Source organism: Pinus tabuliformis, chromosome 5_1 (genome assembly GCF_031772625.1).
Source record: "Pinus tabuliformis cultivar Carrire ecotype Pingquan chromosome 5_1, CPIR1, whole genome shotgun sequence".
NCBI lineage: Eukaryota > Viridiplantae > Streptophyta > Pinopsida > Pinales > Pinaceae > Pinus > Pinus tabuliformis.
The window spans coordinates 750,576,000-750,648,088 of record NC_142305.1 but is presented as its reverse complement, the minus strand read 5'-3'; the positions used below and the strand labels follow the sequence as shown (position 1 = coordinate 750,648,088).

The following is a 72,089-nucleotide window of genomic DNA, read 5'->3' as shown; positions in this document are numbered from 1 at the left end:
ATATATTTGTTGTAACTGTTAGGAACCATAACTTATTCTTCATGGCCACAGGTCAGAATATATTAAAACCGATGATATTTTCATATCACCCATTTATAAGTTAGATATATGTCCTTAAAACTGATGGAGATTGGTCGAAAGCTTGAGAATTCAGCGATGGTAAAGAAACGAAACGATAATGTAACTGGTAGGTTTGTAATCGTTTCAACTATCTTGGACAACTTAAACTTAAAATCGTAAAATGTCAATGTAAATAGGGATATTACAAATATCTATTTTCATGGACAAAGATAATAGATATTGTGCTAGTCTTATTTAAAAACATATGGATAGTTGTAGTGGTTTTTTCTTTTGGAAACAAATGTGTTTTCATATGAAGAAAATAATATTAGTTGCATTGTTAATCCTTTGGGAGATTTTACATCTTCTCATGTGAAGAGATAGTAATAACCATGGTGAATCTTTTAAATATTACTGTATTATTGTGGGTAGAAGTAAAATGTAACTAATCGCTTTCTTATAATGCATGGGAGCTATGGATAGATAGGAATACCTTGGTAATATTTATTCATTTTACTTTATGCAAGTGAGATTTGGATGGATACACATGTCTCATAGCATTCACATGTGTTCATTATTTAGATACAAATAATGAATCAAAATTTCTTATTTATATGCATGTGACCTCATGATGTGTCCTGACTTGTGACCTTTGCATGCACACATTTATGATAATGTTTAATGGTTCGTTTAAAGAAAAATGATTAGAGTTACAATGCACTTCTTATAAAAAAAGAATGAATGCATGTATTTCTTTGTGCGATAGTGAAGGAATGTGGAAAGGTGGAGATTTTCCATTAAGAGGACAATATAATGTTTTAAAAGACATTGAAAGTACCCCTTTGTATGCTCAAGATAAACAATGAGTCAAGTGGTATGTCTTGATTGTAATGGCGAATTGCCAATTGAGTCTGTATGACAATTTTGATTGAGTTATGATGGTTGGTAGCATTGATTATTTAGTATATGGCACTACCTCTCATGAATTAGTATCACATGACATCATTGTTGGTAATTGCAATCTTAAAATATTGTAGGTCATTAGTTGACAAACTATATTTCAATATGCATATTTTAGTTCTTAATTGAAGATTATTGTTAAAGTGTTAAACAATTCGATCATGGTAGATTATCGAATATAACTAGTAGTAATGAGATGTTGTTGATTGCGTTATTTTCTCAAAATTCACAGCTCTATAAGTTGGTGATTCAATGATAATGCTAGCTAGTATGAATCATACATCTAATAAAATGTGTTAATTTCATCCTTTATAAATCAATATGGTGCGTGTGAATATTGTGGTGACACTACATCTCCAACCTAATCATTTCAATCCATTATGTTGTGGACATGTGGTGTCTTTGTTGACATCACTAAACAAAATATGGAAGGCTTTTTCAATCCATTGTCATTAATAATTTGTTTAACCAAGAAATGTTTGTGTGATTGACTTTCATTTGGTAATGTTACATAATAATTATTGATTAGATACCTATCTGTAAATTAAAATTAATTTTGCATGAATTAGTACTATGGCGAATGTCAATGATTGTATTAGAATGTCTATATCATTTAAAGAGGCCCCATTCCCTTAACTATTTCTTGGAAAATAACCTCATGGAAATATTTGTTTTAAAGTTCTTTGGATGTAGCATCTCGAAGATGTATCCTTATTTTTTATTCTTATTTTTAATGCATGGAAATGGTTTATGATAAATAAACAAGAACAATACCTCTCTATATTGTTGAAATATTGAGAACATTGATGCATGTCCAAAGTAAAACTAACAATATATTTTATAAATAACAATGTTTTTTAGAAGTAATGGTTTTATCAAAAGAAGTAGTGACTAATGTTGCTAGTGTAATTAATGATGGGTAGATTAATAGAAACAAAACAATGTCACTAAAATTCTAGTACCGCAAATCATAAGAACCAGCAAAAGGTAAAATGTTACAATGTGATTTGCAACTGCAAGTGTGAAGGTATAATGTTGTCCATTATGGTGCAATATTTGTGTTTATAAGATATCGTAATGTTTTTCTAAATTCCACATTGATTATTATGTGGAAAAATTGAAATGAATACCACTTGTATAACATGGTATGTTAGACGGGATTTCCTGCCAAATTTACCTTTATAGACTTTGGGGCCTATGTTAAGGGTTAAGTATGAATACATGATGTACATAAATGTTCCTTCTACTTTAAGGTTAATGTGGATAGAGTCAGTTATGTAAATTACAATGGGAAAATGAGCTAAAGAGAATTTCACATCCTAGACAATTATAGGATAGTTGGGAAAGGCCTAAGGAGGGTCATCAGCAAAGGTCGTTTCCTACCTGTATCTTCTCTGCGTAGAGATAGATGTTCTTAGTGAGGGAAACAGGTTGGCTGAGAAGGTGAGAGGGGAAAAGTGTGAGGAAAACCTATTTGTTTTGGAGCCTATTGGAAGAGGCCCAAAAGACTTAGTTGTTGAGCTAAAATGCCTCAAGATAGGACTCTCTCAAAAGAATAGGCAAGACAATTCCAAGAGGATGTCTGTCTTGGACCAAGTGTAGTCATTTTCATGGAATTGTTTTGGATGTGAAATTGATTAATCTAGTTAGTGTAACCAGTTCTCATTTGTTGGGAGGAACACTCTTTTATCCACTTTGTTTTTTTTAGCAAACGAATTTCACTGAACAAGTGATGTGTTAGAATGATATTTTTATATGTTTTTGTACATCTTGATAGGAATGGACCCTAGTACTCGAGACGGAAGTAGTGGAGATATAGTTGCTTTATTGTATTACTAGTCTTGTGGATGTCTATATCAGGGGCTAAGGCAATATGAACTTTGTTCATTTATGACTATATTAAACATTTCGATGATTAGAGAATTATGTGCTCTTTGAGTACTTGTTGAGGTACTATTGTGATTCAAGTAATATGATGATGAATGAAAAATACTAATTGGATTTGTTGGTCATACGCTACGGAGTTCTTTACATGGAGGCTTTTAAACCACCCAAGGTGGTTTTTGTTGGGCTCATAAACCACTCTTAGAATGCTTGCCACTAAACTAGGTTCTTATCCAAGATTGAGGAACCATAGTCTTCTTTTGTTGTTCAACCAGTTTAATTCTAGAGAGATAGAGTTGATAACTTACTCTCTTACGAAGCCTTCACATGAAATACTGAACTACATGATCTGATCTTTTCACCTAGGCTGAGAGATTGTGGCACTCACTAGTGAAAACAACCTCTTACGTACCTCACATACACAATGAACCAAATTGTGTCACATACTTTCACCTCTAAGCCTCACCAAGTGTAATATTGTCCTATTAATATTTGAATGAATGTTTGTATATTGCAAAACAACATCCCCACTATTATTCAAAATATCTTATTTTCATATTTATTTCATTCTTACAGTTTCTGTAAACATTTGTGATAACTAATTCTTGACTCTAACTATAACAAGTCAAGAGAATAACCAAACATCATCAAATTAAAATATAATATTTTCATATTATATAAATATAATTATTTTTATATTATATAAATGTAATTAAATGTTTTAAAGATATTACACTTCTACACATTCTAGAAACTGCCTTAACTTATATTTCATTCCAACCTGACCTTCCCCATGTTATTTGATTCCATAAACTATATAAAATTTAATTTTTTTTCTAGAATTTTTTTCGTAAATCTATTTATTTAAAATTTGATTGTATTTTGCCTTGTTAATATTGTTTTCGTGGTGATGGTTGGTAATAGTGTAGTTGTTAAAACTTTTACATCAAATATATGAATATAATGTATTCTAATTTTTACAAACGATTATACTAACAAGAAGTTTATACAGGTGATATGAAAATGTTTAATTACAATGTATAAATATCTGTAATTATAAAAATAATCATAGTTTATGCCATTCATTTTAAATTTATTCATTAAAATTTATAAATAGCCAAAAAGTAATAAGCATTTTTTTGTAAATTTATATATATTTTTTTAAATAATTAATCTTAAAATTTATAATTATAATAAAATTTCAAATTTATAAATTTACAGTCTTTTTATATTTATAATCCTTGTTGTAGAGGTATATAACTTTTTAAAAAAAATATTGATATATAAAATAAGGTTTTTGAGATAAATATCGAGGATTTGAACCAATAATCTAACCCTTCTGGACAAAATACTTTATCACAACATCTTTCAAATTAATGGAAAGCCTCATAATATTTATTCATATATAAAAAATAATAAAAATAATATTAAAACAATAACAACAAGTACCTACATAAACTAACAATAATTTAGTAAAGAAAGTGACCTACAACAAGTACCTACATTTCTCTACTGGGTTCGTGTGTGACCTGTGACCTGAAAGTGAACGAAAAAAAATAGTGAAAATATATATTATTGGTAAGTGTGACTTGTGACCTGAAAGTAAACGAGAAAAAAAATGTGAAAAGATATATTATTGGTAAGTATGGGTAGTGAAATAATATATTATAAGTAAATATGGTTGAGAATATTATATTTATAAATGTTTTTAATGTTGTAAATAATTTAAAGAGTAACAAAAATAATTTAAATATTTTTTCCAAATATTTTAAATAAGTCGAAATAAAAAGGAGGTTCGGAAAAAAAATTAAAATTAGATTATTTAAAAATATTTTTTTATTATAAAAATATATATTATTATATTAATTTAATATTTATATTTTTATAGATCTATATTAAGTATGGATTTATCAAATATAAAGAGCCATCAAATTTTTTGAGGCGTAAATATTTTTTTAAATTTTGTATTCTAAAGCATGTTTTCACACAAAGAAACATATTTGTACATGAATAAATGTAACATTTTTAAGTGAATCTCATGCAAAAACAAATAAGATTAGAAATTTTTTACTGAATTTACTAACACGTAATATTCCCCATGACTTATTCCATATTTCCTGACTAACCATCAGATAAAACTACTTTAATTATATTAAGTAACTTTATAGATAGAATAACACTCACATACCATAACCACTATTATTGCAACATGTTAACATAAAAATTTATGTTGCAACCTAGGATCAATATCAATCTCCATTTAATTATGCTAGTTAATAACATCTCTGATGATGTAAGTGTAAATGACATGCAAGGTAGCAATATCATCACAAAGACCAAATAGGAAATCATATCAACGGACACCAATATACCCTCAAAATCGTGAAGGGAAAAAATAACAAATATTTATTTTACTAAATTTTTCATGATGGTGTTCACCCCCCACTCAATGGTAGCAAGAGTGTCCATCCCTTTCCCATTGTTAAAAAAACATTACAAAGAAATATCGTCTTTAATTAATCATAACTAGGTAAAAGCCATTACATTAATCATGTTATCAAAACACTTTACCCTACAATTCCTCATGCATTGTGTAATTATGGCTTTGTTGTTTTTTGTAGTGGATTGTCCTGTGTTTAACGATCCTTCACTCTGCATTAACCATTACTTCATTGAGCATCGTACTATAATCCACTTTTAGTTGTTCTATAAGGAACGAGTTAGACACAATTAATTCATTTTTCATATAATTCACATTTCCATCTTACAATTATTGTCATCAACAACTTTGCCATAATGATCATATAAAATATTTATCAAACCCAAATAATAAATCTTTACTAGTTATGCCTCAAACATGTTTTCATGTGTATAAGTAAAATGCATAGCAAAGTATCGAGACATGCATCTTTTATTGATACCACATAGACATAAAATAAATAGACATAATTACAAAAACATGTGTATTTATCTATGGATGTGTATGGCTCTGACACATGTCTATACATCCAAATCTCACATGCATAAACTAAAATGCATAAATATTATGAAGATTGTCCATACCTCCCATGCATTATAAGAAAGGGAATAGCTATATTTTCCCAAATCCATAAGAATAAGGTAATATTTAAAAGGTTCACCGTGGGTATTACTAAATCTTCATACAAAAACATGTAAATATTTCCACAACTACTATTATGTTTCTTCACATAAGAACACACACTTTTCTAATAGAAAGACCACCACAACTACACATATTTTGAAGGAAAACTAGCAAAATAGTTATTATCTTTGTGCATGCAAATGCATATTCTTGTGCAAAAGAAACTATTGCAATGACTCTTAACTTGGTGCATGTAAACACATAATTTTTCCAAAATGAAGCTAACACAATAGAAATTAATCTTGTGCATAGGAACACATATTCTCTTTCAAGAAATCTAACATAATAACCATCACTTCTATGTATGCAAATACATAACCTTTTTCAAGAAAATGAACATGGATTCTTATCTTTGTATGCACAAGATTCATAACCTTGATTCTTACCACTTCATCCACAAAATTTAAATGCAAGCTTTCAATAAAATAACCTTGACTCTTATCATTTCATGCATGGGGATTCATATGTAATCATTCAAGAAATAACAGGGTTTCTTGTATTCTATGCAAATATTGATATGAATTCTTTTCCAAAAGATTAGCATAGTTAATTTATCCTTTACCATGCAATCCTTTCCAAGAACATAGAATGGCTAATATTTTATGAAAGTGATATTTAAATGCATACTTTTTCCAAATTATTAGCATAGTTTATCTTTTACCATGTAGTATTTTCCAAGTAAAGTTAGCAACATAATCACATATTCTTCTCAATAAAATCGACAAAAGAACTTATCGTTCTTGCATATAATATCCCCAATTGTTATTGCATTATGTGGAGTCTATGACCAGTAGATTCTAGTTATGATTTTTTAGTCTCATGCCCATGCCTTACAAGTCCATGGTGATCTATGGTTGAAGGAACTAAAGATAGGGTGAAAATAAGCAAAGCTAACCAACTCTCGCACATATGATTCTCCCAACTCACTGCACGGGAACTAGGGTCTTTGTCTAGGCCTTTATTTGTTTTCTATGGCACATGGTTCCATTCTTATCACTCGTATAGATCTACATAGGTATTTAATGGATACAATTTTTCATTCATATATTTTTGTCGCTCTTGCATTGATTTGAACAGCTGATGAGTGCTAGCTAGATCCTAAAAGGATCATATTGACAGAAATTTGAGAAAAAACATTACATTGTTGTATGACTCTTCGACTCCTATTGTATAGCGATACAAATTTACAAGCCGATTTTAAGCTAGGAATTGTCTTGATATTACAATAAAATCCAAGCATTCCCCTCATAGTGAGGCAGCTATATCCCCCTTTAAATGTCAACCATTATCCTATTAACTATAGAGAATCAGTGGGACAAGAAAACTTATTTAACTAGTTAGAAACTAATTACAAACAGTTCTTGATATCAACCATTTCAAGTCACATCAATATATTAATCACCATAATATTTTGCATTATTAAATCATGAATTTCAAAGGTAGGTTCTAAGAATAGGCATATTACATGCTCCCCCAAAAATATAACACTGGCATTGTTTTTCATCCTTTAATATTTTCATCATCATTACATATTTTCCTAGTTTTGATCCCCCATTGGAACTTTGTATTTTCATTTATCTTTCTTTAATCTCTTTCAACTAGACTTTTAGATCATCCTATAATCATGACATCTATATCAGAACAACCAAAAGGGGATCCTTATCTTTCAGAATGAAGGATTTTATTTCCAAGAGATACTAATAAGCAAGGAACAATAATGATTACGAGTAATCATAAATATTTATAGCTACAAAAAATATTGAATTTTTACTTCTAGCTCTTCACCTATTCTAAAAAATAAAACAATGTCTTCATAACAACAAGTTATTATCTTCCAATATTCCTAGTTCAAACCATGGCCATTTGAAACAATATTTTAAGAATAGATTGTTTATTAGCTATGGAAAACACTCTATGAGTGGTTTATTGACACAACAACAAGCACCTTAGGTGGTTTGATAGCCCCCAGGGTAAGCACCCTGTGGCATATGACCAACATGTATAGTTAATATTTCTCAACAATAATCACATTATTTTTAATCCCAACATTCAAAATATGTTTAAATATCAACCATTTAACATAGTACCTCTACTAGCACTTAGAGAACACCTAGTTCACTAACCATCAAAATGATCAAAATATTCATAACTAGCGCCAAGTACATGTTGTCTTTGCCCTTTGCTAAAGACATCCAAAATACTAGTAATACAATCGAGGAACTAAACCAGTTTTCCATTAATATCTTTTCCACGACAATAAGTAAGGAAAAATATAACTATTTTAATATGATATTGTCATTCATTATATTCCATGCACATTCATCTAACAAATTGTCATTAGGTTGCATTACTAAATTGATTTCAATCACACATACTTTTCTTAATTAAATAAATTAGAGATTCTAATAGATTCAAAATGCCATATATATTTTCTTTCACAATGAGAATGAAACCCCACATGTCCACGACATAATGGACTTAACTAATTAGATTTAATATGTAGTATGGTTGTAATATTCACACGCATTGGGTAAATTTGCAAATGACGAACTTAACATATTTGTTAGATGTATGATGCATACCGGCTAACATCATCATTGAATTATCAACTTGTGTATTGTGAAGTTTGAACAAACATTTTAATCAACTACATTTTATTACTACTAGTTCTATCATTAATTTGGTGGAACATACGTAACCTATTTCATCTCATGCATTTCAGTACAATATCAAATTATCCAATAATCTTGGCATCCCTCATCCTACCAATTATCATTTATGTTTGTTGATGTGCGGAGCCACAATCCTTTTCTAATTTTTGTTTTTGTTATCGACAAAAAAATGCGCTTCTATTAAATTAATCACTTTAAATACAATATTATTATCATGATCTAAGTTCTTTGTAACATTCAAAAATTTAAAGTCATGTGTTTAGATTGTTAAAGAAATATCTACTTTCGCGATCATTGTAGTTTTTTACATATGCATAAAATCATATGCAAAGATATACTGATTCAAGAACACTAATTCACCATTAGTTCTTGATCATTAATAAAAATTACGGTAATAATCCAATCAACCCCAAATTCAACAATGTAATGGCACCATTAGAACAATAACATGGAAATGAGTTACTGGTATCCATTATTTACAACCTTTAATAATATTCAATCAACAACCAAATTATGCATATTGCAATATACCTTTGAGGATAATTTTAATAGTTCAATATGCAATACTAAATAATCAATGCTACTACCTATCATAAAATTAATCAAAATCCATGACAAGAATCAATCATCATTTAGTGACTATAGTCAAGACGTACCACTTGACACATTGTCTATCTTAAACATTCAAAGGGGTTATTTAATGTATTTTAAAAAAATCTACTATCCTCTTCAAGGACAACCACCCACCTTTATGCATTCCTTTACTATCACACAAAATAATACATGTATTCATTCTTTTCTTATAAGTAGTGAATTGTAACTCTAATCATTTTTTTTAAGTGAACCATTAAACATTATCATAAGAGTATGGACGAAAAGGATGGTAGTAAATCCATAGTATCATTAGTTACAATGTGAGTATTCAAAATTGTTCATGTTTTAACTACAAACAATGGAAAAAAAATTCTTATTTTCTTTCATCAGAATAAAGACTCAAGCTCGTATCAAATATAGTCTACGACATACATTTCCATGTAATTTTCATTAGTTTAATATCTAAAATTATATCCATCAGCATCATATCTTTAGGATATTTCCTTATACAACCCAAAAAGGTGTCACTGTTGCAAATTTGGTCTGATACCACTTGTGACATCCCCTGGTAAACCTCATGTAAAAATAAATAGGATTAGATATGTATTACTAGATTTACTAGCATGTAATATTTCCAATGACTTATTACATATTCTATGATTTAAATGGAATAACAAGTCATGCAATGTAACCAACACTCTTGTGCATGTTAACATAAGGCTTTTAGTCATAACCTGACATCATTATCAATCTTTATTTAATTATGCTAGTTAATAACAAATCTGATGATGTTAGCATCAACATCATGAATGGAAGCAATATCATAAAAACGACGAAATAGGAAAACACATCAATGAACACCAATAAACTTTGGAAGCCCCAAAGGGAGAAATGAATAGACATTTATTTTATGAAATGTTTCGTGAGGGTGTTCACCCTCACTCAACTAAAGAAAGGGAGTCCATTACTTGTCCATTGTTAAAAAACCCTTAGAAATAAATATCATCTTTAATTCATCATAACTAGATAGAAGCCATTACATTAATTCTGTTATCCAAAGGTTTTGCCCCACAATTGCTCGATAAATGTGTCTTTGTAGCTTGGTTTCTTCTAGTAGTGGATTATCCTACATTTAATGATCCTTCATTCTACATGAACCATTAGTCCATAGGTTGTTGTAGTGTTAACTATAATCAATTTTCAATTATTGTGCAAGGAATGGGATAGACACAATGATATAATTCTTGGTATAAGTCTCATTTCTTTCCTACAATTACCATCTTCAGTAACTTTTCCATCATGGTTATATAAAATACTTATCAAACCCAAATAATAAATCTTTACTAGCTATGCCTCAAACATGTTTTCATGTACAGAAATAAAATGCATAACAAAGTATCAAGACATGCCTCGTTTATTGATACCAAACATAGAGTAAATAAAATCACATAATTACAAAAAACGTTTATTTATCTATGCATGTGTATGGCTCTGACACATGTCTATCCATCCAAATATGAATTTCACAAAGTAAATACAAAAATATTACTATTGCATGCCTATTTGTCCATACCTTCCATGCATTATAAGAAAGTGAATAGTTACATTTTACCCTTATATATAAGAATATGGTAATATTAATAATATTAATTGTGGGCATTATTATCTCTTCACATACAAAAGGGGAAATCTCTCCACAAATAATATTACTTTTGTTCGCATAAGAAGACATTCTTGTCCAAAATAAAAACAACTGCAACTACCCATATTTTAATGGAAAACTAGCAAAATAATTATTATCTTGCTGTATGAAAATACATATTCTTATGCAAAAGAGGGTAGCCCAACAACTATTAACGTGGTGCATGTAAACACATATTCTTTTTCCCAAATGGAGGCTAACACAATAACAATTATGTTTGTTTGTATGAGGAAATATTATTTTTCAAGAAATAGTACACAATTGCCATTACTTTTGTTTATACAAAGACATAATATTTTTCAAGAAAACCAATATGGATTCTTATCATTGTATGAACAAGATTCATAACCTTGATTCTCACCACTTCATGCATAAAATTCATATGCAAACTTCCAAGAAAATAACCCTGGCTCTTATCATTTCATGCACAAGAATTCATATGCAATCTTTCCATAAATAATATAGTTACTCATATTCCATCGAAAATATGCATATGCATTCACTTTAAAAATATTAGCACAATTAATTTACCATTTACGATCTAGACTTTTCGAAGAACATAACGTGGCTAATATTTTATGCAAACAATATTTATATGAATTTTTTTTCCCAAAGATTACCATAGTTAATTTATCTTTTTGCATGTAGCCTTTTACAAGTAAATTTAGAAAACTAATGCATATTCTTCGTCAATAAAATTGGAAAAATTAGCTATCTTTCTTATATATAATATCCCCAATTGTTATTATGATGCATGGAGTCTGTGAGCCAACATATTCTTGTTAGGATTGTGTAGTATCGTGCCCATACTTAAGTACTTCATGGTAATCCATGCTCAGATGAATTTTCACCAACTCTCACACATACAATTCTCCCAATTCTTTGCACAATATTTGTGATCTTTGTCTAGGGCTTTATTTATTCTTTCCAACACACGGTCCTATTCCCATCACTCATATATATTCATGCAGACATTTAATGAAGAATAAATTTTTGACATACACTATTGTCACTCCTCCATTGATTTGGATGCCTTATTAGTGCAGGTTGAAAACCCTATATCAACCAGTGATGAGCAAAGCGAAGATTCCCTTGTATATTCATGGAGCACCAGGTGGATAAATGTGCATGTGATCGTCATAGGCATTAAAAAGGTGGGTCGAAACCTCCTTATGTCATGGTATATAAGGATGGAGAGGAAATGATTGACGAAGGAAAAATTGAATTTCTTCCGCTTGTGGGGCAAGTCACCTAAACAATCACGAACGTTTGTGGAGGACAAATGAAAAATTAATGTAGGAGTTCAGGATGAGGTAAAAGTTTTTTTTCTAAGACACTTACATACAATTTTGTTGAGCCTAGTTGATGGGAAAAATATATATATATTTTTTTTCGTTTATTCAATTAAAAAGTTAGTAATGTGTTTAAGATGAAATTGAAATATTCTCTTAAATAAATGTCTTAAAAACCACTTGGTGTAGTACTGTTAATTGGTTAATTAACGGTATAGGGAGAGACTATGTTGTATTGAATTTGTTACCCTTATTAATCCCTGCCTACAACATGGAGATTATAGAGATTGGTCGTCGATTGATTTCATATTAATTTGGGTGGACCAATCTATTTAACCAATGTTTTTTATTTTTATCCAAATTTTTGTTTTGGAGGTCTTATTGTAGAGTTTCATTTTCATATCAAATTTCCCCTTTCAACATATCCTATGTTGCTAAAATTGGGGTATCTGTTCTTTGTTTTCAGCCTGGAAATCTTCAATGAAAACTATACAGTGATCTTAGCCTTAAATTTGGAGAACCCTAAATCTAACACCAATCACTCATTTGGGTTAGCTTGGCAACTAGTTTTGTAGAATTAGATCCAGCTGGCTAACATGATCCCTCTCCTATGCAGGTGAAAACTTCACAGAAGCTTGAACTTGCCACTCTTAAACTTCACCCTCTTCTAGAAAACTTCAAGGAAGGTTGAACATGCAACCAGATAATAGGAAAACAGGAAAGACCAAAGGCGTTAGAGTGTACGGGTTGATTCCTACCGGTGAAGGAGACAAAAGAAGGGAAGAATGAATCTCATGAAAAATCAAGTGTGTTTAATAAAAACCTAATTACTTACCTGACCTCGTACTTCGCTTGTTTGGCTAAGAACTGGATTAGAACAGAATTGATTGAAACAGTTTATGATTTTGCTAGATAAACTTCATCTCTTGATGTGTTGATCAACATTTAGTCTTGCTAATTCCAGGAGATATGATCTATCAACCTCGCTTCGTCTAATTCATAATTTCCATTGAACTACCGTGAATAAATCATTTTGTTGGATGTATAGAAGGTGATAGGTATATATCTACGGTGTATGGTCGAGCTAACCCCTAATACTTGAGTTGGGTATTTTCATATAGTGCTTGATTCAATCCCCTCGAGCTAGGTTCCTAATACCAAAGTCTTATTTGTTTGGTCCTAAAAGGTCAACCCTACATGGCCAAGCAAAAAATCCATATGCCTCCACCATATCGAAATGTTGCAAAGCTAGGTTTCACTAGCCACCATTAATGTCTGGGAGAGCATAGTTTCGCAGGCACAAGTTAGTGGCTGTGACCATCACTATCCCAGGCAAACGCCACTGGGGATCATCTTTACATTTCATCTCGTAGCAGGCTTCACAACTGAGTCCATTGTTGAAAAGAACAGTACTCAAAGCAGAAGTACTAGTCCACACGCCTCTCCTGCAAACAATAATATATGAAAAATGATAATACAACTAATTTATAGTGAAAAGATAAAGTAGAAATCAAAATGAAGCCAAAATTTAAATTAATTTGTATGGACGACTCAGTTTTGCAAGTGAATGCCATGCATACTTACATCCAGACATAGGCCATGCTAGCGGACTGCTTTAGGAATCCCCCATATATGACTGACTGTCCATTTCGAAGCCTGTATTGGAATTTCAAACAGTTCCTAAAACCAAACTACAACAATACTTACAACCTCAAGCTTTGCTAATTCTTTTCCGTTTGATTTGATCAATAAAATTGGGGATCTACCTGGGTGGGTTGCTTGTTTGCCATTAATCTACAATCTTGTTTTCGATTTCATAGGTTACCTTCTTCGGTACCCATATGTGTATTGTTGATTTTGAAAACAATTGATCTTTCTTCAAGTTTGAGATATTGTAGAATCTGCAATCCAATGTCCAGGACATTGGACAATATACTTTTATTTAAATTTTATAGTTTCTTATTGACGTTGGATAATAATAGTTTTATGAGAATTTTATAGTTTCTTTATGATAGATTAATTTAATTAAATTGTGGATTGGTAGAATATTTTAAAATAAGATTTGATGCAGAGGTTAAGTATTTCACCTCAAATTCCAAAATATTTACAGATATCTACATATTGTGTCTCTTTTTATTTAAATTTCCAACATATTTACCAATTATCCATTAAATTCCACAAAATTTCCAAAATCTACCATATTATAAACAAAATTTTCTAATGTGTTCAAACCAAATGTCCTATGTACCCATAGTTTTAGAACAATCGCTGCCACCGAAGAACGTGGCATGGCGAGGTTTCTAGCCACCATATCCATAAGCTTGAGCAATCATCCATAGGAATCCCTGCAATCAAATTAGTGCAATGTTGTGTAACTGAGCCATTAGTCTGCGACCAAACAAGCTTGTCAATCTAATGACTAGTATCCTCACTTAGAAAAATCAATTTAATGCATAGAAACTACTTTAAAGAAATGAAGTACTTACATCATAACTGAATAAGATCAAACTAAAAACGAACAGAGCTGTAAAGTGAGAGACTTTTCCTGTTGGAAAGTTAAAGGGAAAGTGATCCAATATATATAACCTACCCTTCGATCTATTCCATAGCATGTATTTTCAACTCTTTTGACTATGCCATGGTGAACATGCCAATGCATAGCGCCACACCAAGAATTAGTGGGGTTGTTTCCTTTACATATACAAAAGCTTGCAAGGGCATGGATTCTGTTTAAAGTACCACCACTGACACCATCACATGGAGCTAGTGGCTCGCTATATCTACTACAATATGGAAAAATTGCCAACATTTTGCAACAAGATGCATTCGGTGAAATATCATTTTTGTCTATTACACAATGTGGTTGATACAGTTCTCGAGAAAACAGAATGTCAGAGAAATTATTGTTCCAATCGTATTTCAATTTTGCATGCCATATATGTTTGTTAAATTGGGAAATGGTATATATTAAATATTGTTCCAATCATTGTTGGATTTTATGATATATAAATTTGTTCAACTTTAACTGAAAAAGAGGATAACTAAGAATTGCAATAGTTGGATTTAACACGATATATGGATTTGTTAAGCTTTAACTCACAATGAGAATATTTGAAAAATAGAAATAGTATTAGAAGTAATACTAAAAACTAAATTTTGTGTTTTAATAGATTAAGGATGGGTTCTTCTTTGGAAAAATAAATTAACAATCCGAAAATGCATTTGATAGGAGGGATTCTCCTATTACAAATATGAAATTGTTACCATATTCATTGAAGACTGTGTTAGAGCACCCAATGGCCTAACCAAAGTATTTACTACAACTGGCTTGAAGAAGTACTGGTTTCCAGTGTCGAGAATGACCAAAAATGTTGAGAACTGTCCTACTATAGTAGACATGGTAGCCCAAAATCAAACTCTCTTAGTATTTATTTCAAAGCCTTTGAAAGAAGCATTAGAAGGCATTTCTTACCCATGCAAATATGTTGTTGATTCAAGCAGAATGAAACTATAATTAAACCCTATGCTACAATCAACTAGGCTTTAAGGCATGAAAGGAAATTAAGGAAATGTGAGTTTAGAGTTTTTTGACTGATTTTTCTTTTGTTTTAGGTTCGGAGTCTCCCCTTCAACAACTACTGATGGCTAACTACTCACAATTCATTTTCTATTCTTGGAGAACAATGTTACAGAGGGACTCAATGGTTGTCACCCTCAAATCCTATTAGGCTACATGATAGGAAATTAAGGAAATTAATGAAATGTGAATTTAGAGTTTTTTGACTTGTTTTTCTTTTGTCTCACGTTGGGAGTCTCCCTTTCAACAACTACTCATGGCTAACTACTCACAATTCATTTGCTATTCTCAGAGAACGATATTACACATGGACTCATAGTTGTCACCCTCAAATCAACAAGATAGCTCAAAGTATGGTCTTTGTTTGCCAATCTTTAGCTCCCCTCAGCATTTAAATCTAGAGTAATAGATAGATAGAATCAAAGAATTCTTGAAATTGTAGTAAAATGCACTCCTTTGTCTATTCTATTTGACTGTTTCAGATATAGAAAATGTACCAAATTATATATCTTCCACCCTTATCTATTATACACATTTTTCAAATGCCTTGATTGCCATAAATATCTTCCACAATTATCTATTATAACACATTTTGTAAATGCCTTAATTGCCGTAAATACACATTATAACAAATGTAAAATGGATATACCACATTTACCTTTATCTATTAGAGACATTTTTCCAAATGCCTTGATTACCATAAATATCTTCCAAGTTATCTATTACACACATCTTGCAAATGCCTTAAATTGCCATAAATACGCATTATAGCCAATGTAAGATAAATTATGCGAAATGTAAAATGTGCTTTTTCAAATCTGCAAGGAGATGCAATCCTTGTTGTTCTTATCTCGCCATCATCCATGACTTTAAATATAACGTTTAACAATATCTCACAACCAAAACAAGAACTCATGTACCAAGTTATAAAGTGTTTAATTATGGTCAACTATATACATATTTGTGGTATTAATATGATTGGAGAATATATAATTTAGGCTACTCTCTGAAATCTCATGCGAGGGAAAAAAAGGTAAATAGTTGAATAATATAAGCAAACATTATTTTCTAATGAGAATGGAATATATATGTTTTTTTACAGAACATTAATTAGCCGAAGGCATCCTATTTCAAACTCAGGGTGGAAGGAGGCTGGTTGATTTTTGAACCGATGGCGACGATTTATTCTTTAGAGAATACACTTCGTCTTAACATGTCATCTATGGTTGATATTTTAGGAGTGTGAAGGGTTGGTTACATGTCTCACGGTGTCATTTCCTTTCCCATCGCTATTCCTATTATTCTCTCTACCGATAATCTCCATCCTCGATGATTCCCATCCCTGCGTTATAAGCAGCGAAAAGGTGATGGGAACGACTTCTGATGAACTGCCCAGCGGCGTAACCCGTAACCCAAGCACTGGCCGGGCCTTCTCAGATCACGAAGAAGAGAGAACCTCACAAGAGTATTTGGAGGGGTTCTCCTTAGGGTCGTTGTCACAGTATTCCACCTCATGGGAGTCTAAGCAGAGGGCGAAACCCCCCATTGGTATTTCCACTTAAATTCTCATGGAGATCCAGGAGTTTAGTGAGATGTTGGAGCATGTAGACGAAGCCACTTTTTCCTTCGATGATTTAAAGTCAGGATAACAATTGAGGATTTAGAGTGCAAAGCTTGTTTCTCTGCTTTCAATTTTCAGTTTGCGCAACAAAGGCGCTTTCTGAGAACACAAGGGTAAGCATTATATTATTGCAAAATTGCGTTGATTTGCTTGTTGTTTTAGCTGATTGCCCCGTCATCAAATTTGAGGGATTGGTGTTGTACAAGGTTTTCCCAGGCATTCTACATAATGCAATTATAACAGACCAATTTTGAGATTTTCATGAATTTCGACGAATTATAATTTTAAGCCAAAGTTGTCCGCAATGAGAACGCAAATATGGTAGCAGCAACGTTCTTCCTAGTCTCCAAGGTCTGCCCACTGGTGAGATAGTCTGCAATGGCGTCCAAGGCATCGTGGCTTAAAATTATCGCCTCGCGATTACGGGCGTAGATTGAGAGATTTATAATGGTTAATATCGTGTTTTCAGCAGTTTGGTGTCCGAGAAGTAGGGATGGTCCAAAAGATATGGCACGATGCCTGATTCGGATATGGAGAGTTGGTGATCATCGCTGAGGAATCATGAGGTAAGCAAGAAGCACTTGCTGAGGTTCCAGATGAAAAAACAACGTCAATTGAAGAAACCTAGAAGTGAAGGCGAAGGGTCAGCATCTAGAATAGATTAATGGTTGTGCAAGGCGAACAAAATATATCTATGGATAATCCGGGGTGGGTGTTGATGTATGAAACCTATAGGATTATAGTATTTTAGAATAATATTCAGTTTAGCTAATGATGTATTTAGTAGTTTCGATTCAGTTCCGTACGTGATCCCTTCTCCATTAATTCATCAAGCACTATGATTTGGTCGGCCATCTCGCCTATATTCAAAGATCGGAACTAGTAAACCATTTCAAAATAGAGTCAGAGAGATCATAAAACTTAGTTAATATGCTTCCTAATTAATAATATATTTACAGTAGTTATTATCTCCAGATCTTCCTAATTATTATCTCCAGAACTTTGAATGGTACATGACAAAACATCGTGGAAGTTTATCGATGCAGAGGGAAAGTAGCTAAACATTTGATAATGGTAGCAGAAATATGGATATTGAATTAAAAAAAAAAAAAAAATTGAAAATAGTGATACAAAGTTTTTCACGTTCTTAAATACTTAAGATTTATTTTGTTCATGTACCCACCACAAACTTATGCCCACTTAAACTAGCTTAATTACTTGTTTTAAAGCATATAACATCGATTTGTAGACTCACTGCCATAATTGTCTACATCTTCCTGCTTGGGTTATTAGTGATCCATGAAATGTATTCATGCCTCCCAATGAATCTTATTCCATCTCTCTACTTTATTCAGTGTGTCTTTGTATGATGACAAGGTCAACACATTTAACTTCATCATCTTGTCGAGAAATTGTTCACTACACAGATGTTTGATTCCTTTGTCTAGCAAGGAGATCTTTCAATTTTTACATAGTTATTTTAATTTTTCTGGTAGAATTTTTATATGTTTTTTTACACGTGAATCTTCTTTAAATTATCCAGTCGTGGAAAAAAATGGTTGTAACTCCATCTTCTTTTTAATAAAAACCAAACTTGTTCATTATAATTTGTGAATATCCTTGAAAACCAATAATAGGTGAAGTAAATGTAAAACCATGTTTTTAAATATGACTCGGAAGATGGGTAAATGGATGAACAAAAACCAAAGATGTCATCCTTGATATTTTGTTTTAACAAAATTAAAGATAATATACTTACGAAAGAAGATATAAGAAAGGTATTTTTAAAGATTTTCAATAGGGATTATACAAAGTGCTATACACCTTTTTTATTTTTATGGCACAGGTTTCTAAGAATCCATATCATATCATAAACATTCCTAATATTATAACAAGTATAAGGGGGAGAATTTTGAAAAACATAAGTTTAGTTTTTTTTGGAATGTGGTGTTGATATGTCATGGAATGTTGCAGACCTTCTCAATGATGAAACACAACTTTATGTTGATCTCACACGAGTAAAGTACAATTGTTCTTGTGTTGAGCTGACATGTGTGAAGTGGGTAGCCTAATGATTGTAGGTTGTTGACTTAAGAGTTCCTATTTTGTTGGTTGAATCAATTCGTTCAGGATATATATCAGGGGATTCCTTTAAAATTAAAGATCATGTCCCTCTCTCTATATGTAGAGTTTTAGTATATTTTGATAAGGCAAAGGATAATTGTAAAATTTGTCTCTCGTATACATTTTACATTACATATATTATGTTTTAAACAAATTTTCCGAGTTATGAATTATATTGGCTTATGTGTGACAGGGAAAATGATTAATAATTTTATCACTTTAAATGTTTATTTTATATTATATATATAAAACATAAGTAAACATTAGTATTTTTTTTTAATAATTTATCTCTAAATAATTTATCTCTATTGTAAAACTAAGAAATATTGGAAGACTAGGAAATTATTAATATTTATTACATACGTGATTGACCATGATTGATTTTAATCTGGACATAATATTTGTCAGAATACGACGTTCGACCATGGTTGATTTTCATATTGAGACAATATTTGTCACAATGTTACATTGGACCATGGTTGACCATGGATGACAATGGTTGTCACAATGTAACATTGGACAGGGAGACAATCTTTGTCACAATGTGACCATGGTTATTGACCATGGTTGACCATGATTGACAATGGTTGAGTTGGGTTGATTTCGATATTAAGAAAATCTTTTTCACAATGTGACATTGAAACATGGTTGACTGTGGTTGATTTTCATATTGAGACAACCCTTTTCACAATGCGCAGTTGGACCACGATTGACCATGGTTGACCATGTTTTATTTTAATGTCGAGACAATATTTGTCACAATGTGATGTTCAACCATGCTTGACCATGGTTGATTTTCATGTTGAGACAATATTTGTCACAATGCGACATTGGACCATGGTTGAAATTATTATTATTTATTGTTTCATACGATTTATAATATTAATCTATTGGGTTTATTAATCTAAGGGTTCATTTTCCTATGGTGTACTATTACTCATAGGATTTATACTATAAATCCTTGGGTTTAACATAAATCCCTTGGGTTAAATATAAATCTCTTGGGTTTATAATCATGGTCTACCATGGTCTAACATCACATTGTGACAAATATTTTCTTAATATGAAAATCAACAATTGTCCAACATCGCAATGTGACAAAGATTTTCTCGATATGAAAATAAATCATGCTCATCCATGATCAACCACGGTCCAATGTTTCTTTGTGACAATGTTTATCTCAATAACAAAATGAACCATGGTCAACCATGCATATTTTAGGGTTTATAATATTTATTTTAGGGTTTATATACCTTGCGTTTATAATATTAATCCATTGGGTTTAATATTATTCTCTTGGTTTTTTTATACCCTTGCACTTTTAGTATTAATGTAGGGGTTCATATTCCTAGGGTATAATATTATTCATAGGGTTTTTAATATTAATCCTAGAGTTTATTTTAAATCCTTTGGGTCTATAATCATGGCCAACCATGGTTCAACGTCGCATTGTGACAAAGATTGCCTGAATATGAAATCTATTGTGGTCAACCATGGCCACCCATTGTCAAACGTCGCATTGTGACAAATGTTGTCTCGATATGAAAATCAATCATGTTCAACCATACTCCAATGTTGCATTGTGATAAAGATTGTGTCAATATAAAAATTGATTGTGGTCAATGATTGTCAAGCATCTTTATTATAAGTTTATTTGTCTTAGAATTTGTATACCTTCGGTTTATAATATTTATCCCTTGGTTTTAATATTATTGCCTTGGGTTTATAATCCCTTGTGTTTCTAGTATTAGTCCCTTGGGTTTATTATTCCTTTGGGTTTATAATATTTATCTTTGGGTTTATAATATTAATCCCTTGGATTTAATATTACTTCTTTACATTTATAATACCTTGGTGTTTTAGAATTACTCCCTTGAGTTTATCAATCTAAGGGTTCATATTCATAAGATATAATATTATTCACCAGATTTATAATATTAATCTTAGTGCTTAATATAAATCACTAGGATTTATAATCATGGTCAACCATGCACAACCATAGTCCAATGTCACATTGTGTCAAAGATTGTCTCAATATGAAAATCGACCATGGTAAAACATGATTAAATATCACATTATGACAAATATTGTCTCAATATCAAAATCAACCATAATAAAACATGGTTAACCATATTTATTTTAGATAATATTATAGATGAGTTTCTCATAGATATTCTTGTGCAAGTGAGCACCATGGTTTTGGAATGATGACTCGCTAATTACTCATGAGGTTTTAGTTTCTATATAGCCTCTACCATAATTGAGTTCAGTTCAGTTTGCTCACAAACCCTAACGGAGCTTCCCAATTTGAGTGCAGGTAATTTTGGACAACTGGATAACCCTTTTGAAAGTGTTACGGGAGCTTAATGTTTTGAAAGTTCAACACTTTGACTCCATATTCTTTCTACAGGTCGGAATGTTTCCCTCTCTCGTTATTATGGCCTCAGAAGACAGAGGCTTAAAGATTTATATTATTTAGTGATTCTTGTCATTTAAATTCCTTTCTTGGAATCATTCAGTTGGAAGGAGGAAACTATTAAATTTGTATTGGGTGTATTTATATTATGTGCACCCTCACAAACCATTCTTGAAGGGGTTGGGATTCCTTTTGTTTTTTTTTTCTTTCTTATAAGCGAAGTCCTTTAATTACAGTATGTTCAACCCAACAATTCTGTATCATGAAATATGGGATTACTATATTCCGATTGGAATTTTTTTACAATTATGTTATTATCTTTATTCTTTCAGCCTCAAACTCGATTGGTATTCAAGCAGTCATAAGAAATTTAACTCTATATTTGTTTATCACGAAACCTATTGGCCCTCGCTTTCTACAGTAACTTAAGACATTTTTACGAACGCTTTGCTCCTTTTAAATTTCCTTTAATTTAATACTATAGACATGTTTCTGGTGAAATTTATATGTTGCATATTACAGTCGGGTTTCCCTACAAAATAGGTTATTGTGCTCGATCCTGGTGCTTTAATTTATTAATGTAAATTAACAGAAACACGACTGTAAAGATATAGGATTCCCGAGTCTATTTAACTTGGTAATTTCGTGGTATTTCATTAGATAACTGTGCTTTTTCCTGTATATACATTCTAACTTTGACCTCAGCTCGATTTCGCCTACGGTAGGCGATATTCTACGTTTATTTTATTATCTCCTATGCATTCCAATATCACTTCTATTGTGACACTGTCATTCGCTATAAATTCTTTCTCTCGTACGTCATACTGGTATAAGGAGCCTTCTCTACTTGTTTATTTTTAACAAAAACATATAAACATTTTTTCCAAATACATTCCTTACATTAATTACATAGTGACACGTCCTCAAGCACAATGAAGGGTGCTCTAACATACCATTCTTAATGTAATGGTTCCTATTCCTTACAAGATTCAATTATTTAGATTGTTAGTTGAATAAATAGTTGGTTCCACCTATTTGACATCTTTATTTAAAATATTTTTACGGCAAGAGCGTTATGACTATTAAAGATGGTTTTGAAACTGACTTGCTTAGTGTTCGAAGGAATGGGCCAATTTTTTTCCAATGGAAGACACTTAACTGTACCTTTCAGTATTATGCTGACATAGAACTGGTATACATGTATAAATTACCATTCTTATGTATAGTCCTATCATATGTAAATAATTGATAGAAGCTTGCTACCCTTCATTTCTTTTTTCATTTACAGATGTGTGCTATGTTCCAACAAGCATTTCCCACTAATTGAGTTTCAATATCCACAACACACATAATAAAGAATCATACATAGCCTTCTCATAATTTTTTTGAAGCTTTCGATAAAACTTATCCACAATTCTATAATTTCCATACATGCACATAAGTTTAATACTACTCTCATATATTAGAGTACACCTTCTTATAGTAGATTACTCCATCCCACATACCATGTGAATTCTATCATTAACTACATATTTTCAGGTAGCCAATTATCAATTAGCATGATATTTGTATTCTCACATATACATAACATAAACTGGAGAACAATACAAGTAACAAAATAAACAATTTTCAACAGATTAAAACATGACATGAACATTGGAGGGGGAATATATATATATATATATGGAACATAGAGATATAATGGAATCAAACCTTCCAACCATAATATCAAGTATAAATTCATAGGAGGGTAATAATGGAATCCAACATGAGCAATGAGTTAATAATGTAAAACCTAGCAAAACAAGGTTATATTGTACTCTATTCTGCCTCTAGTGTCCATGTCATGTTTTAATAAACTTTGGAGAAGTCCAGTAAGTTTCAGAAAAAAGTTTAAAAAGAGTTCTATCCCAAAAAACTATTGAAGACAAAAATATGTACATAGAAAAAGGACAGTATAAAAAAACTATGGGATGATCTAAAGATCCTTCAATAAAGGACCATTCATATCCATGAATGGTCGATGATAATAACTGTAGAAAATGCCTTCCCTAAATTCATGTATCTTCCATTGACCTCTGTTCGGTTGCGTTGCCTCTTTGGATAAATGATTAGTGATCTCATTCCTTTCCCTGTATATATGTGAGCATGCAAATGAATCAAATTGAGACTTTAGAGAAAAGATATCAGTCAGAATATCTCTAAGTGTGTGCAAGTGACAATGATTAACTTGATTTGTCCAGTTAATAGTGAGCTGTGATTCTCAAAATATCTGAATCTGGTTGCAATGTTGTTCTGTTGCAAAAAGGAGAAGGTATTTTAGATTTCTCAAATCAGCATAATTGTTGGTGCCTCTGCCTAGGCCGACCTTGATTCTATAGGAAACTATATTATCAATATGCAACAACGCCCCACCTCCACAGCCTTCAGCTTGAGCCGAACCATCAAAATAACCCTAGGGAGAATTTATGTCAATAATTTCTGGGGTAATGACCCGAGAGGGTAGATTATCCAGGTCCTCCAGGAGCAAGCTGTAAATGCGCAACATCAAAACACTGGAGGAATCCCAATCAATTTTAGCATCCATGAAAATGGATTTGTTCCTTTTAATCCAGATTCCCCAAGAAATAAGTAGTGGCAGGCATCTAATTTTCTGTGAGTTGGATTTTATCCACCATCTTTGCCAGGCTGCTTCGATGTCTTGGCCTAACCAGACAATATGTAGATTCAGTGAAGTGAGGATCCTTAACCAAAATGATTTCAAGGTAGGACAAGTAAGGAAGAGGTGAGTAGAATCTTCCTCATGCTACCTACACAGACAACATCTGGATGGATCGCAAATTGCTCGACGCATCAACATTAGTTCAGTGGGTAATTTGTCCTCTAGAATGCACCACATGAAAAGCCTAGATTTAGGAGGGGCTTTTAATTTCGAGATGTGTCCCCACCACCAAGAAAAATCAATGGTGTGTTGAGCTACCATTGAGTATGCATAACCTGTTTTTGGGGTATATCTGCCATGGTGATCCATCACCTAGATAAGATCATCATGATTGTCGCTGATCCACACATTGGCCTCCTGTAGAGAGCCGATGAACCTCTACTAGTCTTCAACGCAAACATTTGGAAATTTGAGCATTCTTTGATCCTTCTAGATCTGGTTTTGCCAATTGTCCTGATTTTCATTTGCTATATGCGCTAAGTGGGAGATGCGAGAGGCCTGAAGGAAATTGCAAAGAGGTCGAGGAAGTATGTGGCCATTCCCGCAGCCACTCCATGCATCCAATCCGATCCTCACTTGAACTCCATTGCCAACTTTCGAAGCCAGACCTCGCTTGATGAGAGAAATATACTGTGATATTGCTTTCCAAATTATGGAGGAGCCAATCAAAGGAATTGAGGTTCTGTGGATCGAGTCTAAAACTATGAGCAGATATATGTATTTATCAAAAGTAATTTCCTGCCAAAGACTTTTGGAGTTTATAAGCTGCCACCCCATTTTTGCAGCCAAAGCTTCAGCGAATAACTACAGGTTTTTATGCCCCAGCCTCCCAGTTTTTTGGGTTTGTCAATGTTATCCCGATGAACCTAGGCAAAGGTTCTCCCTAAATTTTTTTGTTGCCAAAGGAAATGACAACATATTTGTTGAATTCTTTTTAATATGCCTTTGGGAATCGAGGCCAATGATATCTAATAAACTGGAAAAGCTTCTAGAACTGATTTGAATAGAGTGAGCCTTCCCACTATAGAGAGCCATCACTATTGCCAAATGTTGATTCTGCTTTCAATCTTAGCAATAAGCCAAGCCCAATGTCCTATGTGATAACCATTTGGTTTCATTCTAAAACCCAAATATTTTAGGCCATCATCCAAGTCTTGTCTCGCATATTCAAAAAGTTGGAAGGCTAATCTTGCTTCATTCAGTTGGCAGGAAACCATGATAATAGTTGATTTCACAAAATCTGGCTGCATACCAGTAGATTTACGAAAAAGGGATCGTATGGACTTGAAAGCATAAGAATCTTGAAAGGATCCATTTAAAAAAATCAGAACATCATCTACAGATAAGAGATGGGTTAGAGAGGACATATCAGAGATCTGGACACCAACCAAGGAGCCTTCCTCTCTTCTTTTTTTAATCATTCTGCTAAATCCTTCCATAATGAGGAGAAAGAGCAGCGGGGAGAGAGGGCATCCCTACGAAAGACCTCGTTCCACATGAAAGGACCCCGAGGCTGCTCCATTGATGACTATACTATAAGAGACGGATGTAAGATAGCCATAATTTGGGTGAAATGTATATGTTATGTATTATAGTATGGTTTCCCTACAGAGTATGTTGTTGTGCTCATTCCTCGTGCTTCAATTTATTAATGATGTAAATTGATGCAAATATTACTGTAAGGATATAGGATTTCCATGTCTATTTTAACTTGGTAATTTCATGGTTCTCATTGGATATCTAAATGTTTTCCTGTATATAATTTCTAATTTTTACCTTAGTTCCATTTCAAATAATGTAGGAAATATTGTACGTTGATTTTATTATCTCCTATCCATTCCAACATCACTTCTATTATGAGAATTTAATTCTTTGTAGATGGTTTGTTTGGTTTACTTTACACTGATATAAGGAGGCTTCTCTAATTTTTTTTTTTATAACAAAAACATATAAAAAAATTCCCAAATAGATTCCTATCATTAATGACATACTTGTGCTTCTTCAAGAGACGTACAATTCTTAATGTAATGGTTCCTAATTCTTACCAGTTTAACTGATTTATATTGTTGGTTGAATAAATTGTTAGTTGCAACTATCTGACTTGTTTATTTAAAATACTTTTACGGATAGAGCACTATGAATCTTGAAGATGGTTTTGAAACTGACTCCCTTAGTGTTAGAAAGGATGAGTCAAATGTGTTCCAATAAATGACTCCGAACTATACCAGTCAACATTATGCTAACATACAACTGGTTTATGAGTAGGAATTACCATCCATACATCTAGTCCTATAATATGTAAATAATTGATATAAGATTGCTACCCTTCATTTATTTTTTCATTTAAGGATGTGTGTTATGTTCCATTAATTATTTTCTATTAAATGAGTCTAAATATCGACAATTTACTTAACAAAGAATCATGCATAACCCTCTCATTTTACTTTTCTTTAGCTTTCAAAAAAAACTTATCCACAATTGTATAATTTTCATACATGCACATAAGTTTAATACTACTTCCATATGTTAGAATACACCATCTAATAGTAGATTACTCCATCTTACATAATAATTGACTTCAATCAATAACTACATATTCGCAAGTAGCCAATTGTCCAATTTTATGCTTCGCTAACAATAGAAACCACAATATTTGTATTCTCATATATACATAACAAAGATTAGAGGACCATACAACTAACAAAACACATAGTTTTCAACAATTACCATAGAAATAAAATATACATCCTTCATTTAGTCAGATCATAATAAAACCACTCAGTAACCTTTAAAACATTACAATAATTCCTATCCAACCAAGTTTCTTGGAAAATGCTCAGGGGTATAGCACATTCCTCCCAACTATGAAATTGCTTTGCTAGTTCCCCTCAAGCTAAGACTTTCTTGCTCTCACAAATCAACAACCCCATTGATTCCTAGGTGGTTTATTTTATAGATTTTCTTCCCAATAAATTTTAACAATGTCCTTATTTATTGTTTGCCAACCTTTTGCCTAGGCATTTGGTTTTTTTTCAAAAAGCTTTCTTTCATTTTTCTTTAAAGTCCACCTTTCTCTCATGTAGTTCTTTATTCCACCCTACTTAGTATTTTCCTTCAACTAAGTGATTTAACATAATATTTCTCTCCCATTATGTTAAATCAATTTCTTTATAATTATTTTCTCCTAGGGAATTTTAGGAGATTTTAGGGAAGGTGTATCATGTGGATTTAACCACCAAAAGATTTTCGCAAGCTCGAAAATATATTCTAAACCCTAGCGCTCTTTCTTGAGTTTTTCCAAACAATTTATTTAGTAAACAAACAATATTAAATAAATTACATCATCAAAAAATAATAAACATGGCCTCCATATCCATTCAATCCAATAGTAGTTTCATGTCTAAAAATAGTCAATACTTAAAAGCGAAAAAATAGGGGTGTTACATCAAGCATTAGAATTTCCTAAAAAAAAAATTTGAGGATACATCAAATGTCAGCATTGGACTCCACTATGTAGATTGTAGATTGATCACATAAGGACTTTAATATATATTTTAAATGTGAAAATATTTATAAATATTTTTTTTCATGTTTTATAATTCTTATGCATCTAATAATTTTCATAACTCCCACACAATTGTTATGTCAAAAGATACAAATAAGTGATAAAATCTCAACATAATCACTACAAGAAAAAGGACATTGGTGAGGGGTGAAAAATGTCACCATAAGCTCATTGGTGACGGTCAAAAGAGCATTCATCACCAAAAATTGAACGTCACCAAAGGTGGCATCGCCAAAGGTATAGGTGTTGTAGTGACATACAAATTTTGTCACCAATAATGATTTATAATGATGGATAACGACTGTCACCATTTCATATGAGCAATGGTGATGGACCATAGCCTCCATCACCAAAAACTGAATGTCACCAAAGGTGGCGTCACCAAAAGTATAGGTGTTGTAGTGACATTCAAAGTTTGTCACCAATAATTATTTATAATGATGGATAGCGACCATCACCATTGCATATGAGCAATGGTGATGGACCATAGCCTTGGTCACCAAAAACTAGATGTCACCAAAGATGGTGTCACCGAAAGTATAGGTGTTATGGTAACATTCAAGCTCCATCACGAATATTGATTATAATGATGGATAGTGATCATCACCATTTCATATGAACAATAATGATTTATTGTGATGGATCTTTAATGGCCGTCACTATTGGTGCATATATATGGTGACGTTCATTGACCGTCACCAAAAGCCACATTGCTAGAAGTATAGGTGTTGTGGTGACATTTAATGTCCATCACGAATAATGACTATAATGATGGACAATGACCGTCACCATTTCATATCAACAACAATGATTTATGGTTACGGACCTTTGAGGGTCATCACTATTGATGCATATATATAGTGGCATTCATTGACCGTCACCATTTCATATTTTTGGTGAAGGTAAAAAAATGTCACCAAAGCTCATTGGTGATGGTCAAAAGAGCCTCCATCACCAAAAATTGATCATCGCGATTCCATATGGATGTCAGGCCATGATGGAATCGAACCACCAACATCTTGCTTGTAAAGTAGGTGCTCTTCCATTGAGCTAGCACCCTTTAAAGAATTATATTTTTTAAAATTAGTCTTTGAAACTTCATAAATTGTAAATTCTACAACTTTCAATAAATTAAAGTCTCAGCAATATTTTACTAAACAAGAAAAGCAACATCGAATATGTAGGTCCCTACCTAATGGTTATTGAATTTATGAAAATTGGGTGGAGGAAAAAATAGTTATGTATAAGAGAATCAATATGTTCAGTTGAATACTCAATTAGAAGTGAAACTTTGAAGAAATTTATAACCTATAAATGACCTATAATTATCAAATGCACCAAATATTTCAAAAGAAATGTCATAAGTAGATATCATATGGAAGAAGAGGAGGAAGGGACTTGGAGCCCTTGTACATATTGGCATGCCTTAGCACTTGGCACATCTTAGCTTGTTTGACATGTCTTCATACTATCTGGAACATCTTAGCATACCCTAACATTCCCTAACACACCTTTATAGTCACGAACTCACAACTAGAATTGCATTTTTCCATGACTTGGGACCTTACATTCACTAGAACACCTTGGCACTCCATAGTCGTCATGCCCTCTGTTATCCTCCATAATGTCCCAGGTTGATGAAGAGATCAATGGGGGTAACCACAGACCAAGCTTTTAGTTTGGTAGCTAGCCCTACCAAACTAGATAGGGCTGTCTCTATGAAATCATAGCCAAGAAATGACTGTAATGTAAAGCATTTTAGGCTAGATAGCTAGGGTCAGGTGGGTTTTTGGAAAATTTAGGGACTTGGAACTCTATCTACCGATGTCTTGCCTGGCAGGGACTTTGTCAAGGAGGCAAGGTCTTGGAACTCTGTCTAGGATAAAGAACCTAACATGCATGATAGAATCTCCTTAGAACAGAGTACCTCCTACCTAAAAGAGTGTCCCCTGCTCAAAATATAGAACCCTTCTCTACTATGAACTTTTCTTAAAGATAAATCTGTGCATAAAATAGTACTAAGCAAAACACCTAAATTAAGAAAATTGAGCATCTAAGTCAAACTATAAAATTATAATAAATATGGCTCTATATAAGTTTGGGAAACACTAGACAAGCATGCTTTCATACAACAACAATAAGATGCCTAAAATTGATGCGATTCTTTCATCGTTGCTATACCCTCACAGCAAAACTGGAATCTATAGCATGTACACCAAGGTTGTATGCATTTGCTGAAGGTGTAGATTGAAAGGATCTACTGAGATGAAGTACTATTGAAGGAGAAACACCTTCAAAATAATAGATAAAGCCTATTGTGAATTCAACCCATTTTCACACAAACCAAGGCTGCTACTGGGTACACTTCTCTATTGAATGGAAACTACAATGTATTGTAGTGCTGCTGAAGGAAAAACACCTTTAGTGCAACACCGATAAAACTCCAATAGATATTGTCACTATGGCCTCGGTTGTCGATGATCTCATCAATATAGGTAACAACTTCAATAATTGAAAACCAAAAGGTGAGATCCATACATAATTTGAAATGACAGATTTGGGCATATTTATTATTGCTTAGGAGAGTTAGTATAGAAAATGCAAGGTAACTAATTGCGTCTTTATGTCACAGGCCAAGGATACGAAGAAATACATAAAATATTAAATAGAATGGTATAAGTCGATTGCAGGTTATTTTGAAGCAGGAATGGAATTCTCCTTGTGCGGGTTCTAATCTAGTGGGTATAACTTTAACTAAGAAACTGATAGTTATGAGGTTGAAATTGTCTCACAATTCATGAAACACCCCAAATTTGTTCACTAGAAAGAAGTAGAGCGAATCGTCACATTTATGGAAGGGAACACCCTATTCACAGGAAGATAACTTGAAATTAGTCGGACATATTATTTCTCGTCTTCTTATATGTGTGTGCTTTGAAAAGATAACCACATCCAAAGACTCAATAACAACTCTGGTAAAGTTTATAGATGTGAAGCACTTCTAAGAAAACCCATCTCTTAATGCCAAATGAGTGAGGAATATGTTGAAGGATTCAATCTTTCACTCAGTCATAAAAAGGAAGTTGGGGTATCCAGCATCTTGCCAACAAACTAACTCGAAACATAATGTGAAAGGTAGGTTAACTACGAAACCTCTTTCCCACTTTGTAGTATTGTTCCCTCTTGAATTCTGACAAGTATCTAGCTACTTAGATCCACAAAACTCGCGCCAGGTAAACTCTACATGATACAATTGTGATGTGCGATCTTGACACACACTCTAGTTTCCCTCTAAAAGAGGGTAAGTCAAAATATTATGACAATCTTAACTATAATTTGATCACACAATATTGAGGTATTGCATGCAATAAACAATATACTATCAATGCACTAATGAATAACTCAAAATAAACGAATTTATTATTGCCACAATAGCATCTCTTGGGATTCTCAGATAAAGCACTTAACGTACATGGAAAAAGCTTCCTAGAATAAAGTACCTCCTACCTAGAAGTGTGTCCCCTACTCAAAATATAGAACCTTTCTCTATTGTGCACTTTTCTTAAAGATAAAACTGTGCATAAAACAAAACTAAGAAAAACACCTAAATTAAGAAAAGTGAGCATCTAAGTCAAACTATAAAAGCATACTAAATATGGTTGTATACAATATTGAGGTATTGCATGGAATAAACAATATACTATCAATGCACTAATGAAGAACTCAAAATAAATGAATTTCTTATTGCTACAATAGCACCTCTTGGGATTCTCGGATAAATCACCTAACCTACATGGCAAAAGCTTCCTAGAATAGAGTACCTTCTACCTAGAAGTGTGTTCCCTGCTCAAAATATAGAACCCTTCTCTACTGTGCACTTTTCTTAAAGATAAATTTGTGCATAAAAAAGAACTAAGAAAAGAACCTAAATTGAGAAAAGAGTTTTAACCATTTTAAAACTCTTTTCCCTCTACAATAAATATACTAAAGTATTCCAAGTAGTTAAATCTTGATTTTGTTAATATTTTTTAATAATTCTCCATTTTCGAGATTAACTCAATACTTTGTTATAAATAGGAGGGTTTTCCATTCATTTTTCACCTTGATCATAATAATGGTCACCACTATCATCTTTTTTATTTGAGATCCAATTTGAGTTCTCCACATTCTGTTTGGGTTTTTCACATATTGAGAGAGAATATCATTTTTTGAAGCATCAAGGAAATCAAAGGAACCATCCCACATAGGGGGACTTATAGACCCACCTGTGATCCCCTTCACCAAGTGTCTTTAATAAATAATTTATTCAATTAATGTCTTTGAATTTGGGTTATTACATTGAATATTTTTACGGTTTCTTGTTGTTCCCGAAAATCGATACTTTTGTTGTAGGTTTTTCATTTTTTATTGCATATCTAAATCACAAGCAACCATCGATTTGTTGTTAGGGTCACTTGTATCCTACTGACTTAAGTGAAGTGTTTTTGGTACACCTTCCAAGAAATTTTAGACTAACAAATGGGGACTCCACAAGTGTAGTAACAACATTCTTGGATGACTGAAGTTTAAGAAAATTTTAGGGTTTTCTACAGGTATTTTTAGACTCTCAATTTCTATTTATAGTTTTAACCTTTTTTTGTAAAATTTTCAGATTCTCATGGTTTTTTGGTTCTTTCCACATGTCACAGGTACCAACTCAGTAGGAGATGAAAATATTTGGTGAGATCTGTTGACCAAGAGTCCCAAGAGAAAAGCACACTTTTGAGCCCCTGATCTACATTCTAGAGCACACTATTTGGCCAAAAAACTATGTTTTCCTCTATTCTAGGTGAGTACTTGCGTTTTAGTATTTTTCTAAAAAAATTTCAAAATTACCGAGAGTATTGTCTACATACAGGTTTTTGGTACTTCACCTCTATTTTAAATCTCCATTATTCATGGGTTCACTTTATTTGTCTTTTTGAGGAAGGAAAAACCCCCATAGGGTTTAGAGTACACCTCCACATTGTTAGGAAGATATTTGCTGAGTGACAAGTCTAGAGTTTTAAGCATTTTCAACAACTTATTTTAAGAGTATGATCCATTACTTTTCAGCTCTTTTGGATAGGATTATTTTACGTTTTCTCTATTTAGAGTTTGCATTTTCCTTCCCCCCTTAGGATCCGCTTAAACATCCTATGTTTTATAGCTTCACTCTTATCTTTTGCAACATTTTTCACCTCTGTTTTTTAATTTTTAATTTTTTTTAATTTTTATTTAATTTTTATTTATTTTTATTTTTATTTTTTTATTTTTTATTTTTTTCTACACCATTTATAGTTAATTACTATCTCTAGATCTCAATCTATTGACATTAGATCATTTAGTCCTTTTTATGTGTCTTTGAGTAGCTTTCTTTCCCTCTCTTAGCTTCTTAGTAGCCCTTGTGGATGGGGTTTTGTGTGCTTGATTGGCTATTTATTTTTCTGTCATTTTCAGATTTATTTGCAGTATTTCAACATTTTACTTTCAACACCATATGGCATCATGAAGCATGCTTAATTAACTCATCCACTTAAGACATTATTTTCACACACTCACACCCTATGTGAATGTGAGCTTGGTTAACACTACCAAGTGAAGCCTTGAAACACTACACCTTCATTAATCAACACACATAAATTAAACTGACCTGGGCACCAAGGTCAAACAATATTTGTAGTGTAGTTGTAGAACCAGTGGAATAGGCTTCCAATAGCACCCATCTGCCCCTCTCATTGAGACATAGAAGTTTACATATTAAGGAGCTTAAAATCCTTCACCATCCCACAGTCCAAAGTCACAGTGCGTTAGAAACCCGATTAAGAGTGGGTTAATCTAGGTCATCATGCGAGTGCTTCTCCATGAGACTACCGAACCCATGGAAGGGAATCTGTGTCATGGATGACTACCAAGAAGCTCAAGACTCAACCACCCCCGTGGGATGAAGGTAACCATAGTGACGAATCTTAGGAAAACACCTTAGGACTATCTGTGGGAAGCAGTTGTTTCTCTACCCCACCTCTCTCTAGACAACTTTGCTTGTGGGGATCAAATTCCATCAAGTAAGAAGTTCTTTGGAAAGCCATCTAAAATAGTAGATCTATGTTTGTTCAAGGATTTAGATCAGTTATAGTCTAGAGGCATTTTTTATTTGATAAGACATGGTTTCTTCTATTAGAGTAACATCATTAAAATAGTTAGTTTACACATGGTAGCACTGCACTAGGTGTTTTCTTGCTATGTGTTTCTCTTTTATTCGTATCATCACCCTTTAGTTCTTAGATCATTATTGTTTGGACATCATTTTGCCCCATAGGCATTTTCAAGGTCTTCACCCTTAGTTCCCATTAGGACATATTACTTGTCCCCATCAAGTTAGAGTTACTCCTCCCTATCCTCCTTCAAGTCATTAGTCTGATTATGATTCTACTGATTCATCTAGTTCCTCCTTTAATTCCACCTTGTCTCAACCCCGTATCACCACCATGTCAGGCAGCAACATGGTTGCAGGAACCTAGGGTGGTAACCTCGGGTGGTAGCCAAGGTACCAACCAGGGTAACCCCACTACCAGAACCCCCAGAGATGTGGTCACTCCTACTCCCTTGCTTCCTTTTATGGATGGTTTGAGCCTCCCCGATATCAACTAGCTTATTAGTGATCCTCTTCTCCATGATTCCACATGGCTAGATATTCCTACTAAATTCCCTTTAGACATCCCAAATTTTGAGGGTAACCTTGGAAAAAGATCCCACTAAACATGTTTGCTCATTCCACGTGCTTTTCATCAAATTCCATTACTAAAGACTCCACCCGTCCTCATTCATTCCAATGTAAACTCACTCAAGCTATTGCTATGTGGTAATTCAATTAAACCAGAGCAACTCATTCCACTTTTGTAACTCTTGCCACATCCTTTCTATCATATATCTAGTTACTTCTCCATTATGATATCAGTACTAAACTTTTGACTTCTTCCTGTCAAACTTCTTCAACTCGCCTTTTCGACGATGTTCAAGAATGGTATAGAAGGAGGAGCATCTATAGAGCTCCTTACATCGAAGACCGAGTCTATATTAATTCGTTCCTTACATTTTTGTTAGCTCCCATTGGTAAATATGTCGCATCACATTCCCCTCATTCTGAGGAAGAGGCACTCCAAATAGCCCTAAAATTTGAACTGATCTACACCCATTTAGGTTTTGTTTACATTGTCATCCCCAATATTCCTTGGTTTGGTGCTGCTAATTCACTGGTGCATCTCATGCCATGGATGGCATAGTTCGAACCATTACACACCCTCAACCATATGATCCACATCAGGGATGGACCAGTTCCACTTACAATTATCCCTCCCCCAATCCTCCATAAGGAAACCCTTATTGAGGTCCCAGCACACCATATGCATATCCCTTTCTGCATCAATAGATGCTAGGGCCAACTATTGCACCAAATTTTTATCCCAATATTTCCCCATCTCCTTATTATCCATATGCATCGCCTAACGCTCCAGCCCCTCTGGCACCAGTGCCCCAACCCCCCATGCCTACTCCTCCTCTCCCACAAAAACCACCTCCTCCGCAAGCCCAAGTTTATTCTCAACAGAGCAAACCCAATCCCCCTAACCCAAATAAAAGGAATAGAGGGGGGGGGGGGGGGTAATCAACAACATCAATCTCATGGTAATCAAGGAAACTAGGGTCCTCCACCTAATACCACAACCCAGCAACAGGGCGGTCAACCCAAGCGAAACAAGGGTCTTTGTACAAACAAAATTTGTACTCGTTGTGACATATATGCTCATTCTACCCATCAGTGTCCTCTTTTACCTCATATGAATCAAGTATGGGAAGCTCAAGTAGCTTCTCCAAGATTGCAACCCACTGCTCCTCCTCCTCCTCCCGTTTCATCTCAACCGTAGTGCTTTCCAGTCCTTTCCCTCACAAAGGATACATAGCTACCCAACATCCACAAAATTATGTCGCTCAACCATCTCCACCATCTAGTCACCATGATTATCTTATTCTTATGATGAATTCTAATGAGGTTAATAAAGATCAAGTCAACCTTCAGACTTGATTGCACCAATACGATGAGACATTCGCTAAGTCAACGACTGAGTCCCAAACCAAATTTTTCAATGAGCCTCTATTATCACCAAACAAAACCTTACAGATCCCTCAAATTAAGGTTGAGCTTATTCCCAACATACCCAAAGGTCTGTTATGTCGAAATGTTTCTTCTACCAAATTCTCCCATACATATAACATAGTAGATGAATTGGCTATGTCCAATACTTCCATGTCAATGGTGGCAGTCCTCTAGACATTCCCATCCAAACAAAAATCTATACTAGATGATTTGGGTGTTGTGGATCATTAAGACGATCAAATGATTGTCTTTCATGTTGAAAAGTTAAAAGATCCTCCCCTACCTTCATCCATTGCATTTCAAATACTAGTCTCAATTGAAAATGCCACTGTTCAATGGTGTGTGATCAATAAAGGCACCTCCACTTGTGTGATGGTTGCGAGTGTTTGGAAGAAAATTGGTTCCCCTCACCTATCCCTATCCACCATCACTCTTTCGGCATTGGATGGTCATCCTTCAAAACCCCTTGGCTTATATCACAACTACCCTGTCATAATTTCCTAAAAGATTGTTTGTATTGACATTGAGTCGTCAATGTTCCCTTAGAATATAACATCCTTTTGGATCATATTTATACTTGTTCCATGTCAGTTGTCGCATCTTCGGTTCACGATAAGATGTGGTTTAACCATAATGGAAAGATCATCACTGTTGATCAGTTGACGTACTATGACCCCAAAGCCTAGACTTCACCTCATTCCAACATTTCTTCTGTGGCTGACAATACAAATGCCTCATCCTTCACCAATGTCTCTCACAGAGTCTACAAAGATTGCACTTTCATTGGTTCTTAGTATAGTCCACCAACTACTCCTTTTGAGCCTAGCTCATCTAGCGTTTGCATGCTCCAAGTGTCATAGGCTACCTAAAAACGATCTGATATGCCTTCGTAGCAGACTGCATCTCTGCAACCTGCTATTCCTAGCTCAACCTTCCCTCCTAGTACTACTCCTCAAGGATCATTTCCTTTTGTTGGTGTCTCTCCTAATCTATTTCTGCCTGGAATCATTCCCCTGGGACTTAACAATCTCGGAGCAGTTCCTCTACTTGCAGAGAAGTAGGACTCCTATTGTAATTTTTTTGAACCTTCTTCGATGAACACCCCAGTCTCAACATTGATAGATATCTCATCTACTAGTCATATCTCTCCCACCCTTAATGATGCGTATGTGAACCTTGTATTTCATGAATATGCCTCAGGTAGCTCTTCTTCATCATGTGGTCCTTATTCCTCCCATCCACCCATCTTCCATTCTGAGGAATACATAATGGAAGCTATGACCACTACTGATTATCCTTGGGATGATATGCACCATCGTGGGTACTTACTTGTGCAACAAACCCTTGATCAATATGTGTAGAGTCCAAGACTTCAACCATGGTGAGGTCAATTGGTTTAGTCACCCCTTACTTTCAATCCATGAATTTGAACAACATACACCTTGTGGCCATTACATTTCCACCAAATTTTTGTGTAAGGGGGCCTCCATATTTGAGAATTCAGGAGAAGTAATTATCCCCGACCTTCTTAGTTCATCTACTAATGTTGACACTAGTACCATTATTCTTCCTGATTTATAAGAACCTGTAGAGTCCCATATCGCTTCAGATCACTCTTGGGATGATCCACTTACTCATCCCTCCATATTACCTCAACAACCCAATCCCTTAAACATTATTCTTGCTCAACCACCATGATTTCTAGGTGAGTACCATTTTATTATATATGAAGCCACTCTTCAGTATAGTGACACCATATATAAAAAACTAGAAATTTATTCCATTTGATTCATATATGAAGTGCCGAACAAGATTGGTAATCCACCATTTCCTTTTCGTAACTTTATCTATCAATTCTTTCCACAAGAAGACATCCATAACATAAAAAAATGGCGAACCACATCATCAAAAATTGTTTAGTGTCCATTATTCTAAATACATCTTGAATGTCCATAGTATGTTGTTGGGTGCCTATGCCCCTACATCTACTCATTATTCTCTTAAGGATCTTGCGCCAATTGGGATAAATGCTTAAATCCCTTGTTTCAAGACTTGGAACATAATGGAGCTACACAAAATCCTCCTGCTAGGGGGAATCATTCCCACCTTTGCATACCCGATCAATCCCCTTCACCACATATCCTAGGGGGAAGTATCTCATGCTTGGGGGAATGATGACACGCTTGACCACCTTTTCAGTTGATTAATTTAAGTCTTGGCCTAGAGCCCAATAATATAGGTATGGTTGATTATCCTCTCATTCCTTGGATAGTTTGTCATATCGGCCTCTCCAGCAAGAAATGTACACATTGCATATTGTAAATGCTTGATGCCATATCTTCAAAAATTATACTCTATGTGAAGCCACTATTACCACTTGGTCCCCAAGTTTGACTTGGTGGATGGGGATGACTCTAGACCTCAGCTAGTAGTTCATTCCCGTGATATTTTATTTCCTTAATTGTTCACCAGGAAACATTCTTCCAAGAACCATTAAGGCCATCCTTAGGCAAGTAAGACCACATATCTGAAAGTCGTAGATCCAAATTCTAATGGTTGTTTTGTGTGCTAAAATATCCATACGTTTTAGGCCCTTCTCCTCCTCTCCAAATTATCGACAACTCACTATGAAAATGAATTGGATTTGGGGGAAAAATACATTTTATGAGAAAAAACCTAGTTTTTCTCCATCGATGATTATGACAAAATCGTAGCTCCATTTGAAAAACTATCAGCACAGTTGGAAAGATATCGTTGGGTTATTTGATGGGTCTCACTTTGTTTTTGGTAATTTGACACTTCACTGAGAAGCTATTTTTTCCATGAGGTCTCACTTTGTTGCCTCTTAAAACTGAATTTCTTAATTTGGTCCACCTGTACTCTAGTACCACTTTACCTTGGCAATGTTTGACTCAAATGTCTATTTTAGTCATTAATAACTATCATTTACTCATGTTTTATGGTCCCCTCTAGGCCTCCCCCATGTGACAACATCATCGAGTCACCCTTTTTCAGAGCATTAGAGATGAGTCTCCCTTGTATTGATGGAGTCTGTTCCAAGTCCTCTTATGTCTTGTAACAATGTTTCATACGTCTTCACGGCACGTCCCTCCCATTTTACTCATATTTTTCCTCCAACTCTATTTCTCTATCTTTGTTGAACCCTCATTTGACTCATTGACCATCCCCTCTAGAATCAAGTCATTCATTATGAGGTAAACCATCCTTATTATGCTCTCACAAGGGAATTCATCACTCATCCACTGATCTTGTTTTCTCCCGTCATCATCCATAGTGTCATTCCATCAGTCACTCTACTATGATTCGTCGTGCCTTTGTTAAGGATTCATTATTTCCTTAACTCTCGTAGGCCCTCTTCTATTAAACTTAGCACATTTATTCGAGAAGAGTTGTCTAGAGGGCAGTGTACCTTGGTTCTAGCTTCCATATTTGTTCGATACCCCGAATCAAGCAAAAGGAGTCATCATTGTCCTTTCACTTGGTTGTTTCTCACTTCCTCAACACCAACTCCTTATCACATGATTGAGATTCATATACTTGACAGTTCGGTAGTCCAGACAATTGTCCCAGTCATTCCCTGCTGTGTGTGAGATGTTTCATACCTCATGAGGGGATAGCCCTTTAGGTAGCCCCCTACATGCCTGAATGACCAAAAGTCTTGATCCAAGCCTCATATGTGGTTCTACGAATGTGATGGGTTCGATTTCCGCTGCTTGCAGCACCCACATAACACATGTCTCCTTCATATGATCCATTCAGATCTTCAGATCCCTTTCCCGTTCAATAGGACTTATTTGGTTGTGATCCCCCCTGACCATGTCACTGAGGGACATTATGTCTCATATACTCAGAGGTTATCGTATCTAGTCCTGGCCTATGCTTTTCCAATCGCATTATGTATATGGGATCCATTGTATTATTTTTTGTCCCATGATGCTAGTGTATCATGTATCATGTACTTTGTAGCCCAACAATATCTTCACAGGTATGGGTATGCCTCCCCAGCCTCATTTAAGATAATGTACTCTCACATAAAAGAAGAATTCTATGAGTTTAGTAGGTCTCACCCCCTCCATTATTTGTCTTTCCTTGACTTGCTTAAGTTCTTTCTCTCTCTCCTTGACTCCCCTTTTGGTGTCTCGTGGAAGTGTAATCTACAACGTATTTCGGTCAAACGATTTTCTCCTAACACTCATACATGTGGGGGCAATCTATTATCACTAGAAAATGATCACCTAGCCATTTCTAAATAGATGGATCCAAGTACACCATGTAGATTTAATTTTACCATAGTAAAATCACTTTCACTTTGGAAAATAATTTAGTAAACCATTTTTATTAAATTATTTTCCGATTTAAATAAAAAAACCTATGAGAATAATTAGATAAAGCATTATTTATTTAATTTTATCTAGAAATAATTATTGGATCATTATTTAAAAATTATTCCTTCTCACATTTGACTAAATCCGTTAAGAATAATTAAATAAATCACTATTTATTTCATTTTCTTTATTTCTGTTATTGGAATATTGTTAAGTCACTATTTAATAATTATTTCAATTTCACGCCATTCTTAATTATTGAAAAATAATTAATAAATCATTTTATGTGTTAATTATTCTAAATAAATATATTTAACCATTTAAATGTTTTTTTACCTCTCCAATAAATATAATAAAGTATTCCAAGTAGTTAAATCTTGATTTGGTTAATATTATTTTATTATCCTTCATTTTGAATATTAACTCAATACTTTGTTATAAAGAGGAGTTTTTTGCATTCATTCTTCACCATATCATAATCATCGTCACCATTATCGTATTTTTTCTTTGAGCTCCCGTTCGAGTTCTCCACATTTTATTTGGGTTTCTTCACATCTTAAGAGAGGATCATTTTCTGAAGCATCAAGGATATCGAAGGACCCATCCCATGGAGGAGGACTAACAGACGAATGTGTAGATCTTTTTAGCCAAGTATTTTTAATAAAGAACTTATTTAATTAAAGTCGTTCCATTTGGGTTATTGCATTGGATATTTTTACTGCTACTTTTTATTCTGGATAATCTATACTTTTATTGTAGTTTTAAAATTTTTATTGCAGATTTGAATCGCAATCAACCATCAACTTGTTGTTAGGGTCACTTGTCAACTAGTGACTTAAGTGAAGTTTTTTTGTTACACCTTCCAAGAAATTTCAGTATTAGAGTGAAAGATTTGTACAATGTGGGGTTTGCAATGTTATTTTCATAAAAATTAGCCCTTACTCCATTAAACAATCTAGAAATAACACACTATATGTGTGTATTAACTCAATATTCAAGCTTAAATAAATAGTAAATGGACTATTTTCATCATTGTGACACTCAAAATTTCCTTTTATTTTGTTTTTTTCTTGGTTTAGTATTCATATGTGTGACAAAAGATCAATGAAATTAAAATGGTATCTTGGTATAAAATGACAATTTAAACTGAGAAAATTACATCATTTGAAAAGAGAGTGTGTATCATAATTCTTTGAGAGGAGAAGCTAAGGAGAAATTTTGGAAGCTAAACCCAATACCTTTTGTAAATAAAACTATTTAAAAAAGGAATAAATTTTTCTGGATCATGTCTTAAATATTTCCTAAATAGAATAAGAGAGTTTAAGGACAATTTGTAGTTGCCTTTTATAACAAAGAAATTTATTAATAAGAGGTATTCATTTATACTACATGTAAATATGTCATAAGTTGTGTAACCCATGACATTTCATACATATTTTCTCCACGTTTAAAATTTTATGTCATTGATCAAAGGAAAAATTGTTATCATGACAAAAGGTGTCTTAAAGACAAAAGTGAATTGTAAAAGGGACTGCTTAAAATTGAATGTGGAGGTAAATTGAGTCAAATTAATCCAATACATTATCATCACACGTTGGGATTGATTATTGATAACACCTAACATCTAAAGATTACGTTAAATCAAGCGAGTGAGAAAAAATGGGTAGAAGAGAAAACCATTCAGAAAATGTCTCTAAAAAACATAGGATTTCCAAGAGTACAACCATGAAATACTGAATCAAATTGAAGCACTTGAGTGGAACTAGAATAATAAACCAATCATAATTGATGACATGGCTTACACACTATAATCCATAGATGATATTCAAAGTAAATTTAAATGAAGGATTGAGTGATTGATCAACATCAAGCAAAATTAAGAGAGAAACAAGATCAAATTGATGTCATGCTTCACACAAAATTTGTAGCCAAGGTCCATGCACTTTATGATAAAGAGAATTTAATAAAAAATATGAATACAATTTTTGATATAGATGAAATCATCCAACTATTTGATATAATTTATAAAATAAAAGAGCTACTAGAGAGATTTATGCAACATATGATTTATGCAACATATGATATAGAGTATCTTATCCAAAAGTATGATGCATTCAATCATACAAATAAGTCATGCAAAATGTTGATAAAACTTATGATACACAACAAATATTACAAGTGGTTAATGTTCATTATGAAACAAAAGGCTGGATACGTATAGAACGATGTAGCTGTGAGAAAAACAATCACATAATAACATAAATAACATCAAGAAATGTGAAGAAGAAAAAGAGCAACATCAAGATATTTCCAAGATGTTTGTTATAAATTTGGAAGAGTTATCATTCAATAGAAATTAACATCACTGGATATATGATAAAAGAAAAAATATGTGTATTCTTGATTAATCAAAACCAGTTATGTTTATAAGTGCAATAATTCTTCAATATGTGTAGAATCTTGGTAATGAGTGCCAACATTGTCAAAGATTCGTTGAGATGGAGAATAATTATTTTGATATCGATCATTGTATTCATTACAAAATGAAAAATAACATATCATAGATGTGTTGAAACCATAAATAAGTTAAAATAGCAATCCATTTTTAATGGTTAAACTTTTGGATATAGAATGAAGATGTAAATAAACTACATAAGTCTTATCACCTAACCAAGGAAATGGTAAAGAAGAAAAACAAACAAGGAGTGATTGAAGCAAGAAAATATATTGTAGTTATTTCAGATGTGATTTTGGATATGATCTAGATCCACTATATATGTTTTGTAAAGTTAACACTGATAATATCCACACCTCAAGTAGGGGATAACATTTATGAAAAGAAACTCTACAAAATCTTCAAGTGAGGAGTAAAATGATGGGAAAAATTTGTTTAGTGGTAAACATCCATTACATTATTCAAATCTAATTAGTCAGTGGTCATCCAAAACCACCACATTATTAAAGTAAAAATGGTTAGGAGTAAACCATAAACAACTAGTATCAATGGAAGGTGGCTAGTGTTTACCAAAAAAACCACCAAATAAAGTGAATAGAGTTAGTGGTAAACTAGAAAAAACACCATATGAACTGAATATTATGGGTGATAAACCAACAAAAACAACCACATAAAGAAACCAAAAAACCATGAATCATTGCAGAAAAAAAGGAATCCAAAGGTCCATCTTGGATATTTTAGCTATGAATTATTGAAAAATAGAGGAATCCAAATTCCAAGTTTGGATCCCTTAAACAAACTTTTAAATTTGCATTTAACAGTGGGGAATCTCATATATTAGGCTTCAAGTTTGTAACTCTTATCAGTCAATCCAAAATTCAATCAACATTTGGAAATTCCATGATACTAACTAGTCTCTTCAAAATCAATCATAATTAGAAAGAATCAAAGTTTTCAAAGATGATTATTGTTCACTTCTAGAAATTGATGGCTATTCAGGTATATCTTCACTGAAGTATACACCAACAATTTTAGATTGAATATGACAAAATTTATTGGAACAATTATTTACAATTGCAATTAAAATGAAGAATGTTGCAGTAAGAGTTCTTGGATAATCACAAAGTCCTATACCACTTCGATATGATTTTTAAATAATTTATTCGGTAAGATGTTGTCACGATGTAGTGAAGTGTTGTAGTGAGATTTAGATCTAGAATTTTGATACTCATGTACCATAAATTTATATCATGAGATAAAAACAATATGTTGAGACTGACTCAAGTATTTTCCACCATTTTATGAGCTTGTCTAGATTACACTTAAATACTAACATCCAATTTATTTAAAATAATATTTTAAAATATATTCTAAAATATTTTTAATAGTAATTAAAAATATAATATTGTTACTCCAAATTTAACATTTATTGTAAATTTAAATATATTTCCAATATTAACTAATTACGTAAACTCATGAAACATAGATATGTTTTGAAATAGAATCTAATTTTAATATAAAAAAAATGAAGAAAAGGAGTGCTACTGCAATGAGATTTTTCGATTTAGGGAATAACTATATCATATTGTAAATTCAACTTCAAAATTGAAAAAAGATATCCCTAATACCACCAGTTTTAAAGTTAAGGACTTACTTTTTAAAATTCATTCTTAAAATATTGCTCGTTAATTTTTAAAATTTTAATTACAATAATTTTGTTTATAAGTTTCACAATAGTTATGTACAATAATAACCCCAGAATTGGACAAGAATTAAACCACCGGAATAAGATAAGAATTGAATCGATGACTTAACATTTAGTAGTGCCTTAGCAAGGAAACAAATCAACATCTATCCCATACCCTATAGTCTTAACAACAATTTTATAAAAATTTAAGAAGATAATAACAATTCATATAAATTTATTTATTCATAAATGTTTTTTCTAAGCTTGGTAGGACTACATCTTCATCAGGTCGAATATATCACCAAGTTGGGGGAAGGGAATTGAACAGTGCTTTCACCCTCTATCCAAACCAATGAATTCACATCAAGGAATGCCTTAATCAAGCACCTGAAACTCCATCTATCCAGGGAATTGAACAGTGCTTTCACCCTCTATCTAAACCAATGAATTCACATCAAGGAACGCCTTAATCAAGCACCTGAAACTCCATCTATCCAAACTGCTGAATTGACATCAAGGAGTGCTTTAACATAACACTATTCACCTCAAGGAGTGCCTTAACATAGCACTTGATCACCGTGTATCCAAAACCACATGAAATTATTTATTCATAATTTGTTTTAAAGATTAAGATTTTGTTGTTTGTAGTATTACTTATACTTTAAATATGATTATTTAGAATGGACATTTTAGATAAAATTATTTATATGAATTTTAATTTTAAATATTATCATTTATAATTTAGTTATATAACATTGGGTTGTTTGTGGTGTAATTTATTTCAATTTAAAATGCTATTATTTATAATTTAATTCTACAATATTTTGTTGTTTTTGATATAATTTAATTCTTAAATATAATTATTTATTTAAATTTCAATTTAGTTAAAAAACAATTTATTTTATATGAATTATTTGAAATAAGGAAAAAACATATGCTATATAAATTTTAAAAAGGAGTTGTCTATAGTGTGATTTTTTGGACTTTCGCAAATTAGGCGGAAAATTTTGAGGTCAAATATTGATTTGTGTTATTTAAATTGGGGTTTTGACTATATATATGGATTCAACACCCTCAAAAACCCTAGGGCACTTGATTGTGGAGGGGTTGCCCATAAAGCTTGTGATTTCAATAAATTCCTATAGGGTATTAGAGAAATTAGACCAAAATTTGAGGTGAAATTTTGATTTGTGTTATTTAAATTTGGTTTTTGACTCTATATAATTTGAGGACAAATTTTGATTTGTTCTATTTTTTTTTTTTCGACTCATATATAGATTCAGTGTCTTGAAAAACCTCTAGGGCACTTTATTGTGCAGGGGTTACCCATCAAACTTGTGATTTCAATAAATTCCGACTAGATTTTACAGAAATTAGACCGTTAAAGCCCAAGAGAAAAACTTCCAAAAAATCTTACTAAAAGCAAATCTATTTGAAAAATAAACATAAATAAATCAATTACGTTGCCTCTTGCAATTGTTCGTCTATGTAAAATATCAAAATTAAACCAAAGATAACATTTATGTAAAATATCAAAATTAAACCAAGGGTATATTAGATATTTTTTTTGACCAAGTACAAGTGGGTAGATTACATTTTTTTTTTTAAACTAATCAGAGTACTCTTTTTCCATATAACTTAGATCGCAACATGGAAATTTGAACCTCATGTTTCTAGTTTCAACAATTTCACACATCTAAAATTATTAATTGAAAACTACACTGAGACATATAGATAGAAAATCATTAATTTAAATTACAATATGATTACAAGCAACTAAAAATTATAAATAATAGTTAAATAATGTATTTGTTTCCCCTCATACATATACATATATATATATATATATATAAAAGTAATTATCCATCTTAATTGTCAGAGATAAAGCTAACTGAATTTTAAATAAATCTATTTATATTCCATATAAAGTACATACTTAAGGAAAAAATACTAATGGTAAAAAAAATGTCATTTTAAAATTAAATCAGGTAAAGGAATGGCAATATTTCACCCACTCAGGTCAAATTAAGCCTAATAAACCATATCAACAAACAATTTTAAACTTACTCCAAAGAACAACCATATTTAACACACCAATTTAATATATATAATTAATATTAATGCTCAAATTAAACTATTATTATAACATTACCTATTTTTACCACACCACCCGCCATTAAAACTACCTTTTACATACGGTATACCTTGATGTTTGCAATCTTTTTTCTTATCTCATCGTCATCTTTAATAACCTCTCACAGTCAAACACGCACACTTAACTGTACATAGCGTCTTAAATCGGCACACCGTTCATCCGTTGATCTCCTAATGGGCCGTTCTCTCCTCATCTGGGTTGTCATTCTGACGAATCACACTGTAAGCAAAGGCACCGAGTAATGCTCCTGTTATGGGCGCTACAATGTACACCCATATCGCCCTGAAGTTTCCAGAGGCAACTGCAGGGCCAAGACTTCGCACTGGATTCATGGACGCTCCAGTGTAGGGCCTGGTCAACGGAAAAAATCAAACATTTCACTTCATTTGAATAAAGGAATAGAGTAATTTGACGAGTTTCAATTACATAAATAAAAAAAAACATAATTATCGATAATTAATTGAAATGTAACAATGGTTATTCTAATATCATTACTATTACGCTGAAATAAAGTTGTTCAGTATCACGGTAGCGCCCACTGCTATTCCGGCCAATTCACCGACCTATGTCACGATTAAAAAAAACTGTTAATGATAATTTGTCATACTCACCACCATTGAAACCAAATTCAGTTGACTATTGAACCCTAATTAAATAATACATACTAGGTTTCAACCACTAAACTACAATCCATCCTACGCAAATGATAATCTGTATTAAAAGAAAAGGGCAGCAATCTGAAGAATTTAACTGCACGCGTGTCGGTCGAGACGGATATGACCACGAACATGAGAATGAATGTGATGATGAGCTCCAATGAGAATGCCTGAGAGTAGGATCCAGCTGGAACCGTCACTCCACCGTGCATGAATGGATTGAATATTCCCTTTAATGTAAAACATGCACAGATAGACCCCAGCACCTGTGCCGCTATGTATGCTGGCACCTGTGAATGAGGGAAGGTGAGGATGTAATATTGAATATTTATCATTATTTCTAATTGGTATTGATTGCAATTTGTTGGAAAGGCGAGGAAATACAAATTGGACCTATAAAGTGACTCTTTTATTGATGAATTAAACTTGATTATTACAATGAATTGGGGAAGGGTATTTAAGTTTTTTGGATCAGCTATTTACACAAAATAAAATAACTCAATATACATATACTGTAAATTCGAGTTTTCCTAAATCACTCTACTTGATTTAATTAGATAACTCTCCTAAATTTAACCTACTCTGAAATACCTGAAAATTTACAATTTCTAACCTATACAATTAGAATTACAGTTTCTAACAAATTCGTATTAGATTTGGTATTAGATTGCATATTTCCTATGTCTAATAGATATATTGAATCTAGGTTGTGTACAGATTCAGTGCATCTCATACTTATGAACACGTATTGATTCCATGCTTCGTGTATCTAATAATTTTAAAACAAAATGAGAAACATATTCAATATTTTTTATCCAATTCATCAATATCAGTATATAGGAGAATCTGTAATGATACAATCTATAACTTAGATAAAGTCAAACAGTCCTAAGGAACATTAGCTTATGATAAGACCCAAAACTGTGCATGACTATGAAACAAGCTCTCTCTAAGCTGTAATACCTAACCTGAGGACACTTACAATTCTGACATTGTTGCTCGGAAACTGAAATACAAGAGGATATTTTGTACAATTTTCGATAAATTTGAAGATTTTATGCTAGTAATGTGAGGAACAAACTTGAGTCCACGGAAAATGGCGGAAGGAAGCGAAGGCAATAGTAACAGCCGGATTAACATGCGCTCCAGATACGTGGCCCGTTGAGAATATAACAATTGTAACCACCAGACCAGCAGATGCAGCCAGACCCACGAGGGCTAATTTGCCTCCAGTCTTTTCGTTCACAACAGATGTACCAGCTGCTGCAAATATCAGAATGAATGTTCCTAGGAATTCTGACGCAACCTTCAATTCAAACAGAGGAAAATTTTAATTACCCGTTATTTCACTTCTCACTTCTCACTGTTCATTCGTGAACCCTACCAAATCCAAAATGAGGCAGCATATTTCCTAAACTATCACAGCATAGATACATTTTATCGTCTATATATATAACTTGACTTTGTTTTTGCAACGAACTAACATGGGAAAACTTATAAAGTCCATACATATATATATATCTATAATAGCATATATATAACTTCACTTCTGATTCTTAAAAATTTCTATCTCAAAACTACATGGCACGCCAAACTGTAAACTTCAAAATGCTTTAAAAAGGCTACACAGGTTTCCCTTTTTGGCAACCACTTTAGACAGAAAAAAACGTCGTTTGCCATAAATATCTATGAAATTGTAATTAATAAATATATAAATATATTTATATCAAATTATTTTTATTATTTTTATTTTATAATAAATTAATATTTAAATCCATTTCAATTTATAGGAAAAATATAAGAAATACTTTAAAAGATATATAATTAAATATAAGAAATAATTTAAATATAACATTGTCATGAATTTTAAAAGATATGAATTACATCATTATATAAGTAACTAACTGTATAAACCGAAACTAATTAGTAATTTTAAATAGTACATAGTAAAACTTTGACCATATAAATTACACACGGTTATACATTAAATCCATTTTAGCTTTTACTTATTATAATTCATTTTAATTTTTATCATATATTTAATAATTTAAAAAAAAATTATAAATATTTTCTGATTATTATAATTATCTAAAATAGTGAATTTTACGATATTACAATTTAAAAACTCTGTTTCATATATATTAATTTTGTAATATAATAACTAATAAATATATTACAATTAATAAATAAAATTATATTGTGTATTTTTTATTTGTTATTATATATTTCAATTTTTTATTTAGCATAAATCTATTCGAATATAATTTATCTAGGTGTATCAAATACTATATTTTCTTTAAAATACAATTTAACATAATATAAAAATTATTCTTCTATAAAACAATTCACATCTAATGTATTATATCATTTGATATGCAATAAAATAGTTATATATATAATGAAATACATTTTTCCACTTATAAAATAATTTATATTTAATATAGGTAATTTAAATAATCTATATCTAAAATTTATTATCATATTATTAAATATTTATTTAATATATATTATTCTAAATGCATGTTTATTAAGATGATGCAAGAGTTTTTAATGGCAAAGATAAATATAAATATTAAATTAATAACAAAATAAAATTGTAATTATAAAAGTTATAAATTTAAAGGTAAAAATAAAAGAAAAAAAATATAAATATATTTTAAATTTAAATTTACTCTAGCTTAAAATATAAATATAGAAGATTTTATTGTTTAATATAAAAGGTTATTTTCATAGTATTAGGGATAATTCAATTGGTGATTGAAGTGATTAAAATTTTTCAAATTAAAAAATCCAAAATTTAATCGAAGATTAAGACCCACAAAAATATGGTAGTAGCAACCAGAATCTATTTATGTCAAAAATTACAAAACTGACTCAATTACAAATTCCTAAATTTTAAAAATAAAAAAACCAAATAATCTGAATATTATTAATTATTTTAAACCATCTCACACCTTTAAACATTTATATCTAAATTACACATTTCATACCTCCAACATATATATATATATATATATATATATATATCCAAAATATAGAAGAAATCTAATAATTAACTATTCTTAGACATCTTAAATACAACAAATCTGCAACTCAACTGTTAAATACTATTACCAAATTACACATTTCATACCTCCAACATATATACAAGTCTAAAATATATAGAAGAAATCTAATAATTAACTATTCTTGCACATCTTAAATACAACAAATCTGCAACTCAACTGCCAAATACTATTACCAAAATTTCAATCGAAATGCTAACACAATTAACTGAAAAGTTCAACTAAAACAAATGCCATAAACTATTCTAAACCACTGCAAATGATCATGAAAACTCCAACCAAACCGAATTCTCTTCTAATTGACCTTCCAACGTTGCCAAATTTCAACTATGGTAGTGAAGTTTGCAACTGATCTCCTGTTGCACATATTTGGAAAGGGATAATCTTAACTCTAATGACACAATGGATAATCATACCATCTAATGACATTGCCAGTTGGAAAACTAATGAGACAGACAAATCTACATCGTGCATACAGCCCCAAACGGATATATGTAATTCAGAGCGATCTCTTTGAGAGATTTCAAAGGAAAAATCTCATCAATATACCTTTCTGCAGAGCGAAATTACTGAAGGGCGTTGAAAAAAAGGCTCGGCCTTCCTCCAAACCTCCGGAGGCATACAATTGCAGCGATCAATTTTGACAGTAAAACAGTTGCACCCATCAAATAACGGTTTCGCATGCGAGACACGATCCTTGTACTTGGAGCCGAAGAGAGGAGCCCCTGGAGTTGACGACGCAGATTGAATGGGAGTACTATTCTCGGAATCCATGAAATTCAAGTGCGACAATCCAATCAAAATTACAAATTCCCGTGTTTTTATTTGTTGAGAACAAGCTGAAGGCTTCTCTCAATATCGCTGCTACATTTCTGTACTGATCGTTACCACAGACGAAATATAGAAAACAGATTTACACCTTCGTGGCGCTTTCTTTTTCTAAGGTTTGCTAGTCAATATGTAGCAAAACTGAGGCAACACACAGTCCGAAGTATTCAGGACACACAATTGCACATGGAAAAATTTCTAAATACCACACTGCACAGGGTCCCTAGCTGCAGAATAAACTATGTCGCTCTATATATACGATACTCAAACCAATGAGCATACGGAAACTAATCTCCACTAAGGAATTGAAATGTTACATGTAAAGCTCAGTTCCCTGTGAGCAATATTTATAATTGCTGCAAAGCATCCAGAATATCCCAAAATATTCCATGTCAACGCAGCACAGTGAATGCTTGCCCGGCAATAGAATTATTTTGGAATCTAGAATCAATTGAATGCGGATGGACATTTTGGCGATTTTCTCGTCGGCCTTTTTGGGTGGACAGTATTTGTTCAGAATCTGAAGTCTAATTGATTTATTTTTGTGTTTGGTTGGGTTAGATCTTAATTGGAAAAATTATGGTTTTAAGTTTATATAGCGATAGTTATTGATTTTATAATATTTTGGATATTAAAAGAATATGAGTAAGCCAAACAATTAAGTTTATTCATGTCTTTAGAATAGGTCTAAATATATAATTTTTATAAGAAGACAGAGGAATAAATTTTTATGTTTTTTATATTTTAAAAGTTTTTAATCACAAATTCATTGTAAATAGAAAATGCAAATCCAGGTTTACACTCGAAAATATAATTTAAGTATTACAATCTCAGTAAAATTTGTATTATTGAATTCAAATAAAAAATAAAAAATAAAAAACAAAAATTCATATCATTGAATGAGAATATTATACAAGTGTGAATTCATAAATTGTAAATGTGTACTAGGAGACACTAGATTTTGGAATGTACTCTTAAATTTAATTAGCTCTTGAATCATGATTTCAATTAAAAGAAGAAGTGAATATATAATTATGCAATATTTATTATATTAGAAAATTATTTATATATAGCTTGAGTGAGTATTTATTTTTTCCTAAATATTTATCGTTTTAAATGCTATAGTTTTAGTTTAGGAAATAATTTTTTCATTGATACAATTTCAAACAAGTTTGTTAATTTTTTTTGTGTAAATACATTTTGAATCGTAAATGGATTCAATACCTTGAAGAACTTATAGGACACTCAAATTCTACATATTAAACAATTTAAACTCAAGCTTTTAAAATCTCTCTTGGATTTTGCTTAAACTTAGCTAGAGAAAATGTTGTGAAAAAAAGCCATTTTTCTATAAATTTGACTACCTCATTTTAAAACAACAAAATTTACCTTCATATATCTTGCATATATTATTTACATTATAAAAATCAAAATTTTATATACTAATTCAATATTTCTTTTTTGTATGTTTGGCATGACTACATCTTCATCATGTCTAATATATCACCAAAGATGGGGTTGAAAATTTGGCTGATAACTTCACATCAATAATGGCTTTAAAAAAGCACCCAATCATTGTGTAACAAGCACCGAATCACTATCTATCCTCCATGAGCATGCTAATTTAATATTTAATTTAATAATAATTTTTAAATTAAATTATTATTATAGTCATAATATTGAAAATTATAATAACTTTTACAACTGAGTAGATTTACCGTTACATATTTAAACTTTTTGATAAGGATTACACATGATTTATAGGCACAACCTACTGATCCGAGCACAATGGCGTCTCATGTCATTAGTTTGTTGGATTTACAAGTGTTATTTTGTGTATTCATCTCGTAACGTTTTAATGCATGATTTTTTTTTAATTATTATTATATTAAATAATAATAATTTTAGATAAATTTATTTTTTTTAATTTAATATTTATCTCAAAAGTTTTGAACGGATGGTTTTTTATTAATATTATTATTATATTAAATAATAAAAATTTTGAATAAATTTATTATTTTTAATTTAATATTTATTTTATAAAATTTGATATAAATAAAATATTGATTATTATTTAAAAAATTATAAATATTTTGTAATTAATAAATAAATAAATAATTTATTATTTATTAAATAAAAATAATATAATATGTAATTATGATAAATTAATCATGATATTATTTAAACTGGTTAAATAATTAAACATCTAAACTAAAAATCCTTCGACGACAACACTTGATCACACTGTCGTAAATCGCAAATTTCCTCGATATACGTTAACTTATACCGGTCACATACATTAAATTATTTGGAAAAAACCATCTTATAGCATGGTTAACGTAGTTTGTTTTTTTGTTTTTTATTTAAAAATAAAAAATATAACTGTTAATCTCCTTGCATCTCTAATGTAGTTGTTTTTTTTAAATAAAAATAAAAAATTTAACCTCTTTACACGGAAGGTTTTTAATTTAATATATTTTTATTATCTTTTTTATTCAGTATATTTTTATTTTTACCAAATCAATATATTGGTGGCCATGTATTTTTTTTAAGTTTAAGAGATTTTATTAATTTAAATGAAATTTATATGGTTGAAAATAGTTCCACCCAATTCTTACCACTTCATATTTATCAAATTTTTTTGAGCTCAAAAAAAAAAAAAAATATCAAGATTTATGACAAGTTTCCAATACTGTTGTAGAAACCAAAAACAATATGGTGAGTGAAACTAAAAGACATATGAAACCAAAAGCAACCAACAACTATTAGGGTTCAGAAGAGCTGACTTGGGCAAGGTTCTCCTATATAGTACCATGAGAGGAAAGAGGTTAAAATTGCATTGAACATTCCTTTCCATGTGTGCAAGAATCCCCTCAGAGAATTCTCCTATATAGTACCATGAGAGGAAAGAGGTTAAAATTGCATTGAACATTCCTTTCCATGTGTGCAAGCCTCCCCTCAGAGAATTCCATCTTCTTTAGAATTCTTCTTTGACCCCTCACTAATGTGGCCAAGTGATCCTGCATTCTCCAATGATTGCTTTGTACATCATTCAAGAATTCTATTACAAAAATTCAGTCCTCATGTCTATCATGGCTAAGCTACTCTAGTAGAAGTGTGACTCAATTAAGATAATTGTCAAATACATCCAAAGGAGTTGGTAGTAAAAGAGAAACACGTATCTATATGGGGTGATGGTTAATAACCTCCCCCCAACCCTTCGTCACCCAAATCATGAAAGTCCAAGTGGCCCCACAGGCCCTTCCCACTCCCCTCCCACCACGAAGACATTGCATGGCTTGTCTAACAAGGCTCTATCGATGTCAAAACACCAAAACCATGCACTCATACTAGTTACACTACCCTACAAAGGAGTGACATCAACCCTGCATTTCCTAAAGAATCACTACAATAGAAAAATGGAAAAAATCGTCCAACAAAACTTATCCGTGGGTTACCAATTTACTACCACGGAAAAACCTAACAGATGACTACATGGAAAAAGACAAAATTCAACCCCTCCAAGTATCAACACCTCATACCGGAAGGTAGACGAGAGAAAAACCAAAACCTCTTGTTTTAGAATCCAACCCCAAGCACAACCGACCAACAGATCCTAAACCAATGCACAACTAGCCAAGGTGATGACATGCCTCTCTTTCTTTTGTTCAGGACATTCCTAACGACTCGAGAAGCTAACGGTGTAGATTACATTTGCAGTTTAAACCCAATGACACCCGTTCGCCACCCAGAACATAGAGGAAAACACAAAAGTACGAGTAAGGAAAAACCTCCTAGAAACACAAACATACAAAGGCCAATCAACAAATCAACAAGGTCTTATCATCTAGAGATGAGGTTTTCTTTCAACTCTAGCCCAAATCCCACCAAGCAATGTTTATGTAGCTTTCGTGTCCCTTCTTCACTAAGACATGAGCTCATGTGACCACTTGTAATACCCAGATCCCAGACCTACTTCTTTGTCATGTTCATAGCTCGCCTACCACCCTTGAAGAGTCTCTAGACTTTTGCAGGAAAAATCCAAACACAATTTAGCTTGTGAATATGGGAAACCTACACAAGCTTATTTAGAATTCCCTCAAACCATCTATTTCCCATGCCAGAACACGAATGAATGCCAGTCTATCTAGAACAAAATTTTAAATGCCCTATCATATGCCCTCTAGATCAATCTACTCAACACAACTATACCTAGCAGCATAACGTCAAGCCACTAATACATATTCTCCCCGAAACCATTGAAGTGATGAACCCCTTACAATTCCCAATGTGCACCCTATCCTCCACCCCATTATGAGTTCATATTTTTAAATTTTGAAAATCATGAATTTTTTTATTGTTTTAAAAATCATAACTATCTTAATTTAATTCTCGAAAACATTTTTTTTAACTTTTTTAATTGTTTTAAACCGTCATAACTATTTTGATTTAATTGCTCAAATCATATTTAAGATCGAATTCTATTCTCTCTCACCTTCATGTTTAAGATCCAAGTCCATTCTCTCTCCTTTAAAAGAATAGGATCCAACTCCCTTCTCCATCTCCTTTATGAATTCCGTAGAGTTATTTTGATTTGATTACTCGATACATTTTAATATAGAACTTCTTTTTCTATATCCCTTTTGAAATCCGTATATTGATATTTATACGTGTCCATAGATAAATCAAACACAAAAATTAATATCTATATACAAAACTATCTTAAAGATAGTTTTGTGTTTTTGTTATCATTATTTATATTCAAAGTAATTTGGAAACTTTTAATATGTATAATATATTAGAATATGATATAAACTCATGAAAGCTAAGAAATAGAATTAGGTTTAGTATAACACATTTGTTTTAATGTAAACATGGGAAAAAAATGTTATTACTTGAAAAACTTATTCACAATGAATATGAATATGGTGTAAAACCATAAAAGGTAGTATATTGAATTAAGTTTTAAATATAAAAAATTATAGAATTTTTATAATTAGTGTGAAATGTGAGCTTTTCCAACAATGATATGCTGTGTTTTATTCAGAATATAATATATATGTGTTTTATTCAAAATATAATATATGTTTTTGTTAGTACAAGTCTTAGTAGCTAAATAATATAATTTCATTAAAAAATATCGTAGAATAGATTGTTTTTGTGTAGTTAAATTTTCAAAATTTATAATGTTATATTCATATATATATTTTTAAATCACTAAGTTCATTATATCTTTAAATTACAACGCCTTGTGTTATGTTAGTCAATAGTACGAGGTTCTTAGTATTATAAAAAATTCTTCTGTAGATTATAACATATAAATTATTTTTAAAATGGTTAAGGTGATAAAACGTTATAGTAAGAATATAATAATAATTATTATTATTTTCAATTAAAAATTTAGAATTTTGATAGTTTGTTTTATATGAATGTGTAGTTAAATTATTAATAGATTTATGTATATTATAAAAAAAAATAATGTAAAAAATAGAAATATTAAGAGATTTTTAAAAATGGTGGTTATATGTATTTTCAACCTAAACCACTACATTTGTCATTTCAAACCTAAATTTGAGGCAACGAAATAAAAAAACAAGTATAGTAAAGTTGTCACTCTTACTTAAAGAAAATTTGAATGAAAAAAATGTGCTCTTACCTTTGTGACTAAGCATTCACAAGGTAGGTCTAATAAGAATATTTCAAAGGAATCATTTAGGAATTTTAAGTCTAAAAAAAAACATGTTTACCTAGCACAAAGAACCTTTCAAGGGTATTCTTGATCTCCTAGTGGGATTAGTTGGAATTATAAGTTGTTGAACATTGACTGCAAGTTCCTAGAACTTGGATGTGGTTAAGGGATGTAACCCAAGTGTTATACCATAGAGGAAGCTTATAGATGTTTGTGGCAATGAAAATTACTTTTAATGATTACGAATAACCCATCGATGATATATGTTGTTTATAACTATGTATATAGGTACCATTAGCATTTTTTACCACTAGTATCGCTCTCAAGGGTGTTGACATGGTCAGGGTAAAAAACATGATTCTTATTCCCTAAAGGAATCTTTTAGCCATCTAGTGCCAAGTATGATGCCTGAAATAGAGGAACAAAGCCTTTTGAGGTTATCACTCACAAATTATTGTGGATGTTGATGCCATTAGGTGGGTTTCAGAAAAAATTCTCTAGGGAAGAGTGTCACACCTTAGGACCTAAATAATTCTTTGAGTCATTTAAAAGAATAGATAATGATTTGAGACACCACACATTACCTATGGGTGGTTTCCTTTCCCTCTGCAAAATATGCTAGTGATGTCCCAAGTTTTTAATGATTAGGCATGTGTCTCAAGGCCTTGATATGGTCAGGAGGGAAAACTTAAGGTATAAATAAAGTAATCATCTATCCATAACCCTATCCACTTTAGAATATAACTATGCCTACATATGCATTTTACTTGAGGCCACTAATGTCATTTTGCATTAGGCCTTCCGTGTACCATGACCACCTTCACACTAGGGATATATGCCTTCCTTCAGACCCCATAACCTCTGCCTGTTAGTTCTCTCCCTTATGGCCTTCATCCTTCCTTATCCCCTTGGAATGAGAGTGTTATTCCTACCCATAATCACCTTCACACCATTTACCCATATCCTTTGAACACTTTCACAATAGACACCACATTCCCACAACTTATAATCATATCCCTTAGCTCCTTGTCCATAACCCTATCCATAGCCACAACCCTTGGCTGAATGTTCCATTTACCTTATCCCCATAACCTTCGATATTTCATTGTTAAATGCCAAATCCATTTTACCATTACCATGTATTTACCCCTACCCCCATTGCAACCCAATTTTCCCTCAGATCCTCACCACCCAACTAGTCTCGCAACACTAGTCCGTAGGAGACATCTCTTTAACCATAGCTCTTTCTATACGTGGAAATCAACCTCCACCCAAAAATTAAACCCATTTACTTTGGGTTGTATGCCCCTTATACCCATGGGCCCTAGGACCTACACCATTAAGGCCAAATGGCCCACACTTTATCCTTAGGCCCAAAGCATCTAACACCCTTGGAATAATTTACAAATGGAACTCTAGATATACCACTAGGTAATTTTTATCCTACATGCTTAGGTCCCTTATACATTAGAACCAATCTTATTCCCCTATCCTCAGTCACCTCTAGGTTCGATACCCCTCTGACAAGTACCTTCCAAAAATGCCTCCAAACCTCTACCCACTAGACCACTTACCCCCTTGGCCATTCCCCCCATTGAACCGCTATCCCCTTCTACTCCTTTATTCCCACATCTACTAATACACTATATAATCCTGTTATAATTTTTATTTATTTATCAACATAAGTATTTATAGACAAACACAGTATTTCACACACACACACATATTTTCTTCCATCATTTGCGAAACTCTTTCCCTCAATTCCCATGTTTGGTGGAGGATAGGGACATGAAAGAAATGTCCTTCATTGGCTTGGAATAGTTCTACAAACTTGGGAGGATTTTGGGAGCTTCGACTTCAAGGAAATGGGAATTTTGGAATGAATTTGTACTATTGAAAGTTTCAAATTAAACTTCTATTTTTGTTAATAATAATTAACCATTTTTATTATCATTAGATATACATATAAATATTTTGATTCAATTAGTTAAAACACATGATTTATTATGTGTATGTGATCTTATTTATATTCTATCTTTTTTATATTTCTAAGTTTTTCTCCTTTTCTATTATATTTTCCCGTCAATGCAATATCTACAATAGGAGTAAACTAAGGTAGTTTTAGGTGTTGAATCCATTGATGCATTCAAAGACTCATTTTAAACAACTAGAAATAACAATCTCATCAAAAATGGTATTGCTAAGTTCATTAATAAAATCACATGTAAATCTTCTTCCAATAAAATTTAAATAAAAAATAATAATATTCACTTTATAGTTATTTAAATAAAGAAATTTTAATCCACATATGTTTATCTACATGTCTAAATTTTTTAATAAATCAAGATATCACATCATTGATCATGATTGCATTTTTATATACTATATAACATTTTTCTCCAAATACTAGCTAGAACAATGATTAAAATATTCCAAATATATCTCAACTTTAATTTTAGTAATAATACTTTTACGCAAACATTAATATTTTATGTGTATTTTGTTTGTTAATTTACAAATGAATATGATAAATACTAAAACACTAGTATTTATTAAACATATTAATAAATTATTAACACTTTTAAAGATACATTAATAAATTATTAACGCTTTTAAAAATAAACGTATTTGAGGATTTGAATATATAGTTACCAATATTGAAAATAGAATTTAGAATCTTAACATAGAAAAGTCTATTATTATATAAGAGTTTAAGGAACAATTTTTTTTTCCAATAAATATCTATTTCAAATAATATTTTAAAATATATTCTAAATTACCTATATTACATTTCTTAATATATAATAATGATAACTCCATTTTAATATTTATTACAAACTTAGAACAATTTCTTGTAACATTAATTTCGTGTAAAAATACATAGGATTATAATTTTTTTTTATGGAATTTACTAGCGTGTAATATTCTCAATAACTTATTCCATATTATTTAACTTACCATTAGATAAAATCATGGCCAATACATAAGGTACCTTTAAAAATAGAATAGCATGTTACATAATGTAGCAGCCATCATTGCAACATATTAACATAAAGAACCTTGTTGTAACCTTACATCACTATCATTGTCCATATAATTAGTCTAGTTAATCACATACTTGATGATGTTAGTGTCAACTTCATGCAAGGAAGGAACATCATTATAATGGAATAGTAGAAAAATACATCAATGGACACCAATATACCTATAAACAATGAAGGGAAATTCCTTTGCATAGGCATCGCCAACATAGGATTGAATATCAAGGCAAAAGTTAAGAGAACAAAGTGTGTAGTGTTCAAGGAAAATATAAGTTTTATCTACATTGTATTCTTGAAAATAATGGTTAGATTAATTGTGTTACTTGCATGGTTTTTGTGCATACAAAATTATGTTAACTTTGTTATTGTTTTAAAAAGGTTTGCCTAATTCTTATACATAAAATATGGGTTAACTATGATATTTTCTTGAAAAAAATGCATGTGAACCTTGCACGTAAAAAGACAAATAATCCATGATTATCTCTTGAAAAGTAATGCACATGAACCTTGCACATTTATAGATAGCAAAACCGTTATACATTCTTGAAAAATATTGTATGAGAATTGTGAGCATAAAAGGATAAGTAACGATGTTCTTCTTGATTAAGAATGTGCATATATACACAAAAGAGTAGCTACTATGTTAGGATTATTAGAGAAGAACATGTTTTATATATATATAATATTATCTATTGTTTTAGTGTTCTTGGAAAAGTACAAGTGTTTATATGTTCAAAAATAACAGCTATTAAACTAGTTTCTTTTGGAAAATGAATAGTGTAACACTCCCCCCCCCCCCCCCCCCCCAAATAAAACGGATGTAAAATACATAGGATCAGAATTTTTTTATGGAATTTAATATCATGTAACATTTTGAATCACTTATTCAATATTTCTTAACTAATCATTAGATTAAATCATCGCCATTACAGAGAGTGACACGAGAAAAAGAACAACAAGTCACATAACATAACAACCATTGTTACAACATAGTAGCATAAAACTCCCTATTATAACCTTACATCAGTCTCATTGTTCATTTAATTAAGCCATTTAATCACATATTTGATTATGTAAGTGTCAACATCATTCAGGGAAGCAACATCACTAGAATGGCATAATAGCGAAATACATAATTGGATAGAGCTATATGAGGGTGTTTACCCATCACTCAATGGATGTAAGCGAGTCCATCCCTTGACCATTATTAAAAAGAATTCAAAGAAATTCCATCTTAAATTCAAACATAATAAGTAAGAGTTCATTACATTAATCATGATATCTACCCCACAATTCGTTGAGCACTATGTCCTTGTGGCATGGTTGTCCCTTGTAATGGATTGTCCTATGTTTGTTGATCTATCAATCTGCATGGGGCATTAGTTCGTTCCCTACTAGAATGTTAAATATAATCTATCCTTTGCATAAGCCACACTCCTTTCATTCAATTACTTTCATGAGCAACTCTCACATTATTATTATATAAAATATTTAACAAACTAAATAATTCATCTTTACTAGTTATGGTTCAGACACCTCTTCATGTGCAAAACTAAATTACATAACAAAATATCAAGATATTCCTCTTTTATTGACAACACACATGCAATAACTAAAATAATAACATGTCAATTTATCTATTCATGTGTATGGCTTTGAGACATATCTATCCATCCAAATCTCACATACATAATGTAAAATGAATAAAAATTACCCATGCATGCTATCTAGGTATGTTTCACATGCATTATTAAAAATATAATAGTTACATTTTACTTCAATCGACGAAACATGGTAATACTTAAAATAATCGCGATAGTTATCACTGTCTCTTCAAACAAGAAGAGGAAAACATTTCCAAAAGATAAGCACCACAACGGCTATTATTTCTTCACACAAGAACACATTCTTTTCCAAACGAAAACCATCACAACTACCCTTAAATTATTTTCAAATAGAAAACTAGCACAATAGCCATTGTCTTTATGCATACAAATGCATATTATTTTGAATAAAACTAGCAATCATTTTCGTGCATGCGAGTACATATTTATTTTTCAAGAAATTCAACAAAATAGCTATTATTTGCATGATGTATACACATATTTATTTTCAATAAATTTAACATATAGCAATGTTTTCCATGCATCCAAATGGATATTATTATTTGAAAGGAAATTTCTATTATTTAAAAAATTAAGACCAATACAATAGCTATTAGTTCTATGTATATAACACATATTATTTTTCAAGAAATTTTGGCAAAATAGTTATTATCTATATGCACATAAGAACATATTCTTTCCCCGAGAAAATTGTCATAATAGTTATTATTTTTATGCATATAAGCACATAATTTTCTCAAGATTCTAATGCCTAGGAACCATGCGAATATTTATGAGGAAATTAATAACATAATCTGTCTTTCCACACATAATTTCCCTTCAAATTTTTCCAATAAAATAACACAGTTTCTTTATCTTTTTATATGAAATGTTCACATGCATTTCCTTTTCATGAAAATACCATGAATTCTTTCCATTTTTATGCCAAGGGTTCATGTGCATGCTAATTTTAAGAAAATAACATCTTTAATTTATCATTTATGGGCATAAACTATGCAAAAATTTCCGAGGAAAATAACATTCTTAACTTATCTTTCAAATGGCCGATTCATTCTTGCGATTTAATTTTCTCCATATTTAATATAGGAACAACGATTCGGTGCTAGTGAGACCACTATTCACCATTAACACTAAATACGCCTTTCCATAACATAACTGAAAACATTTTCTAGACCAAAGGAGACCTTCTAAGATCATTCCCTTGCTTGGAAGATAGAAGATACATGATCAATTTTGCATCAATCATAACAATTCTTCGTTCAGAACTAAACCACATTACAAACTTCTCACCATATCCTCTATAGCACTCATTCATATAACAGGAATCTCTCTTTCTAAAATCATGATATAGAGGTGCCATGTTTATGTGTGCCTTCTTCTGCATCATGCTCACAATATCCAATAGATTTCCCAGCATATATTGTGGGGGACGACCTTCGAATATCTGCCATTTTAACGCTCCATGGGGAGCCCATGGTTTCCACAAGTATTTGAAGAAGAAACTTAGTAGGAAAGGGGATATACCAACAAGAAATAGAGTGAATGGAAAATCATTGATACCACCTCTCGAGATATCCATGACTTTTGTTACCCATACAATAGTTCTAACCACTAGGAACCTTAACTGATTCTTGATGGCCACACATCAAAACATATTAACACAAAAAATATCTTCATCTCACACATTTATACATTAGATATGTGTATTCAAAACCAATGGAGATTTTTTAAAACCTTTAGCATTGATCCATGGTAAAGAAATAATTCAGTAATGTAACTACTAGGTTTTCAACTGTTTTAGTTGTCTTGGACACATTAAAATTAAAATCATAAAATTTTGATGTAAATAGGTATATTACATAATCCCGCCCTCCTCCCCCTCCCGACTTAAATATAACATCATCCTCAATGTTCATATCTTCTTTCTTTCATCATTATTATGTTTTTTCCTAGTCTTTATCTCCCACTAATTCTTTTTTTTTTTAAGATCAACTTTCACTCATGGCATCTATCTCTAGTCATGATAGTATGGTAAATAAGACAACGAAAAGGGTATCCTTCTCCTACAAAATCAAGGATTTTATTTCCAGGTTTTGCCAGTAAGCAAAAAAAAATATTTCTCAATAATCATAAATATTTATAGCTATGAAAAATATTATTTTTTTACTTTCAAGCCTTTATCCGTTGTTCAATTTCACAAAAAAAAACAAAGTCTCTATACGAACTTCTTCTTACATGTCAATTAATCATGGAAATCATGGCCACTTCACGAAATAATTTTAATTACAGGTGGTCTATCAGTTGTGGAAAGAACTCTATGAGTGGTTGATTAGCCCAACAATAAGAACCTCATAGCGCATGACCAACAAATCCAACATAATCACATTAATCACAAAATTCTAAATCAAATGATATTTGCAATAACTTTAACTATTAATTATTTATGCAATGTTAGGTGATATTTTAATCATAGTTCTTCTACAAATACTTAGAGAGTGCCTAGCTTTCTATTCATCGAAATGATCAAAGATGTCATAACTGCTTAAATTGTATATTATCTTAGCCACTCCTAAAGACATATACATGACTAGTTATACTGTTTGGTAATTTAATTGATATTAAATCACTACATAAATTATTGACGAGGGCTATTATACAGATGAAGTGTATGTGCATTGTATGACCTAGAAGTCCTTACTATACAAATAATTCCTAGATTAAATTGAGATATTGAGATGCACATGTTTTCTCTAACAAATATCACTCTTACATGAAAGTAAATATGTCATCCTGGTGGATGTTGGTGACCACTCGTCTATCCAACTTGGGCCCCCAAAACTGTCTATTTCAGTTTTTCAGTTTCCTTAATTGTAGCACAATTTACTATTTTGGCATTTTTTCGGATCCTAAACTTTCAGAGCCGTTTTGAGGCCCTAAATGACGTTTTTTGGGAAAACAGGGGTGAGCATGGGTCATAGATTGATGTTGGCCATTCAAAAGTTGTAGTCCTTAGATAGATCTTTCTAACAAGGTATTGTGCATGTCCAACGGAGAGCGTATGCCAAATTTATGACCCCGAGAAGTTGATGTACAAATTTGCCCAAACGGGGCTGATAGTTTGGTGCTTCATCTCCTAGGGTTAGGTTTTTGGATGTTTAGGGTTTTCCATTGTTTCTCAACAATAAATAGGCCTTCAAGCCTCATTGTAACACAACTCAAAGGCATGTAGCCACCACATTTGTCCTCAGAGATAAGCTACCATCATCCAAGCTAGTTTATTTCCATTTCTATTTATAAGAATATTTTAGTATTTTACATTTATGAAATGAAGTATTGTTTCCCCTGCATCTTTATATGTATGTTTATTTATGTACTTTATTTCCTTCCTGTTTAAATCTAGATCAGTGGTATCAGAGGGGTTTGCTCTTTCTCTTTCTTTCTTTCCATGTCCCCAATGAGGTCAAGATATAAGGAGTTAGGGCTTCAACTAGTCGAACCTTTGCAAGACCATCAACACCAATCCTGATGGCCTCTGATGGTGGATCGAAATAAAGATGGGGGGGTAGGAGATCCTATCAAAATCTTGCTCGAAGAACCCTTGAGCGACAAAGGAATGATATCATGCACAACTTTTCCCAGATCCTTCAGCGGCCACCCATGGGTGATCCATCTACCTCCAATAGCTACTCTAGAAATGCCACACCCTTTAAGGTACAAGTTAACTTTGAAATCCCCATATTCAAGGGTTAGATAGATGCAGATGTCGTAGATAAATGGTTAAATATGCTAGAAGGGTATTTTATGTTCATGATTTTTCCAACCAGGAAAAGATTACTTCCGCTCTTCTCAAAGCCGCCCCCCATGTCAAGGACTAGTGGGAAACCTATTGTGAGCAGAAAGATGAAAATATAGCCTCACTATTTTTAGCCACAACCACTTGAAACTAATTCCGGGATGCCATCAAGGAGTAGTACTACCCTGTCGGAAGCTATGAGGATAAATACTTAAAGTGGACCATGCTACAGTAGGGAAGGGACAAAGACGTGTCAAAGTTTACCAATAATTTTCTTACCCTTCGAACAATGTTGGGTATTAAGGATTTTGAGCGGCATTTGGTACTCAAATACCACGACTGCCTACATAGGTACATCTAGGATGGAGTTCTTGGATGTCTCCTTGCTCGACACGATACATTGATACGCTGTCAAGATCAAGTAGAAGTTTAAACAGAAGAAGCGAGACTTTGGATCCATGAATGTGAAGCAAGGGAAAGGATTCCCCAAACCGTATAACCAAGGACAAAGCCAAGCCAGTGTGACCCAAGATAACCCATTAAAGCTGCTAGAAAAGAACAACACCACAAAGTCAAAGAAGGACATAGGAAAGTGGTGTGAGTTCCATAAGAGCCCCACTCATAACACAAGTGAGTGTTGGGCAAATCAGTCATTGGTGCATGAGTTGAAGGCTTCAAAATGAGATGCATGTTCCGACCTTGAGTCAGAAATTGACAAGAGGAATGACAAAGGGAAGAAAATTACTGATGTGGAGCCTAACGCCACTGTTGGAATAGCCAAGATCTAGAAGAATGAGCCTGAAGATCCAAAAGAGGGGGAGAATCTTTTCCACTCATAAATGTGGGTGAAGGGTTTGCCACTGCAATTCATTATTGACAGTGGTAGCCAAAAGAACCTCATTTTAGCAGAGGTCATCAAGCAGCTGGACATACTGACCATACCACACCTACAACTGTACAACATCGGGTAGCTTCACCAAGGACGAGATCTCCGAGTTCGCTAGCAGTGCCACCTTCCCTACAGCATCAAGCCCTTCACATATGAGGTATTGTGTGATGTTGCACCTCTTGATGTTTGTGATGTATTATTTGGCCAACCATACTTATGGAAGTGACATGTAATGTATGAGTCAAGACCTTGCGCTGTTATTATTTCTTTGGGTAATTCATTATATAGGATTCGGAGGTAGCCCCACCTACTGCCACCTCTTTTATCTCTGATAAGAAATGCAGTAAGATCATCTCCCAGGCTAGGCAATTCATTTTCTTTCTAGTTTTCTCTAAAAGTAAGAGGAAGATTGTAGCCACATCCATGGCCCCCAGAAAGGGTTCCTCCATGTAGTAGAAGCAGGTGGATACAGTCACAAAAGAATACAGGAACATATTCTCCTCACCCACAAGAGTACTGTTTCACTTTTAGGTCAAGCATTCCTTCGATCTAACTCTAGAGCACCTCTAACCAATGTGTCGATATATCATCGCTCCATTCTGGAAAGTTCCAAGTACAAGTAATGACATGATTAACATCAAGTGCCACACAAGTTTCAAGTGGGTGACAAAGTCTGGTTGCATCTACAGATAGAATGCCTTACAAGAGCCCATCAAAAGCTTAGACCACTTTGATATGGTTCTTACACCATTACCAAGGCTGTGGGAAACAATGCTTTGGAGCACAATAGTCCCCTGTTCCTTGGCTTGTACTGCGTGTTCAATGTGGATCTCCATTGACCATGCTTGCCACCATTACTAGACACAATAGAGATTGGAGAACAACTCACAAGGGACCAAGTTCAATAGAACTTTCCCCATCTCACAAAGGCACTCAACACAATGGGGACCATTGCTTCTTAAGGGGGAAGGACTGATCCAAATGGATGTTGGTGTGCACCTGTCTATCCCACTTGGGCCCCCACAACTGTCTCTTTCATTTTTTCAGTTTCCTTAATTGTAGCAGACTTTACTATTTTTGGCATTTTTTGGGGTCCTTAACGTTGAGAGCCATTTTGAGGCCCTAAACAATGTTTTTTGGGAAAATGGGGGCCATCATCGAATGTCAGCTAATGTTGGCCATTCAAAAGTTGTAGTCCTCGGATAAATATTTCTAATGAGGTATTGTGTGCATCCAACAAAGATCGTATGCCAAAGTTACAACCTCGAGAATTTGATGTACCAATTCCCCCAAACAAGGCCCATAGTTTGGCGCTTCATCTCCTAGGGTTAGGTTTCTGGATGTTTAGGGTTTTTCATTGTTTCTCAAAAATAAATAGGCCTTCGAACCTCATTTTAACACAATTCAGAGGCATGTAGCCAACACATCTCTCCTCAGAGATAAGCTATCATTGCCTTAGCTAGTTTATTTCCATTTCTATTTGTAAGCATATTTCAGTATTTTACATTCATGAAATGAAGTATTTTTTTGCTGCATCTCTGTATTTATGTTTATCGTTGTACTTTATTGTCTTCCTATTTAAATCTAGACCAATATGTCACACTTAATAGAAATGAAACTACCTTGATCACATTTTCTTAAAAGAAATATAAAACTAGGATTATCACACTTGCTTGAAAAAAATATAAAGCTAGAATATAACACTTTCTTGAAAGAAATATGAAACGAGAATTATCACACTTGCTCAAAGGAAATATCACACTTGCAGAAATAAATATCACACTTAAAATAAATATCACCCTTGCTTAACTAAATAATGAAATTAAATCTAAATCACTCTGACAGACAAATAGATATTAACTCTATATTCACACCAATTAGAAATTGAAATCTTCTTCACTCAAATGTAATTTAGATAAATCAACACTTTGTCATACTATTTGTCATGTCCATAAGAGATCTTGACTTCACTCATTCATCCTACAACAAAATGATTAAACAAAAAATAATATGTTATGAACTATGTTATCACTGGAAAAAGCATTCATTAACAATCAAAACTAAAAGGTTAGATAAAATAATTGAAAGTGATTTAAAATGAAAAATTGAATGTTGTCTATAAATAAATAAGACCTTACAGCCCCAGGGGGGGTTCCTATGATTTGTAGGTATGCATGATTACTCAGAAACTAAATACGCATCAAGACAATTTCTTAGAAGAATGATCAAACTCGCCTTTATAAACGATTGTAGAGTTTCAAAAATAATAATATTGAAGTCTATGTTTATCATGTCAAGAGGTATATTTATAACCTCTATCAATAATTGTTTTAATATTTATGAGCCTATCCTACTTGAAAGAGACTAAAAACAACATAAGAATATAACATCTCATGATTTCCTCATGATTTGCTATTGGAGAAGTAAATCATGAGGCTAAATATATGCTTCCATTAATTTTCTAGGTCTCCTGGCTTGCCTTCAACTCCTTCTTTGTTGGTTGACTTCTGTGTTTACTGAGCTTATGTGATGTTCTTATCATCGATCTAGGTCATGAAGATAGGTAAATATCATTATGCTAGCTATTAGCCAGTTTCCCATATGTCTCCTTCCGTGGATGGAGTTTTGGAACCCATCGAACCTTCAACTATGCTGCAGAATTAGTTATTAGCTACATAATTGGTGCAATTTAGTCACTTATGAAAATATTGAGTTAAATAATAAACAAAAATGAAATGTATTGAATAAAATATGTTTAAGTACCTTTTATTTCCATTAACGTTCTAAACTAATGCTAAATTATAGTTATTAGAGTACAAAATAAGGAGGATGGAGTGTAAGAAGGTTACCAAAATGAGACAATTTGGTCTTCAACATTCCCCCACATAGAAGATATTGCATGTCCTCATGCACAAAATTTCAAAATTTGTAATCCTTCTATGTTACTGGGCTTCTTCAGAGCCCTGAGAAAGAAAATCTAAGTTAGTCCTTCTCGCTTTCTTGATATTGACTACTGTCATCCTTGGTTTCTTCATCAAGATCCTGTTATTCAAACTTGTGGCCTTTTCTTAAGAAATTTATTTTTATATTTCAATTTCTTATTTTTCTCATACCATAAACTAAGATGTAACAATATGTTATCATTTTGAGTTCTTTGGATTTCATTTGGTACATTTAGAGTTTTATGTTCCTGCTTCAAATGTCTATTTAACACCCCCAATTCATAGATTTACTGCTTAAGAGTGTTTACAATTTGCGGTTCTTTTGGAGGATCAAAATAGATTCCTTCACCTAAAATTTCTTCTCGGTTTGAAGATGATTAAAAAAAAATCTTGTAGAACTTTGTTCTAGAGATTCTATGTAGTAGTATTTTTAAGCAAGACTTTCCATTATTTCTCCTTAATATTCTAGTTCTTGAACCAATTTTCTCTGATTCTTGGAAATCTGGTAACTTCTGCTACAAATGACTCTATCGTAACTAATTTAATGTCTCCAATATCTTATTCTATACCATCATATTCATGAGAAAATGATTTCGTAACTTCTTTCTCATTCCCATCAAATTTTTCAATAAATCCTAACCACTGCACTTGCTGCAACTGATGTTTCACCTATGAGTATCCTTCAAGAAATTTATCCCCATTCGATTTTGAGCATACAATGACTCCCATGGTGAAGAATTCCTAGCCCTTAATTTCTATTTTTTACAAGGTTATGGAAGGAGATTGGTTATGGAGTAGGTCAAAGGAGCGAAATTTGGGTAATGGATGAGGCATTTTTGGAAATGGAACAGGGCCAAGTGGAATAGATATGCTGTAAGGAACTATGATGGTATGTGAAGGAAGTGGGATGCTATATGTAAGGGAGGGAGTAAATTTAAATGATAACAAGGTTTCATATCCTTTTGATAAGATATTTTCATTAGAACCAAATTCATGTCATAATGAAGGTAATCATTATACAAAATGGCGATAGAAATGGTCATTCATCTATTTAATTCAATAATTCAATGTTTTTCACTTTATTTTATAACTAATATTTACATACATGTTATCTTTCCTTACTGATTTTGGATTTCTCCTTTTGTAGGTTGTACAACGGCTTCTTTAGCTATGATATTCATTCAATTTTCTTTTACCATGATCTTCTTTTGCACTTGTTGCAATCTGTCAAGTCAACTACAGAATTGCATGAGAGTTGGAGATTATCAACAATTATGTAGTTGTCTTATTTTTTGAAAACATGAATAAAAATAAATGATACAAGAATAGGGAATTAAAATGAAAATCTATGCTTCCAATAATTCTTGGTTTTCAACTTAGATTTTCTATTAGACATGCCAATAATGTTGGTTTTCATGTTAATAAAAAAAATATTTTCATTCTTTTTTGTCTTTTTCTTAAAAAGAAAGTAGAAGGCTAAGTTGGAGAGGAAGAAGAATATTCCTTGACCAATTTCAAATCAATATTATCTTGCATATTTCTTATGAACTCGTCCTTTGTTAATGGTTTATGATATATTCGTAATCTATGAGGAAGGTTACTTTTTCTTCATCAATGGTTCTCATTCTGACTACTCCATTATCAACAATAGTTTCTATATTGTAAGGACCAAGCCAGTGAGTCTGGAATTTTCCTTGAAAATATTTAAACTTTGAATAAAAAATCAATGCCCAATCAGGAAGCTAGATTTTTCTTTCTTTGATAAACTTATCATGCCACCTGGATCTTTGTTGTTGGACTATATCACTTCTATGAACAAAACCTTGTTGTATCTCATCAAGTTCATTCAATTGCTCCATTATTTGTCTTTGGGCTTTTAATAGATCAAGACCTAATTTGGCAGTTGTTTTAAAAGTCTTTATATGTAACTTAATAGGAAACATGAATTTATTTCCATAAATAAGTTCATAAGGAGTGTGTTGTGTTGTGTTTCTCCATGTGGTATGATATTCCCATAAAGCTTTTGGAAGATTTTCTACCCAATCCCTTCTATGTAGATGCACAGTCTTGGTAGTAATTGCTTCAATTACATTATTGGTAGATTAAACTTGTCCATTTTCTTGTGGATGATATGGAGTGACTTTCAATGTTTGATTTTGTACTCCTCCATTATCTTCTATCCCAACTTGGATGTAATTGAGTACCTTGATCTGTCAAAATTTCCATTGGGACACCAAAACGAGTGAAAATGTCCTCAAAAAGAAATGAAACTACAAAATTTTGAGTATAAAAAGGAAGTGTTTTAGCATCTACCCATTTTGTGACATAATCTATACAAACAACAATTTACCTTTCTTTCCTTGATGGTGGATTGATTGGACCAACAAAATCTAAAG

General features: G+C 32.3%; 2 protein-coding genes across 2 annotated transcripts; both read right to left on the bottom strand.

Moving 5' to 3' along the window:
• Positions 1-13,585: 13,585 nt before the first annotated feature.
• Positions 13,586-18,380, bottom strand: LOC149167123 (expansin-A3-like). The gene is made up of 4 exons (XM_089430373.1): positions 18,332-18,380; positions 17,216-17,333; positions 13,912-13,983; positions 13,586-13,772 (listed from the first exon to the last, which is right to left on the bottom strand). Exons 1-4 carry the CDS (start codon positions 18,378-18,380, stop codon positions 13,586-13,588), a joined length of 426 nt encoding a protein of 141 aa, XP_089286499.1.
• A 28,955-nt stretch (positions 18,381-47,335) lies between these two features.
• Positions 47,336-51,660, bottom strand: LOC149167122 (putative aquaporin NIP5-1). The gene is made up of 5 exons (XM_089430372.1): positions 51,436-51,660; positions 48,903-49,127; positions 47,917-48,111; positions 47,667-47,728; positions 47,336-47,516 (listed from the first exon to the last, which is right to left on the bottom strand). The coding sequence occupies exons 1-5, from the start codon at positions 51,658-51,660 to the stop codon at positions 47,336-47,338; spliced, it is 888 nt and encodes a 295-aa protein (XP_089286498.1).
• Between the last annotated feature and the right edge of the window lie 20,429 nt (positions 51,661-72,089).

Excerpts from the sequence above, each read along its gene's own strand:
- LOC149167123 (XM_089430373.1), bottom strand. The coding sequence starts at position 18,380 with ATGGCCGACCAAATCATAGTGCTTGATGAATTAATGGAGAAGGGATCA. Across the intron at positions 17,334-18,331 it reads ATTAATGGAGAAGGGATCAC|GCCCGGCCAGTGCTTGGGTT; the intron begins GTACGGAACTGA and ends TGATCTGAGAAG. Across the intron at positions 13,984-17,215 it reads ATCGAGGATGGAGATTATCG|GCTTCGAAATGGACAGTCAG; the intron begins GTAGAGAGAATA and ends ATTCCAATACAG.
- LOC149167122 (XM_089430372.1), bottom strand. The coding sequence starts at position 51,660 with ATGGATTCCGAGAATAGTACTCCCATTCAATCTGCGTCGTCAACTCCA. Across the intron at positions 49,128-51,435 it reads TAATTTCGCTCTGCAGAAAG|GTTGCGTCAGAATTCCTAGG; the intron begins GTATATTGATGA and ends TTTGAATTGAAG. Across the intron at positions 47,517-47,666 it reads CTGAACAACTTTATTTCAGC|GCCCTACACTGGAGCGTCCA; the intron begins GTAATAGTAATG and ends TCCGTTGACCAG.